Raw genomic sequence first — 72,089 nt, 5'->3', positions numbered from 1 at the left:
CTTACTATTCACTTATTCAGTTAGTTGTGAAAAAATACTCCTACCATTATAAAGGTGTGCATCGTCAAGTATGCAGAATCTAGGCACTGAGATGAACCTGCCTTAAACAATGTTTTGTATAAAGATCATTTACTCTCTTTTACATTTTACTACATCTACTACATTTTACTCTCGGAAGTGTAAGGTCAAAATCGTCTCTGATATGCAAAAAGCTTTTTGAATTTTCTGACCAGCCCGATTGACCAGACCTTTTCAGGTTCTTTTCTGCCTACTAGGCAATTCTGAGAATTAAAACAAGCAAATTTTGCAATTTTGGGAAACTTCTTTCGAATTCGCAGATGTATACGCACCGCAAAGGCCTAAGGTTTCACTTGGAAGATGAAGTTTTAAACACTCCGAGTGAGGTAAGATTTATTCGTGAAAAGATTACTTATATTTGGATGATATCGACTGAGAAGAAGGTAGAATAAAGCAAGACAATGGCTTGCTTTAGTTAATAAAATATTCAATGCTAGTTGTTTTCCGTTGTAAAATTCCTCTATTAATTGATTGGAGTTAGGATCTAAAGGCGTAACAGCATCTTCGATTTTAGTGGTGTCCTATAACGATACTAACTCCAAACTACTAAATGTTGAACGACATTAGGTATTTAATCCTAACCAAGCTATTCAATAGGATTTGAACGGAAATTATTTAACAAGATTATTGACAGAACTTTCTAGTGGTATTTCTCATTGGAGGTTGCTGCTAGAAACGTCTAGCACAGATTTTCGACTTGATTGGTCTGTTATCGCCTGTCACGATTAAGGCAAATTTTAGTCTCCAACAACTATGGCAATAATGTTTCAGTTGGAACACTTTTTCATGTGGTGATAACTTGGACTGTTTCAATGAGTTTATTGCTCACCATTAGTCCACTAAGTACACAGTATTATATAAGGCCATGTATTTCAAATTCCTTAAAAATTTAAAGTATTCAGTCATTTGAATACTTTGAATTTTTGAGGAGGGCATTTAAGAATACACAGATTTTTGCTAACTCATGTAAATGCATATGGTTTAATTATCTATTTGTGCAAACCAATTGAAGGCGGCTGATCGTCGATTTCGTTTTTATTCTTAAAGACATGCGTGTGCCCGCTTGAAGGCAAATTTATTATTTACCATCTGAAACTTCTAGGTGACATTCTTGTTGTGCTTACGGTAGGTAAACCAAAAGGTGAACTTGAGCAATTCACAAGACGGCGTAGTGCTGTAACAGTTCCAGTCCTTGATTTGTGATGCATATTTTTGTTTGAAGCCATTTATGGCCATCAGGATTACCAAGATCCAGCAATTATCATCTTCGTATCTTTGGTGATACGTAACATCAAGCAAAAATTTGTTAAATCCACTCAATCGGGGTATATTTCTTAAACGAACCAAACTCGAAATTTCTGGCTAACCAACGCACCATGGTCAACCGGGACAGGCAAGCCTGCTTCAATGCATGTTATGGACAGAGTACCGCCGACGTTATGCCGGAACACAGATCATCTTCTAACGTACAATTCAGAACACAGGACAATCGATGTGAACAAGTTTTCTTTGTGGGTAAAACCTAACAAACTAAAAGCATTTCATGAATAAGAACGACAACAACCCCAAGAACATTATTTATTTAGAGACGGTCGCGCATAAATGTCGCGTTTACCGATACGCTGCTTCTGAAGATAAAGTAACATTCATTACAGTTCACAGGTAAAGGGGGAGCTACATTTGTTTATGTGTGAATACCATGCTATCTTATTGCCAGGCGACGACACATGTCTACGTTTATTCGTAAATTAGCTTCGTTCGAAAAAAAGTTTGCGTGGTGACGTACCATGCATGTAGAACAGCTCGAAATTTTTTAAGAAATGCTTAAATCCAAAACCAAATCGGCCATTGGACAACTTCCTTCACTTCCAGCGCTTAAAACTGAAGCGATAGTGTCGTTTACAAGTATTGGCATAAGTTCCAGTGATCTAACATTGCATAAGGAAAGACTGGTTGAAAATGAAAAACTGTGCTGCCCCATCCGTTTGTTTAGTGACATAGAAGTTTTTTTATGAACAACCAATCAGGAATAACTATTCCAACAATGCACAAACGTTTACATAAACACTCAGGGAGCCTACAATGAATTTGTTCCCACGTTAAGGGCAAGTAAATTAAGACTGAATTTGCCAAATCTGCGGCCACGATGGTCGTTACAGAAAAGGCGGAATCTTATGGACGTCGCGTGTTATCAATAAGGAAACATTATCCTCGAAATCCTTGAAAAAAATGCTTTCCATTTGCTAGAATTAAAAATTGTTCTGTCAGCTATCGAGGTCATGATCAATAATCAATTTGTATCGACTGTTTCTCTGCGTCCTGTAGATAAATTGAGGGTGTCTTTTCCAAGAACTACCACAATGTTGAAGCGATATTTTGAAAATTCGGTGTTGATTAAATTTTAAGATTAAATTATTATTAAATTCAATTAATTTAAGATTAATTCAATTAAATAATATTTATTAGATTTAAATGAAATTAAAAGACTAAAAGATGCCGCCATCAAAAGTAAGTCTTAAATAGTTCCTTGAAACTGTTTAAGAACGAATACTTGCTTTTGGTCATGTACAAAAGCCTGTAAAAAACCATTTTTACTTCAAATCAGACATATGAGGTTATTCAAAGGTTCATCTCCTAACCGTTCTTACTTGTCGTGTAATTTTATATTCGAAAACAGGAATATAGATCTCTGAAGTCGGTCATGTTTAGTGAAGTTGGCTATTGGTCAAATCCTAATGCATACAAAATTAGCCATAACTGTGCTATGAGTTAAAAGATTGACCTTGCAGATCTTGTTATTGACAGTGCAGCCATTAGCAAAAATACATGTATTATAAGCAAGTTATGTTGGCATACTCACGGAAGTCTACATATAGAGGGGGCTTCTTTTTGACAAATATTAAGATTATATGATGGTAGATACCGACACCACACAGACGCTACGGGCATTCCGAGATCTATTTGTGGTCATTTTAAGGACGAACAAACTTATTAACCTGCCTTGTCTAAGGACCATGCGCAAAAGGGTAATGGCTAAAGACTTAGCACGTAATGCATGCGCGTTAACGCGTAGCATGGCACTCCCACACACACACGCCCACAATGATTGAGCACTGATGTACCTTTAGGGGAGCTGAGAAACACCTTTCCTGAATTTCCTTACAAGAATGTCCATAGATCAACGTGAACGCCGAGCTTACCAAAAAACTGCAACAGGATCTCGCTGAACAGCACGAAGTAGTCACAGGCGAATAAAAGGCGCGCAGAAAATAGTTTATAATGATGTTCTCGCTTGCCTAAAGCTAAGGTCTAGATAAAATAATTTCGGTCGACGCGCTTGGAGGCGCAGAAAAATTTTTCTCACTAACTCACTCATCGAAAAAAAAATTCACGCTAGTGAAAAAGCTGAGCTAGCAATGGCTGCTTCTGTTATGGCTTCACCCATCATTTCTGGCAGACAACCGCGCACTCCTGCTTTAAGAGTTCCGTTCAAATCACCGAAAATACGATATGCAGTATTGACAATTCGAAAACAGCTGATTTCCATTACCCAACAGCACTTCAGTGCACTGCGGTGATTTCCGCCAGTTACTACCTGTCGTCAGGTAGAGTATCTATGTCGACACTGAAGATGGTGTATCCAGCACTCCATCTGGGAGGGCACTTCACGGTGCATAAGCTGATAACAAACATGCGCTTCACCGCGGCAGGTGTCTAGTGCTCTGTCCCTATCAAAACAGTTTTCAAACAAAACGTCTTGTTCGCCAATGTTGTTTTACAGCGCGAATGTACGGCACAATCCAGGTAGCAAGCAACGCTCGCTTTAATTTTTTGCACTACCGTTCATTAACTACAACCAACGTGTTGTTGTGTGTCTTTTAGCAATTTTGAAACTGTTTTGCAAAAAATCATTTTTAGTATTTAGGCGCCTGGATTACTGATACAATGTCTCCAGCAGGTGATTAATCTCAGGCGAACGGTTGAAGAACGGGTGAATGCACCAATAATTTCTTCAGCGTTTCTTTTTGTATAATGTCCCTTATTTGATAAAGCGGGGCGAAGCTTACAATGTTTTCAATGAGACACTAAGTGTGCTCAACGTGTTGCATGAAAAACAGTGTTTAGACTATCTTTTGCAAGAAATTATTGGGTTTGGAGTTCATAGATATTATACTCTGATCATTAGCTAGTATCCAACGTTACCTCTGGCACAGATATAATCAGCCTTTTATTTCTATAGAGGTGAAGTAAGACGAGTTTGTTAGAAAAACAGATGTGGGACAAAGCTTACGGCGTTGTTCTAGTTTATCTACTGAACTACTGAGTCTGTATCTGATTCCGTGTTTGTCAGACCTAAAACGAACTCGGATCGGGCTGATTTTTTTTGCAGGTCGGCCAAGATTCACCCCGTTAAGATCTGCGCGAATGGTAAAATTAATTGGTTAAATACTTTTCCGTTAAGGAAAAATGTTGTTATAGAGCGCAACATTAAATAGATTGGTTATGAGCGGCAACAACTTGTTTCCCGTTTTATTCGTTTAAAAAGAATGCAGCACTGGTGTTTACAAACATCAAGAAGGCTACCAACATTGCTCGCGCTGGTGTATCATCTGTGTGAAAGTTCTGTTATGTGGACAAGTATGATTAACGTATATAACAAACTATGGTTAGACAGTGTACTAGCTAACATACATAATTTCAAGTAAGCATTTTGTGTGCCTTTTTGAGTATAGTGATCTTTATACATAGCAATGATTCGTAACACACACTATTAACAAGCTCCATGTTGGAGAAAATAGGTAAACTAGCTTTTTATAGAAATCCTTTGTTTGACGACAATTTGTCCTCTTAGAGGATGGTCATTACTAAAAAAAGGTTTAATAATATAACTACGACGATCAGCAGCATTGTCGTAGGGGCCGTATTATTAAAATGTTCAACTCAATATAAAGATTCAATGCTTTTTAATAGTTTTTCAATAGCTTTTGACTGATTTGTATACAACAGTCAAAACTTACCATCTAAAGTTAGACAGCCAAATCAGCCCTATTATAAATATACTTTTATTATTATAAATAGAATGTATGGAATGGTAAAGCAGGATTGAAGCCGATTCAGCTAGGTTGCTACTGCGCTGCATGTACCAAGCCGACTTAATTGTACCTTAACACTATGCTGTGCAACTACACTTGGTCGAGTTACGACTTAGCGTGACATTTAGCCTGGTCAATCAGGTCCAGGCGAAGCTGATAAAAAAACAGACGCTGGCAGGCACCGGGATGTAAAGTGACTCCGTCAATTCGTCGATAGAGCTGAACTCGGCAGTAAAAGCAACAGCTCACATACGTCAATTCAACTCAGCCCCCTACAGGTCTTAGACTGTGTTACTGAACTTTAATCAGAGGATGGCACCCTTGCACCAACGACGTTACAGCGGGCGATAACATAACAACCGCCGTCTTACTTCAGCCCATAAGCTTCCCCGAGCATTACCGTCGTCCACATTTTGAGCTCTTGCCCACTTGCAGTTGCGCCTTTATTTGCATTGAGAGTAGCAACCCACTCTAATCTAAAAGTGGAAGATAGGGACACTCTTCCCGACACCGTGCAGCCAAGAGGGAGCTCTCTGTATGTCGTCGAACACCCTTCTCCGCTAAGCGTACCCTCTTGCTACGGGCGACCGCTATTCGATCAGAAACCCACTTGTACTCAATGACAATGATAATGCACAGCCATCGGAGGATGAAAAAGATATAACGGATTGCCTTACTCATGCTGCGGACGACAGACTCAATCTGGGCCAACAGAAGGAGTATCCTCACACCCACTGATATCGTTGCCATCTGCAAAATTTGTCATTACTGTAACGCTTTTTTTCGCAGCTAAAACAGCCAGTTTCTGCTACATGCAGAGTAAGATTACGTTGCCCAATATACAACTCTCGTGGAATTAGACCGCTTTTACGGAAGTAATACACCTGCCGCTCGGATGAACTACAGAAGCAACTGTAGCTAACCGAATAATTTGACTCGGAATTCTGTGTATACGCAAACCCCGTCATTAATTATACAGAATTATTACAGTATTCCACATAATAGACTTTCTAGCGCTACTCCCGACAAGTTGTGCTAGCTTCTCTTATGGACCCTAGGATAGCCAAGGATGTCGATTGTAAATCATACGCCAGCTCAAGTTCCGTAACATAGTTGATCTCCTCGAGGGTATTCTCAGACGGCTTAATCCATGAAGTCGCCATCTGACTATAGCCGTTGCGACTTTCAAGACGCCTGCATCCTTTTTGACTCAGAGAGGCGGCCAATGGGGAACCCCTGCAATGACAATGCTTAATCAGCCAATGAGGTCGCACACATTGTTCGAATCACCTCGACCTCCAGTATCACACCATGTTAATGCTTTGATATCGCAATAGTACCTCCAAGCGTCGTTTCAACGCGCACCCAAGTCTAGGATTCATTTTGGAATCACATCGATTATACAACTACTCGCAGTACGTCCTACTGTTCCCGTGCAGAAAGGACGACTGGCATCCTTCACTGAGAAGAGAGTTATACGCCCTTCGATACTCCCATGCCGTGACTTCCATCGGTTCATTTAATCATATCCTCCAACCAGGGCTATTATTTGTAGCTATTATTTGTATGTACATGTGGCTACAAAATTGAATCGGAAAACCTCTTCTAAGGTCGGACTAACTAGGATACTCCGCAAGCTATTACACAGGGTTTCTTTTACGCAGTAGACAAGGGCCTGTTAAATGTCGGAAAGTGCTTTGTCTTCTCATCTTCCTTTAGAGGAACTAGGAACTCCTTTGTACTGCTGAGTAATGCCACGAAGCCCTAATGACCATTCACATCTAGACCAATCCGTCTTTCATCCTCACTAGGACATAGGTACTGCAGAAACAACAATTATTAACCTACAATACGGTCTACGAGTGCCAACGCGCCGAGGGAAAGCGGAACGACCTTTGTCCACGTACCTGGTGGTACAAGGAAATCTTTCCTAACCAACCTGAGCCTGGCATGAAAACGCGCAAACACCTAAGTGGCCTTAGCTGTTACATTGTTCGGCATCGCGGTAACATTAATGCTTAGCGAACGCACTGCCCACTTTCGATCTGAAATGCCAATTTAGGTTAATGAAAGTTCTTTGTGCAGCACAGAGAAGAGCTTGAAGACCACTGACCTACTTCGCTCAACGGCACGACTTAACGAGTCCATCGACATTTTGCTCCGTGAAATGTCCGCGACTGACGGTCCTTTTGGCGGAATTTTAACCCTGTCAGCCACCACCTGTTTATATGAGAACATTGAGGACCTCTACATCAAACAATCGTACCAATGGAGGCACTTTCACACATATGTTGGCCACCAGCAGGTGCCGGAGAAGTTTATGAGGTCACCTACTCCGAAAATGCCAACGGCATTGTGCGAGAACGTTGTCATGCAACGTGATTCAATTAAAGGCTGCATTGACCTCATTTATCCGTCTATATAATCCGGAACTTCATGGATACATTTTCCAACAGGAGTATAGTAGTTCTCATTAACAGAATGGTCCAGCAACACTAACACACCATACATTGCAAGATTCCTTGGAACATTCACCGAACACCGCGCATTCAGACGCGTCACGGACAGTGCCGACAAAACATTTAGAATGAACTTTCCCAACAGTCTTTAGATATCCGACCTTTCACCTCATGCCTGAAAAAGGGTTCACCTGACGTCCTGATGAGTAATCTAAGCCATTCAAGTCCTTCAATGGAGCTGGGCCGATCGTTTGCGATTTACGTCCTGACCTCGATGTCGCAAAGGATTGTCAGGGGTACATCCAGGGCCAAGTCGTGCTGATATCGAGAACTACATACTCATTCTCCGAGTATGTGGACATTCCTCGAAGTCGATGGTAATTTCTTGCACACTTATGCTTTGTCGTAATAATTTAGGCAAAAACTTAACGGCATACTAACCTCGCTTGAGCATTGTCATACATAGGGTCTTATATGGCATACTCCACGCACTTCTGCGGGTACATTTATCCACACACTAAAAGCTGAATTCGGCATTGTTTAGCCTCACTCACGAAAGTGCTTCAAACCATTAAACAAGGTCGCGCTGTTTCTTTCCCTATAATGAGTTTCACTGTTAATATTAATAAAGCTAGAGCCTACCGAGCTCATATGCATCCGGCCCTTCGCATATACATACGTGTATGAATGTCCCGTTTTAAGTAGGTCACGTTCAGTGCCACAAATCATTTGCAAATAAGTACTCGACCTTTTGCTTACCTACATTACATATTCAACGACAAGATAGATTCAAGGACAAATTCGCCGGTTACTCTAATTATCTTCTACAGAATCTTAGCTTATAGTTCGTTCCACCTAAAACGACCAGTTTCATTTTGAGAATTAAGAGTTTCATTTTGAGAAGATGAAAGCGATTGACAAAACACCTCTTCCCTAAAAGGATATCTTTGATTTTTTCCGATAAAGCCTAACGTTCTCTCTAACGTAAATCTCTTTCTCACTTTCCGTATTTCAAGACAAGCTCACCAACGCGGCCAGCAACATCGTCCGCGTTGGTATATAAGCAGCGTCCGAATTGTGTGAATAAGTGCATTCAACAAAAGTATGTGCTGTATAACAAACTGTACTTAAATTACACTGTGAAAATATTATCAAGTTCTGTGACAACAAACCTATAAGATTATAGCCGTGCCATGTCCAAACGATCATAGCCAAAACAGCGGCAAGAACGCAATGAAGGTGAAGTAACCGAAACGATCGAACAGGCGAAGGATCGATGTAAAGTGGAACGTGAAAGACAACAAATTTTTGGTAGAATGAAACAGTGGAAGACAAATAACCGACGTTGCGCTAGTACTGAAAGCTGTAGGCAACATAGAATAAAGAAAAAGATTTAGACGTATGTCGGTAAAATGGATAAAATTTGTTGTTACAGTAAGTATACGTTTTTAAAGATGAAACACCAAATTTTGTTGTATGCAAAAAAAAAAGTAAAATAAATATAAATCTATATAAATAATTGTACACAAGCAATAAAGTACCAGCATAAACACTTTGAAAAAATATCAGACGATACAACTGTTTATTTCAAATTATTTAATTTGGTGTTTTTGGAGAGTGCCGTTGTCCTGAACGAAATTACAATGCATCATTGTGTGTACAAGAACAAATATCAAAAAATCGGGTCGCTGCAATCTTATTTTTCAATTTTGTTTCGTAGATCCAAAATACAATATTAGGCACCGCCAACAAATTGAGTCGTTTAGAATTTCGTGCTTTTTGCACAAAACAACCCTTACATTTTGCACTTAACAACAGCCAAAGAACCGATAAAGGATTTGCGAACCGTGAATATTATTATTGACTCCAACCGACCAACGCCAAGGGAGCAAACAAGAATAATAATCAAATAGTGAACGAAGTAGGCATAATTGATCAATATGCAAAAGGCTTAAGCATAACACTACGACATATAGTCCTAAGATACGAGAATAAGATAATCAAGATGTTTAAAATAGGCAAACGAACAACTTAAGGTCGTTTCTGAATCATATCGACCTTATAATTTTTACGGTACGTAGTACTATTACCAGTAGATGGAGATAGAATGGAGAACTGCACACGACGATAAATAGAAAATACCCGTAGTAATGGGCGTATAGCAAATCACGAGTTGTGATGATTAATAGAATCATACTGCGGGCCAGCCGTCCTTTTCAATAATAATCGGTCCATACGGCCGCAATAAGTCAACTCAAAAAACCAATAAAATCTTTAGAGTCTAATAAACGTTGAGGACTCGGTAGCGCAACAAACAACCAGTATGAATTCGCAAACGCTGATAAACGTTTTATCCTTTCTCCTTTACCCAGGAGCGGTCAAAATAGATGGAAGAACTGCGAAGGGCGTACATTCGGATGTATGAAAAAGGATCATTATTTCTAAAGATGATATAAATTAAAATATATCAAATTGTTACTCATCTTGGTGAAGATTAACCACTGGAAAATTGAGCATACTTAATCGACAGATTGCTTTTATGAAAAAAAAAAGATTATTATATAAAAAAAAATCGAGAACGTTTTTGTCACTTTGGTAACTAAGAACTACCAAAAAAGAGATACCTTTTGTCAACATTTTGCTATGGCTTGAAGGCATTAAATTTCGGCCAAAAAATACGATATTTGTTGTGCGAGTTGAAATCGCGGATCCAAATATAAATCCGGAATTACGCAGACTAGTATTAAATCATGACTTATAGCCCATACCAGACAACCATGTCAGACGGTTAATGGTATATTTCCTAAAGCTTGCATACACCAAACACGAGGTGAAAAGAAGAACTCTATAGACGATGATGAGCAAACGTAGATACTTCAGGCAATTCGACATCTATTGGGGCTTACATTATTGACGGAAGAAATTATTAACCAGTTAAAAAAAATGAAGGTATTTTAAAAATACGGTGGCTCGAGGTTATCGTTAAAAGCGCCTGCTGTCGAAGAACATGACTCTTCCTATCGGTAATATTCTTTTGCATATATTGTAATAAAATCACAGGGCTTTAATAAAAAAGATAAAAGATATCTGCCAATTCTATAATTGAAATTTAAATTCAATTTTAGTATTACGAGAACGAAAAGACCGAAATCCTACTGAATAACTAAAATACTAGGTTACGGAGTGAAAAGACAGCATAAACATTCATGAACTATTCTAATTAACAAAGAGAACTCAGCCATGATGTCTAAACGAAAACAATGGTTTAGTAATCGTCGTCGACACTTCAGGAAGAGCCAAATTTTTGTTACCGAGCTATTTTAGCCAGGGTAAAAAGGGGATAGAAAACAGGATAGTGCAATAGCATAGCCAGGCATCATCGTAACTTTAGTAGTACTCGAAGGCAGAAATGCGTGCTTTCGATTTACGCTTTCCATTCATTTCAAGGAGGACACAACATTGAACAAAGAACCTGTCCGGTACAAGGATGATCGTTCATGATCTATACAGTTTCCATATAATCATAAAATTGATCAACATTGCATTTAAGAACTACATGATCATGCTTCCGAGGATCTTCCAAAAACGACGATCTTTCACAATATTGACGTTGATTTTCACTACAATTAATGATTTGCTATGACGATGCATTCATAAGAACCAACAATGGAATACATTCTTATATTTCTCGAAGAACCTGTCTAATCACGGTGTAACTGTACGTTGCTCTCAGCTGCGTTAAAAGTTCCCGCTGCACCAAGACTGCCCTCAATTAACGGAAGGAAGCAACCAAACTTGCGTCATTCGTAGCACTCTTTAATGTAAATAAACTACACGAGTAATTCGATCTTAAACTCACCGACACACAACTGTGCTAATTCACAACTGGAACTGGAAGCAGAGGGGCTGAAAACCTGATATTTAACGGCGTTACCAATGTATTAACAGCAAAAAAATAATCTGAGTCATAAAAGAAATCACAAAACTGAAGGTTCAAATGAATTTTCCACAAAACAACGAGAGAGATCTCAAAATAAAAAAGGGTTAATAGATTAATCTTGCCTCCGTACAAATGAAAAACATGTTTAACACTGACAAAGGCTCGAAGCAATGTAGTTTACTATCTAGCATGCTACTAAAAATGTGCTCTTTTGTTTTTCATATTCTTCATAGACTTCTTAAAACTGTTCGATTGAGCTGACTTTCTGGGCCGCTAGAATTTCATCCCGGGAAGACCTGCGCATATAGTTTCCCATAAAGGGCATTCTTTCCTTTAAAGCGTTATAGAATTTGTCGTTTAGAGCGAACTAAACCCTTGTTAATTTGATTGATTAATGGCAACATTCCCTTGACCGATCTTTCAGCATTTTTTCGTTCTCGTTCCCTCTATTTGAAACAACGCGGCACCAAATGTATAACATGGCTACCAGCATCGTACGCGTTGATATGTTATCGGGAACTGTTTTTCGAGTTATGTTGCACAATGTGTGCTCAATGTGCATTTCACGGAAAGTTGTTTTTATACTATTTTGTGGAAGAATCCGGGGAAGTATAATTATTGGGAAATAGCCGATCGCTACTTGACGCTACCTTTATCATAAATATAGTTAACCTTTTACCTCTAGAGAAGTCAAGTATGTTTAATAACAAAGCAGGCACGGCGTAAAGCCCACGGGTAGCGCTCTAGCCACTCTCTGCAATTGAGCAGATATCAGGCAGACCAATATCTGGCCAATCCTGAGGTCTAGTAGTAAGGCTGCGTACACTTCGTTATTCCTACCAAATTGCAAGGGACTAACACGTTAGTCTAAAACTGACATTGAGGTTACCCTATAGACATTAGCATTGTGCTAAGTCAGTTGCGAGTCGCCAATTGTATTTTTGTCGTTAATCAAACAAAACTGGTTGTCTACCTTTATACTATGTCCTAAGTGGCTGAAAACGATTCATTGTAACCAGTTACTAAAACCTGTTTCACTCGGCAATTTGTTGACTACGCACTTTAACCGATATGTGTGTTCGTGTGTTATCGGACCAACATGTTATGGATGACGCAATGTAACTAGGTTATCTTAAGAAACTACCACAAACCTCCTGTGTAGTCCAGGGGCCTACTCGAACAGATACCCGCACTTTGGACTAGACTCTTTCGCATGTCGAGGTACCAGAAGTCATATTCAAAATCCACGTTTATGTCGTTTTAGCGGCTAGTTCCTCGGGCGTTTGAGGTATCTTCCATATTGTATATAGTTCGCGAACAATTTACGAACCACATTTTCTTATCTGACAGAAATTCGCCCTCTAATATGTGACGCCTCTCCGATAGGTAGTCCTAGAGTAGAAGTAACTATTTATTTTTTGCACTTCCTTCGGGTACTGTTCTTAAGCTATCTGACAGTATATCCCTTCGATTACCTTTCGCGCTTTATTACAGTGACTTCGTAGGTTTCAGCCTCATCTTTGTGCTTAGACGGCTTGCACAAAACCGCACACAGTTTCGTTCATCCCAGTAACGCTGCCCCTGTCTTGCATTGCACTGATTGTAGTTTCCTCATTGGCCGGATAAAACTGGTTCTATTGAACTCCACGTGAAGTCTTAAATGCTTAAAAAAACACTTAGCATTTAAACCAGTGCATTTAAATTCACAATGGACAAAAAATGGACAACAAAGCCTCTGCATAGTTTTAAAAAATGTCAATTGGTAGTTTTAAAAGGTCTCTAGATAGTTGAGTCCTTGTCTCACATCTGTTAAATAACAGGAAGTGCATAAGTTGTAGTAATGAGCGGATTTAGCTATGCAATACATTCGTAATAGGAGGCACTCAAATACCATCGCTATATTACTACGCTAAAAAGCGTTAAATTATGTCTAAAATACAATTGTTCTAGCAATCACTATTGTTTTTAATTAAAACGAGTCCTAAAGGTTTTAGTATCGCAGATGACCAGATTAGTGACTTCTGTTATCTATACGTTCCTACAATCTGCTATATACGCCAGAAAAGTCTCCGAATCTATCTAACTTAGGAAAAGCTTTATGCACGGGTGTCTCAAGCATTTAATAAATGCTTGAAAAACCAACATCTTTTTGGCGAGGAGCCGTTGTTAGTGTGCCATTTCTCGTAGATAGATATGGTAGCTTCAAAGTTGTCATGTATACGATAGGTCGTTTGCTTCTTCGATAAGAATAGCCTCCAAATAACAATCGCAGAGTAACATCTGACATTTACCTGACTCGTGTGGAATTCTACTAGGCCGTCTGGACTTCGAATTTGGAATTGGAATCGTAAGTATGATAGTTTGTAGATACAAACAATATGTCAACATTTCTAGTCTCGAATTTCCAAACGTCTCGAACAACTAAATGTTTTAAGTTTTTTTGGAGTATGTGATTATACTGTTCTGTATATTATGTATGAGATATTCGACGACAAGCTATATTCAGGAAGAGGTTTTTTGGCGGGTGAGAAATTTTAATGCGCTACTCTGCAGACCTGTTAGCATCGAATTCGAAAGGAATGAATATAGTCGGCTACAGAGAAACATAAATACACATGTAGCATTTTGTGCTGATCATCTGATTTGACTACTTTATGTTATTTATTTAATTAAGTGAGTTAATTCAACAGCTTGATTCAATAAATGATGAATGAAGGTGGATAATTAAATAAAATGGGAAACACCGAGCAAAAGTTATATTTTAAAACCACGCTAAAAGCACTGTAAAGGCAAATAAGCTTAACGATACGCAACACGTTTAAAGCCAGAACATCCATCTATGACGCCTCAAGAAGTAGCAGACCATCAACGCCTCCTTATGAAGTAAATGTGACTTATCAGCCTCTAACATTCAATTCCTACTACGTCTAACCTAACGTAAACTCGATGGCAAACCATTTTCTTTAAAAATATTTGGTTGCACTCCTCTTAGGATAATGTTGTATTACTTATATTAATCCAGTTACACTAATTGTACTTCTATGACCTAGTCGATTTCTAACTTTACGAGAGTGACCTCGTTACCTTGATCCAGTTATTCATCACCCTGTTGTAATAATTGGTTTTCGTGGTGAAATGAATGTCTCATAAACCTCGTTTCTGTATTGCCATTGATCCGGTAATGCAGTGCATGTATATTAACAAGAACTTGAATAATCGATCCTTATTTCAAAATTTTAAATATAAACGTTTTTCAAAATTTCAAATAAAATTGATTGCTCTATATATACATGTAACGTCAATTTCCATGGACGCATTTACTTAGCCTAGAGTCCGTTGTCTCTTACAGTTATCCCCGCGCTCTAATTAAAACGTTGTATTCCCAACTCAAAGAATATACGCATCCCATCAATAGAATATGAACTGAGATATTCCAAACTTCATCAATCCTTAACCATTTAGGCAAAAATTGCCATTCCATTATTAAACTGCAAGAAAGTCAAAAACGTCTTTCCTTTAAATCAATGTTTGTTGTTTGATCGGATCAAATCGGAGTTTGAAAAGGCAACAGCTTTTCCATAAAAGACATTTCAAATATTCTCTATAAGTCTAGCAATATGTCTATTTTATTGAGCCTGAAAAGCAAGCAATTTTCCAACATAAATCACAAATTCTTAAAGGTTGTTGAGCGGGTCACAAAGTATGACCAGCCTGCTTGTACTCACATTACGTTTTGCAAGAATATACGTCTTGCTGGGAAAATAGTATTCATCTAGTCCTTTTCACCTCAAATACAGCATCAACACAGAATGAAAGTCTAGCATCCCTGTAGTATCAGTTCAATGCGATTATTTTACGGAGACGATTTGGCTCGAACAAACATTCACACGAATGAGCATACAGACGAACAGATTTAGGTTTAGTAATATTCTGGGTAGACTGGACAGGTCCCTGGCTTCACCCTGCACCTTTGATTAACTAATCTGATTCGTTGATGCTACATATCAGCCTACCAAAGATTATGCATCGAGCACACATCAACAGTTATCCCGTTGCTATTACCATGCCCCGTTACTGTTTTGCTTTTATACATTAGTCCGTAGTACGTATTGAATACGAACAAGTTTGACGTGGTTTAACATAAACTGCAGTTCGACTGCAGACAGACCTACACCTGTAAGAATTATCCGGTTGCCATTTTTCCGAAATACTGGAGCATCAACCTTGTTTCTCGTTGCAGTATTTCTATTTCCCTGATTCACAGATTGCATACAAATCTTTAAAAATTTTAAATCTTTTCCAACTTCTTTGTGACAATTGAAGTGATATAAGGAAAAAGAAAAACCATGTACTAGTTCCGCTGGAAATAACTTCTCAGCAACGAAACCAAACGATCGGTATCTTTTGGACCTAGCAAGCTTATTCTCCCAACGGAGTACTCTTGTAAAAACAATCCCGGTACATCAGGTCGCGCGTGGCGTTTTGCAACCTATAGAGCATTAAACTCAGAAAAAAAACTTTTTTCCTGTTATTATCATTTAAACTGTATAAAAACTTATCTTAATTTAAATATTATTATTTAAAAATTTTAATTAAAGAGTATGAACCCACATTAAGTTAATTTTTTTTTGCCAGATGCTTCAGACTTCACCAACCATTTTGCAAACCGAATTGGCATCACGCGTTTTTATGGGAGAAAAAGTACTTTTTTGGGAGAAAGTAATCAATTTAGAGAATATGAACTGCGGTGGTTCATATTTCATCATATCTCAGCCAATTCGACTAAAATGACCATGTTACCTCTAAATTGAAAAAAAAACATCGACAATTATCTGACAAACTCAATTTTTTACCAATTTTTTAAATTTAAGAAACACAACTTCATAACCTTCAGGTCTTTGACTAATGCTCAAGGGTTGTCGAACAAGTTCCTAAAAGTGATCTAAATTGACATTACACACCAGAGAAAGAAAAAACATATAAGCTTCTCCATCTTACGTGCACTTAACGCCAGTATCAAACGCTAATAGCTTTGTAAGAGAAAAAATCTAATTAAACTCTACGATATTAAGTCGGACAAGTAACACGAAATTATAGATGATGCATTGGCAAGTTTGTACAGGAGATGTAATCTGATAATGGCTATTTGGATTTTGGTATCATGCTTCCATCATAAAGACTGTGTTTTACGTTTTTGTATACCATGTACAATTAACTTATCAGCAGGTGTGAATATTTTCTAACGACCTTTAAATTGTAAGACGGCATGCTGAAAACAGCCTGGACTTACCTGAATGTAAGATATGTTGTATCAGTAGCTTCTCAAGAACAGTAAGACGTATACTTTAAAAGTGGGATGTATCTTTTTTTTTAGACAATATCACCTGAAACACTGAGTTCTCAAAATACCCATACTCGGTGATTCTGCTTGGCATTTTAATGCTTAAACCCTATGCGTGCACCTTCCGTTTGTAAAGGTGTCGCAGTTTAGTACTACCAACAACTGATTTCGGCAATTTAGTATTTTTGTATTTACCTCTTTCCTTGCTTGTTATGAGAAGTTCGTCAACTAGTAATAGATACTTCGCTTTATACTCTAAAAGAATATACGTGTATGAGTTTATACCCACTGTATGTTATTTTGTAAGAGCTACTTTTCAGCTACCCTTTAAACAAAATGAATATTACAAAAGCTGGGTAAAGATAACTTCAAAACATAATTAAAAGTTGCCGTTACTCGTATTGCATACCGATAGTATCTTTCACCACAACTTCTTTATTCTTACTTATACAGCTATTATGTCACAATCACTGCATATATCAAACTTCAAGCAAAAACAATAACACATCATTTCATTTTTACAAAGGCTGCAGCCTGTTAGCACCAATACCCCATTGGAAGCCTGGTACTGCCTGGAGAAATGGCATATATTCGGAGTCGATATCCACATAAATATTTGAGACTCTTCATTTGTGCTGTAATGCCAAAGATCTGATAGGCCTCTAGGCTGGTAGAAAATGAGGCGTAACACATTTGAGAGCTTGCGGTAGTGAATCCATCCAGTACTCCAGGTCAGCGTAAGTGGCTGTTAAAGTAGCTGGAAATATTGAAAACGGGCAAATGCGAATATCACTAAAAAGTGCGAACAAACAGATGCGCCGTTAAAGCGGTGTGTTCGATCACGTTGGCAACCGTCCTAAGTGCTACATATAATATATACCGTAAGGTGAAACAAAAATACCAGCTTTTTTTATTATCTGAAGGATGTCACTTCGAATTATTCTATAATTATCTCAGTATATAATAATTCTTTGAAATTCTTATTTTCCAAATGTCAGGTAGAGTGTAAGGCAGGCTAATTCGAACGTCTCTAAGATTCACCATAGAGTAACCGATAGAGCAGTCTTTTTTAGCCAATAGTGAATGATGCAGCTCGGCGTATCATCATGCAGTCCAATGTGTAGACATTTCGCTAGTTAAGATAAGGCCAGTCTAAACTACAGGACAATAATGCTTAGTAACGGGCCATTCCACCTTCACAGAATGAAGTCATGTGAACGCAGATTATTACTCCACTAAACTTCAAACTGGATCAATAAGTAATAGTAATTAATAAAGTAAGTATACAGATAAACCGACTGAAGTCAGACCGGTCTGCGGTACATAAGAACCTTACTTCTCGGAATAAATAATAATAGTAAAATCGGGCAACTAAGTAAAAGGATAGAAAAAATTACCAAAATGTCTAAGATAATCTATTAATTGACATATATGTCACAAGCAACAACAGCTTTGACAAGCATAAAAGAAATTAGAAGCTTGTTAGGTAAGGTAAAATTGTTACTGATTATATTGAAGTAATATCACCGATCAGAAGGCAAACTGTTAAACATGATATCCTACATTATGCTAAAAGCAATTTCGTGAATTATTTGAATACCAAGCTAGAAACAACGTATTGACGTTCATAACGATTCTGAAAAACTAAAAGATATTCAGTTCTTAATTAATGAGTACGATATACCAGGTTTTAGCCGGGCTGTCAGTGCTCAAAACTTCTAAGTCTGCAAGTACGTTCTTCCAAAGATGGCGTGTTCGAGAACGCAAAAGCTCTTATTAAATATGGCAAAAAGATTGACTCCATTCTACACCAAGCTTAAGAAGAGTTATCTCTAAGCGGTATAGGACTCTGTAGGGTCAAATGAGATTTATCGTGTTGAGGCAAATTTGCCCTACGCTAGTTCACTGAAGATAAGACGGGCTGCTGAATGCGCAGTGCATGCATTTCATGGATCGTGACTCGGGTATTCCACGCGTTATTTTTCAAAGTGCCTGTACATAACGGTGCTACAGATTGCTCTAGCCCTGCCACCTGTATCATGCTATTCGGTGGTTCGCAAGTTCCCACCAAACTGCAGGTCACACCTCCAACATTTTTAGCTGAGGGGAGGAGACTCGCATTTCTTGGCATTGAAGTATCGAGCAAGCATGTGTCCAACCGGCAGTTATTTAGAGGTTCAGCTGTAAGAAAATTTATTAATCAAATTAGAAAAGTAAGTCCTTCCTTTATCCAGACTAATTATGTATTTGTTCCATCTACTTGGGAAAATTACAGTACTATTTACGAATCGGTCTCTAAAAAGCGTATATGCATGCTGTAGATGCTATTTAAATGAGAAACCATTTAAAGTATTGAAACATTTTCTTATCACTATTATAACACTATAAAAGTACTTACGAGGGATGATATCAGGGCATTTTTCTTTATTTCTGTAGGGCGACTGCTCGAAGTTAGTAATGATGTTCTTTTTTATTTGGAAATGTTGAGGTTTGTCTTCACAGGCCCCTCTGTTTAGCGTTGCTGAAATGTTTCAACAAAATTTTTTAAAATGCCTCTTGTCTAATATATATATATATATATATATATATATATATATGGCAGTCTTGCGCTCTATCGATTCCAAAGGCTTAACAGCTATAACTGTTGTTTATTTCGTATGCTGATAGCGACGTTTATTTTACAGCTAGAAAGGAAAGGAGACAGCCAGGACAAAAGGATAGTGACAGCGTACTAGCATCCACACAAATGCTATTTATTCGAGCAGCACCTCGTATTTATATACTAATATATATAATGATAACTATGGAAATGCTTAGGACTATTGATAAGCGTCGTAACGCTAAGCACACGGTTTGCTATAGTAAGGTCGTGTGATGATGCCCAATATTGTTGGACTGACATTGTTACTCCGCAACGCTTGCTCTACTTGCTTAAACCGGGGCTTCTTCACCGCTGTTGATACCGTGTTCACTGGCGCAAACGCCTTCGCACCCCAACATCTTGTACAACCGGCGAGATAGGAAATAGTTGCTTTTGACGGCGGCTTGCTCTACAAAAAGTATTTTTAGTATGCAAACACCTGCACATCTTTAAGGAAAGACGAAAGCTTTGACATAATTAGCGTATTCAGCTGTATAGAGTTTATATAATATTTTCATTCATTTGATGGCATTTCTAACCTACATAGTATGTGCACCCAACATCTTTATACTGTGACGCTAACGTGCTTTAAAAGCTATGCTAAAATAATATCAGTTGTAATAACTCTCTAGCGTTAACCTTTACAACACAACAGATATAGATGGGGATTCCATCACGATTTTCGAAGTAAAACAAAATGCCCAACATTTCCGTGCAGGTGACCCAATTGCCGTCGCAGTAACTGAGAAAATTAGCAACGTTTTCTTCCATGTTACTGGGACGGTATTCCGTACCGATCCTCTTTCTTGATTTTGGCCCGCTCCTGGAGAAAAAAATTTTACACACTTACAAAGGAGTCGTGGCCTTCTGTTAGCAAGGAGTTTGTTCAAACGCGCGTTGCCGATATGGAGTTATGTTAAAAATATAGAACTAGAAGGAAAATTTTCAAGATATAATAATGTCGTTTTACTTCCAAAAAGAAAAAAGTTTATATAAAGTTCTGATGAGATATGTTGCTCGCATGAGTCTTAGGCACCTGCTGTAAGTTACATCCCTAAATGATTGCTGCGACCGAGACTGTCAAAGAAAATAATAGTAAGGAAAAATTTCCATTCTAAAGACGACAGAAGGAATCAACTAATTCGAAACGTATGTTGTATCCTTATAAGGAAATTACTTTGGCCATAAGCGTCCACGTAGCCCCAACATTGCACAATAATCATGTTGAAATCTGCGTAAAACCTACTTTCAGATTCTGGTTCAGCTCCAAAATTGATCCCTACACACGGTTCTCACATGCATGACTCTATTTTGAGTACAATATAATTTGAAATGAGTATATACGATTCTAAAAGCTGGTTTAATCATACTGTACCCATTTCAATAGGTGCATTTACATTGGAAATAAAAAAAATAAATAAATATACTGCACATAAATGCGCAAACAAAAATATCAGTTCAAAGTTCACATACCTAATATAGCAATTCAACCAAATATGAGCAACTCCTATGAGTCACTTTGAAAGTCTTATTTTAGAGTTTAAAAAAAGGGTGGATGCTGACACCACTAAATGCAGCAAAACCATAACGAAAGATATAAAATCTGAGAAAGGCCTAAGTTGAGCTCGTTAGCAACCCAAAAACTTGCCTTATTACAAGATATACGCGGGAAACGAATCCGACGGAGCAAATACACCGCCTTGTAGAATTCTTGTTTCCCGTAAAGCACAATATTAACCGACTGAAATCACTGGCTACGACTGCTGCCGCCCAATGATAACCAAGGCGCATAAACTGCGATGCTATTGTGCTCCGTCTCACAGCCCGAGCTGTGCTAATATCAACATTGTGCTGGGTAACAAAGTTGCACGTAGTGTGACAACAAAACCGTCCGTGTATCCAAACTGTCACGTGGAAGTAGTGTTGCGTAGATAAATGTGTCCAATTAAACCTTCCAAAAAGTAAAAGTCGCTAACACTTCTGACCAATATTTTATGTCAGGCAAGGTGAAATACGAAGTATTATATCAGGCTAACAAGATACCTGCATCGTGGCTGTAGAACTTTTTTTTAAAAACATTCCGTTAGTAGAACGGGATACAATGGCACGTGATTAATTTAATCAACGAGATGGAGAAAATACAATAGGGTATTCAAATTAGTCACGTTCTAAAAAAAGACCGAGAATGATTGTAAAAAGGCAGGGTTAGCTGAGGCCTCTAGCTGGCACCACGTACACGATAAGAAATTAATTCTTTTCGAAAACGTTTCTGAAGATTCTATTGCGTGGAGAACGCGCTCAGCTCGTAATGCATGAATGGTTGTCTTCAAACTACATTAAAAAAGCTCTCTTTGTGCTTATCAGCCATTGGGACACTTAACACAGGGAGTACAAATGGATTAGAATGAACGGCTCTATATTATCAAGTTCAGAGTCGAGTCCAGCTATTTTTTCAAGGTTTTACGAGCGCATTCACGAGTTCGCCGTATCACCACATTCATTGCACTAAGTCTCTTGGGATGTCTCCAATAAGAAAGAGGAACCATTCTACTAGTATTGTCGATTATTGTCAAAACAAACAGGGTATAAATGCGACAAGATAATGGAGTCACTAACACAGTAACGAATTCCGTCAATCAAGAACATATGATTAGACTGAATAATTGCCACGATATATCAGAACAAATGCAACACGAAATAAACGCCTGTATCTGTGCGATTAAGCACATACTCAATTCGAATTAAAATGCTAAAAATACTAAACTCAAGTACTGGAAAAGCACGGTATTACTGATTACATATTTGCATTATGAGCGCAATATTAAAACATTATAATGGGAGAGCAAAATACATGGAACAGTGAAACAGTAACACGATGTTAGACCAACTGCCTCAGGCAAGTACGATTTTTGCAACGGGTTAGCTGCACTAAAAGATACGAATCGCTGTCCCAGAAGTTAGAGAATTGCCAAGGGTTTGAAATTCCAATTGAGCTATAGTACCTCTCCAATTCATATTAAAAAGCCGTTGCTCAATAATTGAGTAACGGCTTTAGCAGAGCAGGACAATTGCAACCGGTTGACTGTTGGTATGTACTCAAGGTGGACCTCAGGTTTGTTAATACCTAAGGACGTGTGGCGAACTAGGAACCATCCATGAGATACCACTAACAAGCATGTGCGGCTGTTTCTATGTGTCGCATGTAAATCTCCCCCATAGAATGGTTGCTTTGAACTGTTATTTATGAGTGGTTAAAATATAATGTTGGCATGGAATGTGCATAATATTAAGCTACCTGAATGTGTGGTTTTTGTCAAAAAGAACCTTTACATTATTTTGGTGCTAATTTGAGTAAGCCTACTCCTATTAAGAGTTTGTAATATTTTCAACCTATCTGTTTAATTTTGAATCTGACTTGCAGGATAATACCACGCGTAAATAACTAATCGCTTGGTGATTCTGGCGGGTAATTACTCCCCGGCCCACGCTAATAATAGTTGTCCACTAATTTATTTGCATAAGTTTGGGGAAAGCCAGGCAGGTGATAAATAGTGTCCATCGGCTTGCCCGAGTCAAGTCAAGTAGTAATATTGACCTACTTTTGGTGTTTCGTTGGAGTTGCAACCTGGGGTGTACTCCACATGAAATAGAGCAAACCGAAGAACTACTTTGTTTGTTTGATATTTTGTGAAAAATTTGTATTGGAAAAGCTCAACGAAATAAGCACGTAATTCCCAAAAGGGATATGAAGATAATGAACTGGAATGGGGGAAACGGGTAGTGTGGTGACACAGCAAGATCATTGTTACAAAAAGCTTTAGTAGGAGAATAACGATATTGTGTCAAAAAATTATCGACAATTTCGCTTTATTTGCTCAGATAAAATTTCCATTAAGATTAGTACAAGTATGCCATCTTTTTTTCTATACTCTATACAAACTGCTCAAACGCCATAAAATCGGCAAAAGTTTATATTTACGAAAAATCTGGAACCTCTTTTCCAGTTTACGAGTCAAAGATATAGATTTACGCTGAGAAAATAGCTGCAAAATCTTGAGTTTTATCGAGGAATAAAGTAACCGCAATAAAAAATTACGACCTATATGTAGACATATGTTGTAGCATGTACTGTTTCAAAATAATATATCAGAAACAATCTAACCAGAAAATTAGAGACATTTTGAACTTTATCTTGAACGAATACAACCCTGTTTTTATAACGAATATCATTTGTTAAGAGCAAGATTTCATGTAATCGAAAAACTAATCATCAATTAGAGTTCGGATTCCTCTTGAAAAATAACAGAAAAAAGCGGAAAAAAGGTGGGCTATCACGTATGGAAAATAAGCGAAGTGATAAAAATTATACAGTTGATAAGCCAACTATCAAAGACGTGGATAGTTCTAGGAAGACACGATTTTACCAGCTAATCATAGATTAAATGAAATAATCATAAAGCTGATCATAGAAAAAAAAATCAACCTATCTTTGCAATGTATCGTATGTTCGTCTCAAAGACTGAGCTGAGATGTTAGCTACCTTGTCCAAGTGATAAGTTAAACAACCTATCTGGTGTATCTTCGGACCACTAACAGAATGATCATATATATGATCTGTTAATTTAATATAAATTTGTTAAAATATACTTTAATTAGAAGCTCCTGTATAATCAGATGTAAACAAAAAGCAAATGTGTGCCGCAAAGGGCACATTTCGGTGAACATAGTGAAACTTCAAAATAGGGATAAACGCTCTGAAACAATGCGGATGGCAGTGTTGGAAAAAAACCCGAAACATCTTCTTGAACACTGCGAAAGAAACAAATTCGAATTCAGCAATACGTTTTCAGAAGTTGTTGCTAAAGGTAGAAAGTAAAGGTAGAGATCTGAATTATAATAATTCAAATCTATTTCTCGATAAAATATTGTAAAAATGTTATTGAACGTTTAAACGAAAGCGATTGGTTGTTTTCATTATATAATTTACATATTCTATATTTTATAATCAGAAAAAAATTACTGTTTATTGACAATTAATTCCATCAGTTGTGAAAAAACACTGGCTGGACTTGCACCCTACAATAAGCTAAAACATGCTGACAACAGAATGCTGTACTTACAGTTCTTTATTACTTGTTTAGTTCGAATCTTCATTACGAATATTATTATGAACGCCACCAGTAATATTCCCATCGCCACCGAGATGAGAATTAACAGTAGAGGGCTTAGGGTAACGTGCCACAGGCCTGAAATGTATTATATATTTGCAACAGAGATTAAAATAATAATTGATAACGTAGTTTGCTTTTCATTAGTAGCATTTAAGGCTACATGAGTCATTTTTAAAACCATTTTTCAATTACAGGCCGTCTGGGTATGCCCTCGATGAAGTGATATGCTTCATAAAGATATTTTATGAACTAAAACTTTTAGGATAGGTCTGTGTGGTCAAACTATTGATAGACTTAGTACGATTTTACAACGAACAGCTCACAATCACATAAGAAACTAAGTGATTACGATAAATTATATTAACATAAAAACAAAATATATGTAACTCGCGTAATATTTACATGATGCAACAGATGAATTCAAAATAATCTTTAGTAACAGAAGATAACTGACGTAAAAGTATCTTAAAATTATACGTATCTCTTTTAAATTTCGCAAAAAAAATTTCGCGGTCATTATAATGGTAGAACCAGATCATAGTGCCCTACAATACAATACAAACGTGGAGATATAAGTCCATAGAGCGCTTGCTAGTAATATATTGAACAATATATCCATGATTTTCCATAACTTACAGCTTCTCGCAAAAGATTTAGTTATCTTTGCATCTTTTTAATATTCTTATTATTGCAGAAAAATCCATAAAATTATGCTAGATACTGTCTACATCATTAGTAAGCTTAACTATTCCTCTGCGCTTTTTACACTTTCGCCACAGCAAATGTGGATACAAACTCATAGGATAATAGTATTTGAATGTTGTTTATAACAGCAACACATTATAAATCCACTAAAGAAAGATCGGACGACAAAAACCTCTCGACTTGTCCTCTATTTAGCCGTCTGCAAAGGTTATCAAGGTTATTTTTCGCATTGGGCTCAATATGAAGCTTCACCACAAGACTCTTTGTGTACAGCAAATAATTGGCGTGCGGGCCTCTGACCCTGCTGTTTAGTGTTACGATGGGTAAATATACACGGAGATCACCAAGCCCTCTCGGCGAAGATTTAAGTGGACTTGACAGTTATATATGGCACTATGATTGCCTTATAAGGTATAGAAAATGGTTAGTTCCTATATATATATAATGAGCAAACCATTTTTTCTGCTTTATAAGGTAGTCATAATGCCGTTGTATGCTGAACGAAATTTCGTTTCAAACTAGTTACGAGTCCTAGCTTTGAAAATGGGTATTTTATATGAAAAAAGACGCATTTCTGGCATTCAGAGTATTTCCTTTTATCAAGGTTCAAACATTATTGAAGCAGTCCAAGATATATGTGGTGCTTACGCCAAAGACTATGCCTAGAAGAACTGCTCGAAGGTGGTTTGATGTTTTCGAAGGTGTGCACCTCACCCCGTTTAGCCATCTGAGGTAGTTAAGGACAGCGCTTTTGACACAGCCGCGTTAATTAAATGGAATTCATTCATAAAATAGAAGCCGATGTATCCCATATTTTGACTGAAAACCACGAACGGCTTTCCATTGCCCTTCAATGTGTAGTTAGGCACCAACCCACAGACAAAATGATAGATTTCTAGAGAGAATTGTAATGGGTGATGAGATGCAGTGCCGATACGTCGGCGCAGGTGGGAACGCGTGGCTTCCGGAAATCTGGGTGAGCTCAGGGTTAGATTTGCTTGAGTTAAAAAAAAAAATATTGAAATTTACTGAAAAACTGCCTTTTCTGGATAAAAAACGATTTTTACTGTCAGATGAATCTGATGAATTACATATTTTTCTAAAAGCTTTTGAATATCGTAGCGTTTTTGCCTTAAGTCATATTGAGTAATGTGAAGCTAACCTCCCGCCACTGAAGCAATGTTAAATGGCTACAACCACTTTTTCGAAGTACCTTGCTCAATATTTGAGAATTTCTGAAAGCTCTAAATATAAAAATTAGCAGTTTTTTATTCGATATTGAAATCGTTTAGTTCTCACGAAATATTTTCACGTTTCACATCAGAGCTTAATGGGGATCTGCTTTCTTTTTCAGACACAAATTTTTTTACTTGAGTTCGTAACAGTTATATTGGTCTATCTTTAGAACTATTGGTATAAGTTCGTTCTATTTTCATTGATAAGAAAAATATTGATGACACAAAAAACTAGTCCGAGAAGGATGATTTGGTATTAGAGTCCGAAGAAGTCTCAATGGATATGTTATGGCGTGGTAGCCATTACAACACAGTCAAATTCTTATGAGAAAAATTACTGGCCTAATAAAGGCTTTTCAGTTACAAGCCTTCACAAACGCCAGAGAAAACTACGTTCCATATGATCTGTGATTCAAATCCAGACATAAATTCTAGACCGTCTAAACTTTCAATTTGCATAGCTTGCGTCACCTCGTTGGGTCAGGAAGAGCATTTTTTACCCGTGGACCATACACTATAATAATAGTGACCTTTGGATGTACTCTGTCCCTGGCCGTTTATTATCAGCCATAAGCAGCGGGATATCTTTGCCAGCCCACCGATTGTTTTGTTCGAGCGGAAATTTCCGCAGCTTTCATCCTCTCAGGAAGGTATGGCATGCACATCATGCCATAATACATCCTGCCGGCTATTATTGTATAATGACGGTGGTTTGTCCAAGATCTTGAGTGAAAGAAACCAATGGGGTCGCCGATTCAGATCTCGCCATAAACACACTACATAACGTGTGAGGAAAAAGCCGTATTTCTATAAAAAAAAAAAATAGAGGCACTTTTTCGGCCAAGAAAATATTCGACGTTAAGTTCCGTTGCTGCATCCATTTTTTGTATTAGGTCTACAAAGTCTTCGTTTCTCGTAAGTTACCAAGCACATCCGTTGATCTATTGGACCAACAGTAGTCATTTCCTTAGTTACCTCGTTTACAAAAAAATAGCTTGTTTCAGGAGACGGTGTGTTATGAAAGCAAGCTCGGGAAAATGTCGACAAGTATGTTATGGTGTGATAGTTTAAAATAAAAGCATTTTCCCAATGAGACAAAGATCTTTTCTAAATTGCGCTTTCCTGTTTTTCAAGTTAGCATCCTTAAACCAAATACATGTATGGATATGTGCGCACAAAACACGTTCATTGATCTTCAAGTGGGCTATTCACAAGAAACAGATCATCCAACAAGTTAATATGCTAGAGCCGGCTTAAGGGTTTTTGAAGATATGTAATAAACGAAAGGACTTTGAGGTTATGACTTCTTAATAACTGTAATACCAAACAAATAGCTTACCCCGTCTGGTGAGGGAAACTGGAGAGGTCATAGTATGAGCTACGAGCATTGTGGGCGGGCTTTGGCCACGAGCATTAGACGCCCAAACAGCCACCAGATACGTTGTAGAGGGAGCTAGTCCCGAGGCCGATATTACCACAGTAGTAGCTAAAGGGCCTGTCGCTTTTTGGTTCATTGCAAAAGATGTTTCTAGAGCAGAAGTTTTAACATTTGCTTTGAATGAGAGATTTTCTCGCATAACGCGCTCTTCAGCCTCACGAAGTTCCATATGAAATGATTGTTCGATTCCACCATTATATCCTTCTTGACAGGTCACTGTTAACGTTTCTTCTGTCTGATTAAAGACACTACAATTGTGCACCGGATCTGGAGGACTCGCAGGTATTAGGTTGAATACACAAGGCTCTCTCTGCAGACCAACGCTGTTTTTGCCCCAACAAATAACATGCCCATAATCTTCCTCTGTTTGGGGAACAATAGTAAGCCATGAGCGGTTTCCAATCGTGTCGACGTTGGACGAGAAAGCCAGGTCTTTACTCCTGTTAAAGCGCCATTTAAACGTTACTTCGTTAGGATCTCCTTCCAGTTCACACAAGATGCGTACAGCTTCATTTCGAGCAGCTCCGTACGTTGTTTTCCGATCTTTGGCGCAAATTGGAGCATCTGAAATGTTATATCACACATGTAACACGCAAGATATTTACTTTGGATTACTCCTACTTGGATGTCAAAACAAGCGTAGCGGTAGGCAGCATAGCGTCCTTTAGCTTGGACAGTACAATCCGCTTGAATACACCTAAGGATAAAGTTCAACACCATACCAACTTATAAGAGCCTTATATTTATCACCTAACGTACATTCATACATCACCGGCATTTCTCATATCAAAGCAAGTGGCAAATACTGTGACATCGGTCTGAATTCAAGTGAAATCCTGTACATATTTATATATATAACAGTTCAGCTTAGTTTCAAATAATATGGTAGAGGTGTTCAAGGTATACAACAAGAGCAACTACCTTTATGCAAGCTGCGTAGTCGTGCAGCGCCACAGAAGCCCCACCTACGAAGACCTTTTGTTATGCACGAAATACGGTAATAGTCATAAACTGGAGATATTTCTCCACACGACTCCCATTAATTCGTACCGCTGGCATTACCAAGAACTGGGGATCGATGTTAGATACTTCGCCTTTGTTAACTCTTTCAATGCTTTACTTTTGCTGCGTTCAGTTATGCTAAACTGAGGATCTTGAAGGAAGAGATTAAGAACCTTTGGCGAATAGATTCCGTTGAAACGGGTTTTACCCTATTAAGTGCAGTCAAGTTTTTTGCATTGAAAATGTTACTAAAGATAACATATGTCATAGGCGGCGATGGGTGAAGAAAATCATCAGGTGGAAACTTCAGCTGGCCATGCGCAAAAGTATTTTTGAGCCCCAGAGAGATTGATATACACAGCACTAAAATACGGCAAACCCATTTTTCTGTGCTCAACCGTCTGTTTATCTCTGTAGTCTAGGTTGCTTTAATTTAAGTAAAAAGTCTTTGGAATCTTCTCGTTCGACTAATCCTGGTACTTAATTACCATCTTCTTGGCTTGTATTTTGTTTTCTTCTAAAGACTTTGCTCCAAATCGGAATGTTCGACCGAAAACGTCAACAGGAAAAATATCAACTGGGAAGAAAGTCTCGGCGTTTTTCTGAATAGAAAACACCACGTTCTTAATCACCACGTTGTGACAATAACTGGGTGTATTATGCATTCACCGTTATTGTATAAAACTTTCTGAGTTATTACCAAATGCTGTATTGCCAGAAAGTAGCTCGTTTCGTCTCGAAGAGATTTTCCAATTATGTTTGAAGTTCTTGATCAGTATCAAGGGTAAGGCTACAATTGTTCAGTAAATGAGAAAAGTAAAAATCCGTAGAGTAAAATCCGCGGAAGGTCCAGAGAATATGGAAGGTGCAACAAAGCTTCCAATTTGAAGTCGTAACGAGTAGTTCTAACGATGTTTACGGTCTGTAGCCTCCCGCTGCCATGGAGCAGGATGACATGATTTCGTTTGTTGGGTTTTCCTCTTGAGTACGCGGGACGCAACTTGGTTAAATAAATGCCTCGATCTGGCCTGGTTTGTGGGAAGCAACTTCTAATGAACCAAGCCTTGGACTCCCACCAAACGCAAAACAAAACATTTTTTGAGCGGAGGTCAAATTGGACCCAGGGCTTTGGCTTATTTTCTTGTAGTCACACATTTCAATTATTTGGTTCTTCTTGGATGACAACTTTGTGCAAAAACCGGTCGTTGTGGCCACGTGACGTTCGATTACGGCCGATATGCTGATGCAGCACTAACCTGTAATGAATTGGTGGATTCAGAAAGTTCATTGGAACATCCATTTTTGGAGGAGTCGCTTTAAGTTGAAATTACACTGACGACACAATGCTATTACCGCACGTTGATCCAACAAGACGAGCGCTTTCAAACGGCATATCAGAAACTAACAATAAGTGAAGGGAAATGAAGGATATTTTTTTTTGTTTTATCTGCGAGACTAATCTAAAAAAATTAGAGCCAATCGCCGTAGGTGGTAAAGTTGAACGGGTCTAAGGAACTGCTTTATAACTAAATAAAGCAGACCGTTCTTTTAATCTTCGGAGTTGTGTCGTTTATCGGTACTTTTCTTTAACAACGTGTTTCGCTAGAGCTTAAAATCAAAAGATCATAATCGTCATACTCAAAAGAAAAATATGTTCCATCTTTTAGGAGGGGGATAAAGAATCAAAATAATGATGTTTCGTTGTGCTTTACCTGATTTCTATTTTGTGTCTAACGATGTTCTTCTCGGTCAACAAACCCTTGGAGGCACCTTACGGGAAATTCGTTAACCCCAATGGAACATTCAGATCGGAACAAACTTGTATAAAGACTATATACAAAATAAAATATATGCCTATTATACGAAGGAAGAGAAACATAATGCAATTTAACTGTTATAAACTTCCAGTTTGAAAAATAGCTTTACGGTTGAAACAGGTATTCTGTTAGCTGCAGATGATGCACTTCTTTGAATTTCTTCTCCTTAATGGGCGCTAATCATATGCCATAGATTTACCTAATGTCTTCATAATTACAATACTTGAATAACGCGCATTAGCTGATTCTAAAGTAAACACGCTTTTCGTTATTTTTTTGTCAATGTAAACTACAGAAAATGTATTATTATGCAAAGAATTGGACCGATCTTGATTTTTCCTCACATTTAGGCTGGATATGAGAGCTAGCGATAACTTTAAATCCGGAAACTGCTGTCGGCTATCGATAACAATATGCAGTGAACATGAGCTTTCAGCGCCTTAACCTTACTGATTTAAATGGTAATAAATTGCAACCACGCATCAATTGAATAAGCGAAAGACACATACGTAAAATTTTTTTCCTCTTAATCTAATATAATGCTGTATGTAGATGTCAAATGAAGGGAGTTTAGACACTCGTAAGAAATAATAAACAGAAATTGCTTTTCACTTAGCAACGGCAATAAAGGTGTTGAAAAGGGTTATGGAACATTCAAGTTGACAATGGCAAAAGGAATGGAGTAACTACCGTAAAAGCTGTAAAACATTCTTAGGAATTTAGGAAGGAACAAGGAAGACAAACCTTTGTTCATAAGAGAATAACTTAACAAAAGCTGAGAGAATCGGTTCGCTCAATGCGGTTAACAAAGAAAAGACAAATGAGCACAGTTTTTAGCAAGACCTATGACAAAGCATGAGAATTTAGCAAGCTTCTGGAAGATTCATCAATAAATTCTCGAACAATAGTCCTTCTTCTTTAGCTTTTTAACAAAACATTCGTGATTCTTTAATTCGTTGTGTTCAATATAATATATAATTCGTTATATATATATATAATTCAAAGTTTATATCGATCGATTGCTAAATGTAATCCTACTCAAATGGTAAGCGCATTTAGGTAGTTTTTTCCTTAAAATTAGATTATGCAGATGCAGGTAAAGTTGTGGTAAGTACTCTTTGCAGTCATTGCGCGAAAGTTAGTGTAGCCCAAGCAAATGTCTCCAAAAAGTATGTACAAGACAGATTGTGTCGATAGGTCATTCAACATGCATGTGAAGCCATACACGATGAAAAAACAAATAGAGCAGATTGTATGTTCAAGCATATAAAAACACTAAAACGGAATCGATTAAAACCTAATGTGGCACATCTACTCTTATTAGACCACCCAAATCGAAGATGTCAAAATCGAGATAAATCTATATACACCTTATTATTTACACCAGTCCACCTAAGATGCTTTGATGCATAATCACTACGCTTTACATCTAGCCGTTATTTAACATCTTCGGTAAGTCACGTAGTATATTAGAAGGGGTATTAATGCTAAGCTGTGCAGGCACTGAAGACGTGCTAAATACTCATAAAGGACGGTTCAAGACTCGAGTTTTACTCGACCTTCAGGAAAGCCACCGGGAGTGAAAAAAAATTGTGAATACTTTTAAATATGGTAACAGTATATTCATTCAGATAAATACGTCGAAAAATTAGAAAACGTTCGAGTTGCGCGAGATATGCTTATCTTGTAAAAGTAACATTTTACTTGTTTCTAAATTTATTGACTTCCTAACTTGCTAAACTTTATGAAGAATGTCGAAACTACTATTGACATCCTTAAGGGCAATAAATCGTTCGTAAAATGTCGAAAAAATCACGGAAATCAGGGATTTAGCTTCTTTTACCTATTACTGATATTATTTGATTTGGAAAAAACGGTTTTTCTCGCGACGGATGTGTCTTTACACTGGATGTTGGTGACATTCTCCCACATATTCCCCCACAATTAAGAGACTGATTACATTGTATTACAAAGAACTCACGGGTATGTAGCGAACACACTCACAGAAAGACTGTCAAACTCTAGCAATCAATGGAAGTGTATGAAATCAATGATGTGCTCTTATGTTGTATCTATATGCACGAGAGCTTCCTGCAGTGACAGTCGCTCATCTACAAAACTAGGTCATATATCCTACTCAATTTTTAATGTTAAAGAGTATCAGAAAAAGATAGTAACGTGATTTTCTATTACCGTTTCAGATAAGAAGTACAGAAAAGAAAGGGTTCGTGTTTTTTATTAAGGCAGTAAAAACGCTTCCTCATGGTTAAAAATTCCAGAATCACCAAAGTCGAATCAACAATATAGGATATTACAACGTTTCTATTATTATTATTATTTAATGTATCCCCATTTCAATTCCTAATTCTAATTAACGAATTCTAGCTACAATTTTAAAACGACATTCTCACCATAAAAAATCTTTTAAACGGACGCTCAAGCATGGTTAATATAAGCAAAATCTGTCTTTTAGCTAAGCAGAAGAAATTAAAGTATAAATGAATATATATACAATTCTAATGTAGTATTCAGTAAATTTTTCTTTTGGACGGACAAAAAGGGCCGGCGTGTGGTTGACATATGCGTTCAAAAATTCTATTTTATTTCTGTTTAAAGTCAATTTTTAACCCACGGATGGTCCTTGTTATAGTATCATTTGTTGTAAATCCAAGACTACGAAAACGGAATCAAGGTTTTCCAGCATATAATTCTGCTTGTTCTTCTGGGTTCCGAAATAAAATATACTACAAAATCTACATAAAACAACATTGAAGCTTTACGATCGATCTAAACCTTAGTCTCTCGATTCTTATGTCTATGATCATAAAACAATTATTCACACTATTAAGTTGTAAGATTTCCGAAGGTGATTAATAATATTGCATTTTCATCAAACAACAAGGAAATAGTAGACAATACGTATACGTTTCTCGATGCAAGACAGTTTAAATTAACTATGCACTAAGTTGTATTACAATAGAAAACTAAAATCAACTTCAGTCAATGAAGATGTTTTGGTACTGATTAAAGTACATCATTACATTAGTTTACTCTAACTTTATTTGATGTTTTTCTAGACTAAAAATAAGGAGACTAGCATCAAATACCATGAAACTTTCAAAACTGCAACTGAACCCAATGTAAATGGCAATTTATAACATTCTCAAATCGACATCCCAAAGTAGTTTCATGTTAAATTGCGCTATGCAATTGTGTATTTTTCTACAATATAGGCAGTCTGATACAATAGGATACACGTACTTTTTTCTATGCATCATTTAAACACAGTCTAACATATTGTGTTTCGTATTAGCACAAAAATGTATGAGTCAAAGATGTTACGTGTACTAAACGTTTGGCACTCAAAACAAAATCTCCCAAAAATAATGTAGCGAAAGCCTAATGAACATAAAAAGCATTCTTGGAAGTTGAAGCTGAGAAGTTCAGTTTGATACTTTAGCGCTCCTCTTGTACAATTGTCTGCTTATGATGGGACTGAAGTAGGACGTTTTTGGATACGGAAATGTGTGGGTCTGTGATGGAACTTTTTGGATAAATCCATGCTTTATGAATCCCCTAAATCTCTGCTATTTTGCGCTAAGAAAATACTTGTTTTGCTTGTAAAAACTGAGAAGAGGCGATACGTCCCTTATGATGTCCAGGCTTTTCCGGACTGGCACACAATTTGTGTAATGAAATATGAATAAATAATAAGGAAAATAAAATACTATTATTAAATTTAATAGCTATATGACGAATCTTTTGGGAGAAAAGGACTGTGACAGCAACATCAATTATAAAGTAAGAAGTTGTGGAAGGCATCTAGCTGTAGAATACATAGCATTAAAACCTTGGATATTTAAAAATATACCAGAATCCAGGAAACGAAAACTGGACTGCGTCATCAGTACACTGATTATTTGTCTGCTATAACAAACATGGATAGCACAGAAACGAAGTTGAGGAAATTATACGATTTTGGTAAATGTATATATGTACAGGGTGGAGCAAAACCCTTTTTTTTTCAAATTGTTTTTAGACAGTTTCTTTTTTTTTACTTACGTATTTACAGCATCTACTACTTTGCCATGCGTGTAAAATGTACACCCCCGATGTAAACTAAAGATTCAAATTGTCAATTGACTTTTGCCGCATCCTCTCAATTCGAAAGGCACTTTATACGTGCTGCACGTGAAGTTAAAAACCAAACTATGTCATTATATTGTAATCGAATTATTTACAGCAAAAGCAATGCAGTGTTACTGTTATTTCTCAGCCACCGAAGAAAAGTCCTGCAGATATAATAAGCGTGGATCAAACATGAAAACCTAATATATAATTATTCACTAGGAGCTGAGAAAACTGATTTGTTGATCCAAATCTAGAAAAGCTAAAAATTCTTATTAAAAGCTTAAAAACGGGAAAGCGTCTCGTTGGAGTAACGAGCCATCAATACCATTAAAAAACGTATTCGTATACGGAAAAATTGCACGATATCTGCGAAAGCTCATTTTCACTAGGGGCTAGATCACAGCATGACGTACAAAAGCGGCAGCCTTCAAACATTTTTTTGCGGAAGTCTTTGCCTGAGGTGCCTTACTGTTCGGCTCTGGTATTCCTTTTGGATAATACTGTAAAGTGCGCACGGTCGGCTTGAAAATCACTTACAGTACCAACTTATTTCATGCCTAACCATCATCAACAAATTTATCAAGCGTCTGATAGTATAACAATTTAGACATTACAAAAGCAGTTCTTCCAATAACCGAAAATTTCAGAACCTGCAAAGAAAACTGCAATTGCAGTTGTCGTTTTTTCAGATTTACATGTTTTTAACGCAATGCTAAAAAGATGGTTCCTCAACGAATTTGACAGAATAAGGGTTTGTGGCGCAGCCCTGTGGGTTCTCGAATTATATCTTGATAAAAAAAAATATTAAAGAGGAAAATGTTAAAAATATGCCGTCTTGGTTAGGGCGCTCCTCAAGAAAGTGCAACATCAATAACGCGACATACATTAATAACCTGTTTACAAGTCAAGAGACATTTGAACAGATAAAAAAAAATACGATGTCCTGTCATAAAATGAACAGGTTCGTAGAAAGACAAAAAACTAAACTTTAGAAAAACGATCAATACATTCGTGTGACTGCCTCACAACTAAGAATGTAAATCAAGCAAAATATTTGAATATCACATTGCCTGCATTATTGACCTAGCAGAAACGTATGAGCGAGTTAAGATCTGAATTGCAAGAGCACTTTGATGCCTGGAAGAAATGAACAAAACGGCTAATCTGACAGCGGAAGAAAGCCATATGCAGCGTAATGTTCCAGTTGTACTAAAAACACTGTTAGGCTATTATAGCTGAATCCAGTGGAAATTAGATAATTACGTGTCGGCTAATACACAAAGTCGGCTGGTATATACTACAGGTTTACAGAAAATATGAGTGAAAACCGATTGAGTTTAAAGATAAATTAGCTGAAAACGAAATACATCTCTTTGTCTTGAAGATGAACGCTAACTGAAATTTTTTTTTCTCGAAGGCCATACAATCTGTGTAAAGTCATCAAAGGTTGGTGAAGATATTAGAGGAGGCTTTAAGCTGACGCTACGTGAATTATGAGAACGTTTCCATATTGGAGACTGGAATGCTGAAGACCAGAGAGGAGAAAAGCGGATCCGAAACACAAGAACGCATTTCCGCAATCGAAGGGCCTTTTCACGGAAGCAGAGTTTGAAGTATAAGGGTTTTGTCGGTCAATACTGGTATTACATATTCAGCGTGTTACAGAATTCAAATTAAAATGCTAAAAGTAAGGAAACTGAGTAAAAAATCATTCTCCATGGATTGAATATGGTGTATTTTACGTGCGATTTTGTAGAACTCAAAGAAAAGTATGTTTGGAGCATGCGGTCACCTTAAGGAAACATGGTTCGGTCTTTACCACAAGTCGAAGAAAAACAAAGTGAGGGAATGACGTCGCTCTAAAGAGAAATAGTTCCTATAGTAATCGCGTAAGTAAGCATACTACTAGCAATGAGCATTAGGGACGTTTGATACTATGAGATATTCGCCGAAAACGACGCAATGACCGCTGGCACTATTTCAAATTCCTCAAGAAACTCATGGCAGTGAAAAACACGTAGCCTGGTTACTTGATGACAAAGCCAGACCTATTCACCATGCCTTAATTGTACTGGGTAGAGGAATATGCGTCGTTTTCTTCGATCTGCTTGTTCACTCGATCTAAGTCCATGTAAGTATAAAGCTCTCTATACAGGCAACTAGTGGCCAAGCATATCTTGCTATCGATTCAGTTTAAAAAGCCATAGATAGAGGAATTTCATATAGGAATGAGAATGGTAGATATATAGCCGTCCAAAAACACTGGGACAAGTGTGTAGAAAATGAAGTAAAAGACCTGAAACGCATACTAAGTCATCGTTCTAGTCTCATTTAAGGGTAATTCAACTTCAAAGTGGCCTTACACAGTCTAATATTTCCCAGAATATGGAGAATTTGGAAGATTCGAAAACCTTTAGAGATATTACGAGAACTGCATCAGGTGAATTATGGTGGCTACCCCGAGATAAATAGTAGCATCAATTTACAATGTACTTTAGCATTCGGCGAACCAACCTGGCAACCTGACTACACTGTTTCCGAACCCACAATACATTAATCTAGTTAGTAGGCTAGCAGCCCGATAAACAAGACTTCCTAGAAAATTGTTAGACAAAACTAAAAAACTGGACACTTATTGATTGAAACAAGTATATTTTTTGGTTTCCCACAAAATTTGAGTATGATCAAAGCGGATCATTGCAACACATAGAAGAACAGTTCGAAAGTTCGTAGCAGTACTTACCTCTGAACAGCTAACTAGAATATTTACTGAATTAATTATAGCCTTAGAAAAACAAAATTACTCGCACACAAAATCCATTACCATGGTACGTACACGAACCCCCAGGAATATAAAAAAATATATCACGCATAAAAACTTTAAACGTCACCCAATATTTACTGCAATACAAATATTCTATTACCGCATAGAAGGAAAAAGTGCTAAGAAAGAAACAACAGCTCAGTAATTCCAATAAACGCATCAAAAGATATCTAATAGTACATATAATGTACTACAATAGGTGGTAAACTGTGAGCGCTCTCTAAGTGGAGAAGACGCGTGCGTACGCCTTTGCCACAGAACAGAGAAAGCCTAAGTAATACATCCAACGCTAGAAGTATATTTGTGCGCATAAATCCTGCCACAGAAAAAAATGCAAAAATTACGTGATGTTTCCCATTTATACACTTAAAGATTCGCGCAAAAGTAAGTGGTAATGAAGTACATCTGATTAGCAAAAATATGATGGGTGATAGAATGTTCCAGGCATTTTGAAAAAATGCAAATATAAAGCAATCACGAGGCCGTACCATGCTGGTGTTAAACCTATCATAATTTCGGAGTATCTTATTTATAATGCTAGAGTATTTCAAGTGAATAAATTACTTTGGAAATATTTGGAAACTTAGTGGTTAGTTTCGACTGACATTGGTGTGGCGCTGTTGTTCCTACGTAAAGGAGAAAATACTAAAAGTAGACTAGTGCAAATTCAATAAATAAAAACAACATTTTATGAAGAAAATAAAAGTAAATGCTTTCCAATCCCACGGACGATTATTTTTTGAAGACCATATAATCAGTATACTATGTGAACTTTTTACATGTTTCAAAGTTATGTTATTCTTTGTTTGTTAAAATTTTATCTGAGTGTGCAAGGCTACATGAACGTATCAAAGTAATGTTCCTTATATGTTCCAACTATAAGCGAATATGGACGGCTAATAAAAGGTCTGTAAGTTATTTTGCTGTACATAAGGAAGACCCGCATATTCACATTGTGATGAACGAAAATAGAAACTTACATCGAACTTTTAGCACGACGGCATTGCTCTCTCCAATACCTTGAGCATTAGCCGCTGTACAGGTATACCTTCCCCGATTGCGCAAATCCACTTTTTGAAGAACGAGGCTTTGATTGCTCACGATCACCCCTGCTGACGTATTAGTGTTAACTTCTTTTCCTGTAGACGTAGGCCACACTTGTAAGCACTTATTATTACCGATATGGATTTATATAATAATATTTCGTGTTGAATGAATATGCCTATTCATCCTATTAATATCCTATAGGTAATCACTGATTCAGATACGATTATATTTGGAAGTCTTTGCAGAAAACACTTTTACTATAATCAATAATGTTGTATTGAGTTCTTGAGTAAAATGAACCTTGTGAAAATCTTACGCTCAAATAACTCTTGATGTTTGTAAACCTTTAGGAGCGTATCCATGGAATATGCATTACTGAATAATGGTAAACGTAAAGAAGAACATCATCTTTCTATGAATTTTTGATGATGAAAAAAACACCACCGGCTATTTCGGCGGCGTGTTACGAAATCTGCTCTCTTGCAGAAAAACAAGCACAGAATATTGCTAGGAATGAATGGTTTACTATTAAAGATGAAAAACTTCCTAATATGTTTACAAAATTCTTTAATCATCCTATGTCTAGAACTGTAAAACGAGAATTATATATTGCTGAAGGGGGCAAAATTCTTTACGGGGATGCAACTTAGGAAACAGAAAAGAAATTCCTACCTTCAAAACGCCAGCCAATATCATTGACTAACGGGTTAGCTCGAATGTCGCATTCAAAGAACACGTCGTTGCCCTCTTGGATGTGTTGGTGCCTGAGCTTGCTTCCCAAACGAAGAGTAAGAATAGGAATATCTGAAGTAGGCAACATAAGTTCAAACGGGTGAAAAACGGAAATTTAAGGGTCTACTCAACGAAAACTTGTTGTCGTCCAGGAGGCTCAGACTTTTTTTGACGTAATGCTATCACACATTAAAACCCCCGAAATTTTATTTTAAATAGTTCAGACCCGATCCGGGTCACCCCAAGCCATTGACCTTCCTGTTGTAAAATAAGTACAGTTATAAAAAATACAATAGATCGGCGATTAACTTTTTGGCATACGTTAAGTATGTATTGTTTTAATCTTGTCCGTTTTTTTATTATATTTTCCTATAATATAAATGTGGCGATAGTAAATTCTATTAAAAAATAATATTCACATCAGCTAACATTAACGATTTCGTTTTCGGATTTCGATTTAAAGCTCAATTCGCCATGTTTTCATCTGCTCTATTTGTTATTGCTCAACTTTGGTAAAAAAAAATTCATTCCATTCCGGTCATAACATATCAACTAATACTTACAGTACACTTCAATTTTCCATCCATCTTCAATCCGGCTGTTGCTTATGAATGAGTTTTCTGCTCGGCATGATAGATGCTTCCCAGAGTCCTCGGCAGTGGGCACAAATGTTAGGACACTAGTGTCATTGTGTGACGTAGAATTCATACGAATCCCGCCTTTCCACCATTCAATAAGAGCTGGTGGTCGTGAGCCGGAAGATCGACATTCTAATGTAACCGCTTTCCCAGCTGAAAGTGGACGCTGCTCTCCTTCGATCCATACAGATAAAGGACGAACTACGACGGGCGATAAATTTAACGATACGTAATAGTAGAAGAAACAATTGGGAGAAACAACTTATTCATTAGGACAACAACAACAACACATTTCATGTACATATTTTAGGTAGATATTATTTAATATAAGCTCAAAGACACACATATCACGTTTAGCTATCTCATTTTTTCCTGATGCAAAAGGATTGCTCAGGACTCGTACCTGAGAGACGTATTTAAAAATATGCGTATGCACACCCTGTTTGTGGTGCACTTCATACTTCATTTTTTTAATTTTGTTTAAATTTAACACTCTTTATATTTTACTGTTATAGCACGACCCTTTGCAGAAATGCGATTTATTCGAGCAGCAGTGCTGTGTTCTAATTCAGGAGTGACAGACATGCCTAAGAATCAACATATTACTGAGATGCATCGTAATGCACACATGCGTCTTAACATGGTTTGTATTACTCTGCGACACGCGGGCCAGATCTCTTATGACGTGGTTATCTGATCACTTGTATTGCGCAAAATCCACGAAATCTTACTTCACATGCCGCCGTCTTCTACACAGAGTTTTCGTTTTTGGTTGTTGGACTCATTTTCGCTGTCACAAATGCCTCAGCTTTTTTATATCTTGTACATAGATATCAAGCTCTGCATACCTCCAGCCACATGGATCTACCATTTTTTTTAACCAACCAGTACTTTCTAGAACCAACACGAAAGTACCCGAGTACCCCTCTCGAGTACCCTGATATTTGCATATCCCATGCACTCTTTCGACATCCTCAACCCCACAGCTGTACAAATCGGCAGCAACCACCGTAGAATGTTTCGCTTTAGAAACGATCCCGCCAGTACGTGCTATGCTCATGCACAGTATTCTGAACTTTTATGTGGAACACCTGATTTTCAGGTGTTGTCAGCTATTGCAGCTGTTTGGTTCCCCTTTGAACCAAGCCGATCCCGACCTTGGTAAAGCCAGTTGCCAATGTCGACCGTAGCTCCACAGAGCTCTTATTTGCGGTAGTTGAAAGAACAGGAAAACTGGTCATGTAGGCTTTGAGAGCTGTCCTTCAAAACTATCTGGTTGATAAACCACTTGACGCCCTTTAAAAATTCTTCATAGTGCGAACTCGAGCCTATCTGGGAACTATCTGGGAAAGATAAGAAAGGCTCTCGCCTACCGTTCGAGACAGCGCCTAGTGCTATAATATATTTGGCTGGGTGTGGTGTTCCTTCCCTTAAAAATCTAGTTAACAGCTGAACTATAAATGTCTCCAATAGGTCTGCACTCACAACGGATGCCGCATTTCCAATCGCCTCACTGACCGTTCTTTTCGCCAACTTCGGGAGACGTGGTGTTAAGGTTAGCTTTTAACGGATCCCATTGTCTCCAAGTCTTTGACTTACATCCCCTTGTCTTGGACAACCCAGGGCTGTAAAATTGAGAGATAGAGCGGAACTGTTCACCCTGCTTACAAAATAATCAAGTAGAGTACTTAGGTTCATACGATTAATACAGATCATGACACCGTAGCTTTCCTTTTCGAGGTGCCGTTTTCGAAACATAAATAGCTAAATCGTTTGTTCACGATTACTAAGCAGATCAAAAATTTTACTCAACTTTCAAATCATGCATTATTATTAAAAAAGGTTTGGGAAATACGTCACAGAGGAGCCCACCATAGTCCAAGACTTAAAATGGAAGTGCAAGTTACTGTAACTACGGAAGCTTTGAGCAAACCGGCACGGACAATGGGTTTATATTTGACTCAGTATAAGACTATTTGAAGCATGTGTCACGAGTTTGTAAATGAAGAAGCAAAGTGAAGATTCCCACGAGCTGAGTCCAGGACAGATAAAACTCGTGTGGGGCGTTCAAAAAACAATTCACGCAATTACTATCAGCATAGAATGCCTAAGCAGTCCATCTATCATGGAAAGATGAAGCGAGAGAAGGGCATCAAAAAGAGAGTTTCGTTTCGATGTCAGAAGTAAAAATACAGGCGCTAGACTACATGACATAAGCATATACACGCGTAACATTGACATATGAGTAATTCGTTTATCATTTTTGTCAAGTTTTCTTGCATGAATAGACCCTTATATGACGAAATAACCAGTGATCTGAGGCTGTTATTATAAAATAATAAACACACTAAATTATTGCTGTTCTTTTTTGTACATAAATAACTATAAACACATCTAGTTCTTTTCTGTATTAATTGTACGTAGAGCAACTCATTATCACCCTGTATAGTCATCCATTTGCTTATTCTTACAACAAAGCTTCATAGTATGTCGTCCAATACGTAGTCTTACAGCAGCTTACATAATTAGAACTCCAATTCAAGTTAGAAATTCATTTTTATGAAAAAGACAATTGCAATGCAAATATTGTCCTTTTTACGTGAGAAGTATTCGCAAACTAAGGTTGGAAAGGATTTCCGGAACCTGTTGAGAATCAACAATCCAAAAGACCTGTATTGCTGTAGCAAGCTATCCTTGCACTGGGTATTTTCTAGCAAACCGTTTTTTATTAATTGCAGGACTATCGGGCACCACCGCCTATTTAGACGACACACTGTATGTTAGCACTCGTACTAACGTTGTCAGAACGGATAGCTAGGTACGAACTCTGCTTGAATTTGGAAAAATGTGCATATGCAAGTTAAAAGTATTTAAGCGTCGTCCATGATAAAGACGGTCATCACTTAAATTTTGACAAAGCTGGAGCGATTACCAATATGCCATGACCCAAAAATATCAAGAAGCTACTCAACCGTCACGGAATGTTCATTTCGTGCATGCGTGAGCTTCCTCGGGCGGCTGTTCATTCATTCAGTGCGACCCGAAGCTGCTTATTATTATTGCGTAGTAGTTGCAGTAGTATAAACATCGGCGCAATAAACGTTCATAAATTTTCCGATGGTTCTCAAAAACCCACTCTGCATTCAAGATTTTCGCTGTCAGTATTCGCAAATCGGAAATCAATATGAACGATCTACCCTGCCCGCTCGTAACAATCTTCGCGAATGGGGTCATGTTCTCGTCTAAAAAACTATATCACCCACTAACCTACTCAGGTATGATTTTCGTTAGTATAATTATTGATCCGACTGTTCAGTATGGTTCAGTCACTTCCCGTAACCGCATAGCGATAAGTCGATGTAAGACCTGAAGGCAAAGTTATCACGGTTATTTGCTTCTGATTACCTAAATTTCGTAGATTCCTTTCCTCTCGTCCGGTTCAACTAGCACAGCATCGAAGCTGGTTCTTCATTCTTACATGAATGGTCTGTTCCGCTACCTTTTTAACATTCAGTAATGGTTGCTGCAGAATGCTCGCATCGTCATTTTGCATATCAGAGTGTTGAAAATGTCCTCATTTTCCGGGGACAGTTTGGTCATTACGGTAATTCAGGGGCGTTGGTCTCAAATCAAGAAGCCCAATGTACATCCAAATTCATGCTCAATTGAATGAGCAAATTAACACATCAAATTTTATTTATTCATTTTTGGTGGTAGTGGTCAAAAATTGCATGTGTCCAGATTAATAACATAATATTCGTATATATACAAATATAAGTATATAGAACCATTTCAAACACTTTACATCATATCGGCTATATGAATCTTCTTAAACTAATTTGAAAAACTTCGTAGATATCCTAATAATGTACTAGAGGACTACGAGTGATACGACCTATCACCATTTCTTCCGCATTTGGAGCCCCTACATGGATCGTCAGGTTTAAGGAAATTTTGTTTCATGCAGAATCTACGGTGGATAATATGCACAACAAAACAAATGACGCCTTGTGTGTTTAGCCGGTTTGCCCTTTTCCACGTGTTGTTCCCCATTGCACCAGACGCAAAAAAAATTCATTAATTTCCGCGAATTTTTTCCCATAATTCCAAAGTAAGGTCTCGAAAACTCCGTTGCTAAGAGCTCGAAGCGATGATGTATGCTTTCGGACGGCAATGACAATCCGGCTAGGAAATATGCGAGGCGATTTCGGATTCTTATGTCTAGTCTCAGCGCTTGTGTGGCGAAAGGAACTTTGACAGTATTTAGATGTTCGAGGTTAGTAAGATTTTTCTGACTGACTCGCATCTCATAAATGCGATCGGGGCTACTTTGGGGCCAAACAAGCTAACAACGGTTGAAAGCGGTAATCGATAAGGCGATTTGATCGCCCCTGAGACAAATACTGTTTTCTTGAACCTTTCAGTGACACGAGCAATGAAACTTTTGCCGTTTGTGAAAAAGTGCGACTCTAAGTATGAAAACCGATTAACCTAAACCAGAGGCGACCAGACGAGACAAAGTGCTAATAACCGCTGTCCTGCCTCTCCTTCTAAATTCCATCGTCTCTGTCTTGGTCAGGTTAGGTCTGTAAATGCCACGTGGGCCAGGCTGGGGCTTGCTGCACTTAAACCTGTACGACCAGTATATCTTTAAGTCGTCTGCATATAATATGACCTCAACTAACTTTTTCGTCTTTTTATATGATCAGGAAGGCCCTTCAGCAATATTGAGAATAAACGTAGGTTAAGGTTGTCTCAAGCCAGTTGTTTATGTGAAAGGCGGAAGTTCTGCAACTTCGTCATCAATGGTTATTCTGTTCTGCTGTAGAATCGTAGTGAGTAGGTTAAGCACATTCATAGGTGACACAATCCGTGCTACTGCGTTGGTTGCTTAAACTTTTTAGGTAGTAAATAGCAGAAAAAAGGAAAGGAGCTTATAACAACAGCTTTTTGTTGCTAATCCCCTTTTATATTAAAGGTTGTTGAGTTGCCTTTTCCTTCAGGGATCACTGACACAGTGGCATCTCTCCACTGAGTTAAAAGTATGGCAAAATGTATTGAATATATTTTTACATACTCCATTTAACAGTGCATCTGAGATGCTCGTTGCAGGCCCTATCTAAACCGTCGGCTTTCTTGTTGCTTAGGCTTTTAAGACCTTGCATCAGTTCCCACACAATAAAATATTATTAAAGTATATCGCGTTGCACCGAAATCGCTTCTTCCTAAATTACGACAGAAAATGGTACAACGCGTGGTACCATAACTTTTGGTGGAAATTTTTCCGAAAAATAATCTATGAGGGTCAAGGAGCTAATTAAGTTGTCAGGATGCGTTAGTCACTTGAATGGCTGGAGTTCTGTACCGGCGCTCAAACGGGTTTCCAGTCATTCAGGGTAGTCTTGCATTTGTGGTGTATACATTTTTGTATAAATCGTCTCGAAAGCAGAAATTAAAAAATAAAAATTAGACTGTTGCTCGACTGTAGGCCTGAAAATCATCTGGGCACTTCGGGCAAGGTTACAAATACTATGCTTAAGAAGGCGAAGGACGAAGGAGCTGTACTGTACTTTGGAGAATTTCAACTAAATATTGAGCTTAAGTTTCGACCACGTCAAGTACAAAGAATCCTTGTGGGTGCGTTCCAGGAACTTACCTACATATAGACGTTGTTTACACTGCGACAAAGCTTGGTCTTTGATAACAGGTGCAACTTGAACAGTAAGGTCTGTCGCCATCGGTATGTAAGCACTGATGTTTGCGCTTTCTGACAGGGAAGGATTTCACTCTAAAACTTTACCCTATAGCCGTAATATGGTTTGAGTTCGGCAGGTCCAAGCAGGCGTTAAAGTTAGCGACAATGACCAAAAGAAAAGAGGAACAACAGGACAGGTCCTCTGATAAGTTTCTTCACTAGTGTGTACGTTCATAGCGAATCAGCCGGCCCAACGTAAGCTGCTAAGAGACTCAATCACAGGACACGTAAAACAACGACATCATTTTACACTAGCAATGACATGAGATCGTCTATCTTATGATTATTGTAAACGGAGATACCTCCACTAGGGTGGTTTAGTTCTTTGCACTTCAGTGCAGAACAGTACACAGAATAGGAACGCGGTAACATAGAAAAAGCTAATTACGCAAGTTTCCGTTTGCATGACGATATCTATATGGTCGAGCCCTTGAGAGAGGAGGAGCGCTAGAGTTGCACCCCTTTCACGATTTCACTGTGTAATTTTCAACTTCTCTTCGAGGTCCGGCCTCTCTAGAAGCTCCCCAACCGTGTTCGCGAACGGCTACGGTGATTCAAGGTGTTGCGTAGTAAAGCCGAGTCGGCCTTCCAATCGTCAATACTGTCAGAACCCTAGCCAAACTGTTGAGCTTGGTACTGCCTATCAGTGGTTCTTTAGCGGTGGCTTCGCTTGGAAACGATTTGTCCTTTTGATACGTTCTCGTGCTGTTGTGATCGATGTTATTTGGATGAATTTTCTAATGGGCAAATTAGGTGGCTTGTAAACTCCCTCAAACGCGGCCTACGAAATATGCAAGAAGAACAAGCTACACCGGACACTCGACTAACATTTCTTGGAAATGCTCTTTTGGTCTTCCCTCGGATTCCGCTGATAGGTAAACGCCAGTAGCCCTGTTTCCAGATCAGTTGATGTGGACAGCGTTGGTCTTGGTTCTGTCGAGCTACGGTGGAAAAGGTTCAAATAACGAATTGTTTAGCTCGGAAATGCTAACCAGCTGAAAGCCGAACAGGAACCAACGTGTACAAGAAATGCTTGGTCCAGTCTACTTTTGCCGCTATCGCTATCGTCAACCTGTTCATAAGCGATGCAATCGAAACTGACTTAAATACGCGTAGTTTAGATCACACTAATCACTCGTATCGTTAATCCACAGATAGGAGTCCGTAACTTTCTGATACACGATCACGACGCTCGAACCGCATTTCGTACGTCTGTTGTTCGTTGGTCCCAAAAATAACTTTCACAAAAAGGCTTAGAAGTTCATGAATCAAATGTTAGAAATGTAGATTTTTCTTATGATCAAATATAGACGATTCTATCTTTATTTCAAATAATAACCACAGATAACTTCATAAGATGAGCGTCCGGTCTAAGCTACTCGAAAAGAGAGAGCTACAGCAAACATACTGACTGAATCTCTGCTCAAATCGTTACTCTTAGACATGAAACCGTCGCCATTATACAATATACATTTCTAGGCGAGATCATAAAAGTAAAGGAATGATTGCTGTCACAAGTGCAACTTTTTTAAAATAAAAAACCATATCATTTACATATGTACTGTGTTGGTGAAGAAGATCTCACCTTTTTTTTTCTTCACGTCCCTAATTTGCCGCTTTGTGACTATCATCAAACAACATACATATTACTTAACTATTAAGCGTAACATACCGTTCAAAGTCTTACTCTACAGGCATGGTGTACACGTTTAATTCAGGTTACGAATTCTCTTTCCGAGTTTGGGCTTTTAAGTAGATGAACTATACTTTCAAATGCGCTGATTTAGTCGCTCCATAAATAAGCCATTCATGAAGATAACAACCGTGACTATATTCTATAACCACTTAAAGTAGATAGAGATTAAAAACTGATTAATAAATTATTAACTGACAGACACGGTTCGTAGAAAAATCAAAAATATTTATTTGAAAAACACTAAACACCTTTCGAAATTGATAAATGTTGAAATATGTAAACAAACGCTAAAAGTAGCTAAAAGTAACAAACAGAATACAATGTATTAAAGAAGTAATACATGAATCAAAGACGGAAGTAAGATCTCTCGACTGACTGGACCCCATGGAAATCTCAAGTTCTCGAACTCATTCTTGTCGTTGGTAAATTTTCTCGTTTCAAAAACTGGTGAACAAGAGTTGTAGTTTCACCAACCTAACGCCGTCGTTGAAGTTGCGTGAACAGAGTCACCCGACACAAACCATGATTAAGGAGATTCATAGAATCTTACTATGTCAGTTCAGCAAGATAACGGATACATGAATCTCCGTACGATGGGGTATTATATAATGTGTTTATTGAATAATTAAGAGCAATCACCACATCTGAACATGGTTTCTTAGGCTTGAGCTGATATCCCTTTCTTAGTGAGTTACAGGGCATGTACTCTGCGAACGACGTTAGACAGTTTAACGTACCTTATATAATATATCGAAATCGGCGAAGTTTTGGCCGACAGCACAGAGAGCAATCTTTTCAATCTGGAATAACAGATCATTCCTTTTTTGAGTACAAACCACTTAACCTTCCAGGTTGTCCACTATGCAGCTATCAGCTACGGCTAACGGTCACTCGATAAATTGGTGTGCGTTAATATACGGCTTCAAAGCTGCATGACTTTGGAAAATAGCAAAAGGCACATATGTTTCGTCTTCGACTCAGGTAGTGGCGATACAGGAGCTCCTTTCTCTTTGCTTGATATCCAGGACACAAATCTATATACAGTATACTCCCTGTCGGCACTGATAGCAAAGGACATCCACGTATATAATAATGCCCTCTCAAGGTTACTATAAAGAATTTCCGGCGTATAATACCATATTGATTCACTAAGCATGAGGCTTCACCTGAATCGCCGTTATAAGACCCGTTAATGGCGCTAACCCTGCTATCCTGATAATGCTTGCTACAAAGACTTTAACCTGCACGTCAGTTCGAGTCCGTGCAACTAACTTCGCTTGATCCTCATTAAATCTTCAAGGGTTTCCCTACAAACCTTGTGGCAATAAAATACTTGTTTTAGCCGTCCTATCTTATCTAATAATCAACTATGATGCAGTTTTTTTAAAAATGTCTTCTCTGTGTTTTCCCCCGACATTCCACTCATTATTTGAGTTGACGAATTTTAATTAGAGTGATTCGCTTTATACTTTTTCAACAGTAACCTCATCTTTTTTTTAAGAAAGCCCTTTACTCGATAGAGTGTACAACTGTAGAAAGCGCTGTAGTTGTAACTAAAGTGCTTTTTATTTGTATTAGTCTAGCTATAGGATCATAGAATAATGATTACTCCTTGGATGGGCATCCGAGCTAATAAATAGCAAAATGTTGTAGTGTGAAATAGGCTTAGATGAAGCAAGAACTACTGGATATTGACTCTAGAGTAAACACAATCGAACTACCGGCGTTCTAAAATTTAGCACTTTTCAGATATAAGGATTTTCGCAGGAATAAAATTGTACTTAACGTTCTTCTTTTGTAGGTTCACATGGCCCACTACATTTTTGAAAACAGACTAGGAGCAAATTTCTTTATGGCCACTTTGATTATTTGGCTACGTGGAGTAGGTTTTTTTGGGTTATAAGGGAGAAGAGTTTTGAGGATGAATATTGCTTATTTGTATTGTCTAGATGTGCTCGTGCCATTTGAAACCAAACTTTTCTATGAGTGATGTGATCTATCGTGGAATATTTACGATCTTGTATCCAGCCAGCCTGACTTCAAATAGTCATAAAATACCACCTACTTTAAGGATTATAGCTTTTCTTTTAAAAACAGGCATTTTGCTCCGATTACTCCATTACAAATGCATTATTGTAGATCTTAAGAATCCTCATTATAAGAACCTTACAAAGCCTTTTAGATACAATTAAACTGATATGTGTGATTTCAACACGGCCTGTCTGCATAAAAACAAGCAACCTTAGAAGATCTAAGTCAAGACGATGGTGATATTTTTGTTTCAATTAAATCTTAGGAGGGATTTTCATTTATACTTCAGCAGCTTCAATTTAGTTCCATACACCTTTTGCAGAGGTCTTCCAACACGATGAAACCTGGAAAAAGTGTGTTCATTTGCCAAGAGAAAACAGTTTTTATCACACATTTCATCGTTGTCTCTACAATCTTGGAAAATCGTTTTATTGAAAACTGAAAAAACTGGAATGTGTTAGGGAATAGAACTAAATAGGTGATCAAACAATTTGATTTTATGTTTAATTCGTTTTAACTATTACAAACAAGATTATGCAAACATGTACAGTCGCAACTTATTTACATAAAGATAATGATTTTATTTGTATGACCAATTCCATATGACTCAAAATAGCTGGATAATATTTCTCAGTGTTTAGTGAAGACATGCTGTCTTTAACGTTCCCTGGCATCTCAAAAAATAGTCCACTCGTACGACGCAGCCATCCGCGCTTTAACTGAAAGTACTTCACTCCTTGAGAGTCTCTTTTAACCATAAGGTGTTGTGGATGGAAAATGAATAGTAGTATTTAAATATTCTATCAGTCATTTGTCGCGTAGTAATAAACCGATAAGGTTACTTCCACGCACTGCAGAACTGTTTCCTAGAATGACCTGTTAACGCTGCCTTCGACCCGATGTTAACAAAACGAACCTATAGTTTCGCTTATGGTGGTTATCACCAAAGGTATCAAACTTAGGCTCACGGTTATGTCCACGCGTCTCTACTATAGCACATTCACTCGCTAATCTCTCCACAGTATCTGAGAAGTTCTGGGAACACTTCCTGCAAAATCTTTTGTTTCGCACTATCCGAAGACGATTTAGTGCTAAAGCCTGTTCAACGATGTTAGAATTTAGAAGCCCACTAGTAATGAACTGTTGCAGTTGACTTGACAGCTTCGCCTAACATTCAAGTGCTACTCCAAATTTATGGCCTCATCTACTAAGCATTTCAAATAAAAATATACAAATAGCATTTTGCACGAAGTGCATTAACTGGATGAAATAATTTTTAACGTTTCGTATAATAGATCAAAAAATCATGACTCCCTGTAAAGATGTGTAGTTTTACCAAGTTGACTTTGTTTAACAGAGGTGCCGATCGATTTAACAGCTTTGGCAAAGACTAGGAAGGAACGGAACACCCTGTTTGAGTTGTATTTAGAGCAAAATGACAGGTGGACATAAATAAGTACGAAGCATCACTAAGAGATAACTAACACTCAAACACCTCTTAGATGCTTTGTGGTCAACTCAGCAATCCAAGTCAGTGAGCATCCCAAGAACGCCTTGAAAGCACTATGTTGTACTATGGAACTGTGAAGCAATCCCTTCCCTGGGCTTCCTTCCATATTCGTTTTCTAAGGCGTACCAATACTAGTCCTATATTAAACCTAGACCAATGCGCCATTCGACGTCCATGTTTTTTACTAGCAATCAGGAAGCAGAAGGAAACATAGCAGACCTAGGGCACGTCATGATGAGTCTGAGCGATGTGAGATTTGTCAAAGGTTTAGTCTAATAGCAGAATACGTTTGACTAAACCCTACCAAATAATCAGCAGTACTAATAAATAGGTTTTAATGTTTTAATGCCTTGTGTAACAGCTTGCCAACAATCGTGGCAGGGCGCTTCAACTTAAGATTAAATAAGACTCCAATGAAAATGCTGACTAACACCTTAGCAAACTCTGGGAGCTGATTCGTAATCCACAAAAAGGAACCGACGTTTGCTTATAGAATGGGGTTCACTACTATCGGAGTTGTCGTGAGCAGTCTACCTATCTACCCCATTAGGTTAATCACAAAGTTTCTTATATGTTAGAGCCTTGTCTAGAAGTCATCTACCCGTAACTATGCGCATTTCTCTGTCGAATTCCGGCACAGCAGTTCTAAGGCAAACAGCTTTGACAAGCATAGAAACAATTCGGGAGTGTTCTAATAAATTATTTTCTATTCCAGAACGACCCAACGTCAACAATTACAGTGCCAGTTCTTTGATATGCAACTGCTAAGATCAAATCTAATCGCAACAACCCATAGTTTAGCGATATATGCAGAGGTGACCAGCACGACCAGATGGGTGCTCGCTTACAGGTCGTGGTTTATCCAGCTATGACTCCTCTTTTTGTCTCTCTAGAAAAATATCGTAGACCTGTCGAATGAAGTATATCATTACTCAGAAAGCTGCTCGTTTGCCAGAGGCAATATTTTTTATAGGGACCTATAGACTTATCTATAGAACTTTATAGATATGTACGATGCTCCAGATCCGCTTTCTATCCTATTAGATTAGATATTTTCCTGGCTTATTTTAGATAAATGTACGATTCCACGAACGCCGTGCCGAATGAGCCAGTAGTGCGATATGGGACAGACAATGCAGAGGAAGATTGTATAGCCGCCGACATCACAGCCAGTAAAATGACAGCAGCGCTTCAACAGCTTAGATTCAACAAGGCGCTGATCCAGATTAAATCAGGCTTGAACACCATTAAGATGTGGTAATGTTGGTCCCATGCTGGACTTCTATCTATAAAGATTGTATACATGACAGAAGAATACTACATGACTCGCTAAAAGCATTCCTTCCTGTCACTCGAAAGGCAAAGGCGGTTTTTTTAATCGAACCCGTAAAGGGAAGTTACTAAAAAATGCTGCAAGAACGTGCCATACTTTTCACGCGTTTTTCTGTTCTCTTAGGGGGTCGAAATATGATCCGGAAGAACAACACGATATCCGTAAGGAAAATCAACAAAGGCTGCTTGGCATATCCTGCTTGCCCAAAATAGAATCAACCATGAATACAATGGACACTAAATAGTTTATCTATGCTATATTCATCGAGTTTAAAACGGCCACTGACAAATCATTGACAGAATGGACGTTGTTCAAGCTTACAGCGGCAGGAATGCCCCCCTAATCCAGCTTATTGTTTGCGATCCTGCAACAGAACTCCATTACGAAACAAGTTTGCGTAACAGAACTGGACACTTTCCAACAGTGGCTCAAGGCGGCAACGTCAGCCGCTTACTTTTCCTAGTACTTCTGAACTATTATTCAAGCCGTATCGATTAGCATGAGTATACAAGAAAAGTTGTTCCACTCTACGCCGGTCATCTTGCGATTGAGGGGTAAATCGCCTTAAATTCAGATATTAGCCTGCGTGCAGCAGTACGTAACGGAGACCTTTAGGACCAACGCCATAAAACTCTATAGAACAAGGCCTCTAGCAGCAATCGATGCTCCCTGGTGATATTCTGCGCCCTTATGTTACGTAATGCATTTCTAGGCCTAAATCTATTCTACTCCAGGACCTACTCTGACACCGGAAGTGTAGAACATAACGCTTTAGAGAAACCATGATGGCAAGCACTGGTATAAGGAAACCGTTATTCCTCTCTTTGAATAAGACGATTCATACTTTTAATATCAAGCTTGCCCGAATGGCCTTCTGTATTACCCAACTCATCGAGAAGAACCTTGAAACAGCCCAACTGTGTAATCTGCAACGGGTGAAGTTTTTCCTGAGCGGCTGCTCAAGGTAGCACTAAGACTACACGCATCCTACCATAATCACTATGTGTATTTTGTCAGCTGATACAATAAAAACTACATCGGTGTGCGTTGCAGTCTTTTGTAAGCCGTACCATGCAAACTCACGTCCAAGACGCCTTCCTTGAACTCACCTAGCATAGCGCAATGAAGAATGGCGCATTCTTCTCTGCACTAAGCTGTGTGTTATGTATTATATATACTTTGTGTTAAAATTCGTTTTTCTAAAATTCCATATTGTTTATATACAAGGTACCTAATAAAAATGAAAATGAAGAGAACTTAATGTAGATCACAGACAAAAGTATGAAATACTTAAAACTTACAATTAAGGTCGATGATAACACTGGCTGAGACAGGAAATGAAATATTGTTATTGGATGCCATGCAAGTAAACGTAGCCATGAGGTCGTTTCGCGTGAGAGAGGGTATCCGAAGCACGTTCTTCGATATCCCGTTAGACACGTTATGGTTGTCATCCAAAAGATAAGACTCCCTCCACCAAGTCACCATAGGAGGCGGATTTCCTATCAAATTTAGCAATACAATTCAAGCACATATTTTAGAACGTTACATATAAATGCAAGTGGGTTCAACTTTCTGTTTAGGAAAAAGATTATGTTGTCAGAGTGGTACGGGTTTAACCGATGATGTTGACGCAACACGTACCGAACTGTTGTCGTGTTTATCCATTGGTTTCTAATTCATATCAGAGGAGGCAAAATAACTGCACAAGGGTAACGTCTCAGGCAGAACAGAATAACTGTTACGTATACTATGGTTCACATTGAGCTTGATGTAACATTAATGAATGAAAATAAGCTAATCAAAATATGACGTCTGAAGGCTGCTGATATGCTTGAGTATACAGCATCTACATATGTTTGAAATCCAAATCAATACCTTAAACTACCGCTAAGAATATGTTATATACCTATATCATACGTCGACATAATAATGGGCAAAACAACATGATTTTGAAATTAAATTTTAGCCTTGCGCCTAAGATTGACCCCTGGAATAAGTATTGAGAATATTACTACACGAACTCTCTGTCTGCCAAAAAATAGTACATTTTTAAAAAAATCAATGGTTTAGCTGCTAAGGTAACCAAAAAACCTTAAGCGCGTGTTTTATCTTTTTATACAAAGACGTATTCATTCACATACCTTACCTTATAAAAATCCGAAATCTGTATTTGCTGAATAAAACTTGTTTTGAAGTTAAAAGCAATCAATTGTGTACTTTCTGAAGAAATTTTCGAGACTAGGTCGGCTTCTACACATCTGGTAACACACATAAAATCTGATACGCACTACAAAATGCTATAAACCTGGCTTAGAGGTAAAAATATTCAGTTCTTGAACTAAATTGCGTAGGATGCACGCATTTTCTTCTCTCAAGGTGAAACATCTATGCGTGTCGATAGACATGGCACTCAAACTTATAATCTTCTTCGAGATCAGGTGAAGTAGGTAGGATCTTTACCGGTATATAGATCGGTGCAGATTTAATTTTGCCACAGACAGTGGAAATATGTACGGCCGACTCTAGTCTCAACATTTCCTATAAAAAAAACACATTATTTTGCACTTAATCTTGAAGTTATACTTATTTATTAAGAAAATAAGTAGCTAAAAAAATTCTTAAGAATTAACTCTTTTTTCTCACGCAAACGTCTTAAGAAGAAATCCGAAATGTGTCATCACAAAAACCTAAACCGCAGTTTTGCTGGTTCCTAATTAGAGAGAAGAATAGACATATAATGCATTTCAGAAAAAAATAAACAATTTCTTAAGGAATTATTTCTCCTTCTAGGGAAAAACAACTACCAGGACATATTCTAATGATATTGCCAGTTCGTTGTTGGTATTTGAAATGTATTAAGACTCACCTCCTTCAACTTGACAAACAAGTATAAGCTTGTCACCCTCATTATAAGGCCCAATAACACTTTTCGTTGGTAGAATTTCGCCATTTTGGTCGGTGATGATAGGTTCACTTGGAGGCACTAAGATCAACACAATCGTACATATTAGACAACTACTGCATAAGCACCAAGTTAACCGTGATGTGACTTTGACAGGCCAAATAACCATTATATGATCTGTGTCACAGTACCACAGTTCTCATATATTTCTTCCACATTTAAAGTAAACTTAGACATAGATAGCTCTTTCAATATGCTAAGCATACCTTGTCACTTCGATGACGAGAACCTGTATAATCAGTTGAGACATACATATTAAGTTTTTCGTTTTGCAATTTTTTTAAAAACGGAGACTGTATTTGAAAAAGTTTACTGTTATTTTCATGATTAAAACGTTCGAACAAAGCTGAACGCTTTTGAACTTTTAAGCGTCAGAGCGTCTCTTAACACAACTTTAACACTGGGCCATTCGAAACAATACCTATATTGACATGTTTGTAATATGTGCATACCTAAGTGATTATCTGTATTTACTTACGAATTACTCCTAACTGGACCTGATAGTTTCTCGTGCGAGCTTTCTTAAAGTCCACGCGGCACCGATAGAGACCTTCGTCGCCCTCTTGTAGGGGTGTCATTTGTAGTACAGATGGTGACACTTCAGTTTTTAGGTATGCCCTGTGGGCCAGCCATCCTGCAGGTGAGTGGTGGGCCTTGCGAAGATTTGTTTTGCGAGCATCTGCAGAGTATATTGGAGTAGTATGATCGTCTTTATACCAAAGAACGAGAGATACCTCATCATCAGTGGTATTCGGGTGGATATCACAGGGGAGATTCACACGTTCTCCGAGTACTCCCATTATCGCTATTGTAGGTTCTGCAATAATAAGTAATAAAAATTGTTATAAAAAAAGTTACTCTATCTTTGTTCTGTGTTGCCGTTTTCCACCGTTTTTCCTGTACCTACCTTCAACAATAGCGATTCTGCAACCTATACTTCAATACATTTAACATATCACTTAGCTATCTTGTGATAACCGCTTGTGTTTTGGCAACAAACCCGTTTTTTTAATCAATTATGCTACAACACTTAGGATCATTTAACACACCACGTAAAAGCTTCAAATTCCTTGATCTGTTGGGTAAACGCATAACATACATTTCTGTCAAGCGTAGATAGCCAATAGTCCACATTTGAGGGTACTGATCACTTTTGGAAGCCTTTTTCTATGTAGAAATTAAAATGATAGAATTGAGTGCCTATTTTCAGAACGAAGTGAAATACGTAGTGCGTTTGATTTGAGGCGTGAAATCAAAAGCCTAAACACCAAAATATCACCCTGCGAGTATATTTTCTCGACTACTTACCGGAACCGATTCGACTAAAATATTACTTTTTGTTTAAGGCTATTTCAATGAGTTTTAATAAATAACTTTAAAGTTAGTAGATAGGGTTATATTGAAAAACAGTAAGCTAATTAACGAAATAATTTAATATTATAGATAATCTGAGCCTGCTATTTCCTGCTTCAGCATCTTCCATTCCGATTCGAAGGGGCGATGCGGAATTTGCTTTGGAAATATCATACTCTCCTTTATATATTATTATGCTAAAGTAAAGCATAACGTTATGACTTCTACAAGGGGTAATTTACACTAGATTATCATTTAACATAATTATTTTTTTAGCATCCTATAAGCGGGCTAATGCTCAACATTTATTTTTTTAATTTATGTTATACTACACGTATCACAATGATTAAAGTACACAGATACATTCATTTGATAGCAATTACTTAGGCAGCGTCCTAGAAAATATTGTTAATTCTTGCAGCCTTTGTAATAGCTGCTGTCGATGTTGTCTGGTCACTTTGAAGACTGAATATTAAATCTGTTTAATTTTGAAACTTTGCTAGTAAGGTTCGTAGTAGAAAATAAGTGTCAAATACACGCTACAATTGCTTCTATGTGGTTTTTGTATTATTGTATGTTGATCTCGCAAAAGTAAAGATGTTTTGGAACTGCTAGATTTCTATGAATATTTAGGTATAACGTTGGTATCTCCGCAATAATATAACAAAAATAAAGTATATAAACCAATACTGAAGACTGTATCACTGTGTAGTATAAGTATCTCCTAATAGCCATTAGATCTAGTACTGGCTTATTGTTTAGGAAATAGACGTGAAGATTTTTCAGGAATGCATATTCGGGAGCGAGTATTCTCATATTACTACTAAAACATGATTTAAAAACTAGTTTCATCAGCCTCTTTTTTGAGCCAGATGTTAGCCTAACTGTATGAATAGTTGTCGTTAAACTCTTCATGTTTAGAATGTAAACCTGAGGTAATATAGGCTCAAAATAATCACCATGAAATGACTACAACGCAATAGCTCATCGTATTAATAGTTGATGCAAATGGTGTTTAGCGGCTAAAATTACAGGCATGTAAAGTGGGCTGGGTTCAAAACCGGGCGTCTCGATGATGACTGACTATGGTAGAATAAACCAGTTTGGCATGAACCTCGTATGAGGTATCCACATAAAAAGGTCTTTCCCGTAAAAATATCCACCTGCACTGCGAGATTAACGGCCATGACCTAAAGTATCAAGTATTTAAATGCTTAATTTGGAAAGGACAAATGTCCTTTCCTACGAGAGATAAAATGTACAATATATTGTCAATGCCGGAAGGACACATGTAGTTGCGTAGCTTGAATGCCGATCTTGTGCATCTCATGGCTTCCGTGGATATGAAAATAAAGGCTCTATCGGCACTTACGAAGAACTCTAGATCAAATGTCGACTAGGGTCTAAACACCTACATATAGTTTGAAAACCAGACGTAAGCACACTTCTTTCGTACCGAAAACCAATCATAATAATGCTTAATAGCATAAAACTCGAAGCATATATTAGTTTATTAGATGTTCTTATCGAGATGTAAATAAGTTTAATGCGCAAATTTACTTACATTTTGTTGACAAAAAATTTTATAACATCTATAACTATTGAATTTATGACATCAGCCTACAAGCTTAAAGCTCTGCAGGGTTATATGTCTCATAGTATATAGAACAAAAAGGTTCATATGTCATTTATGCAACCTGCTACAAAAAAAAGAACTGGTTTAAGATCTGCATTTCATGCGGGGCAGTTTAGTGGTTTTACAAATTTTAGATTCTGGCATATGTAGAATGGCAAGTTATGATTCTTGTAAAAACGGTTGTAGTCAAATTGATATTTTTTTGCCTTTTAACGAAAAAGTTAGTAGAACAATTTAAAGATTCAACATTCAGTTGGCTAAATATGTTATTTTAGAATCACTCGATCCGAAACTCATTTTCGAAATCCAAAGCAAAGTATATTTATTACTTACAGGTTAGCTTGATTATTAGGATAATATATAATTCTCATCCCAGTAGACAATAGGTATACAGCGACATTTTTGGCGCCTCTAATACACTTCAGACATTTGAAATTTGATGTAATTCTCAATCTGTATATATACAATAGTGAATAATAATAATGCGTTGTCAGTTCTGTAACCCCTCCCCCGCCCCTGGAGCAGGCAGTAATACGTTAACGGCTGGCGACCACCGCTGCGGAACCCCCACGAAGAACAGTGAACTCAAGACTATTTATTGGTGAAGCGTCTGAGGCGACCTGCCTACTGGCATTCACGAAGACAAGAAATAACCGTAAGTCAGCAGCGTTTCTGAATTATTTTTGTTCGCCTTCGTCTTTTTCGCTGATGGCTTCTAAGAAAAGCAAACTTCAAAAGAGAAAAATCCTAGTTGACGCTGCCACGGCTCAACAATAGTGAGAGCCCCTGGAGGCGAAATCAAAAAAAGGTGGCGAGGCACGACGAAAGAAACCACATACAGACGAAAGTTAATGATGTCTCTATTAACCAAACTACTTAGTCAACTGTAAGCTACTCCTCTTAGTTCTAACTTTCGGTAATTATGTTATTTACAGCCCATGCCTCTTGAATGAGGTACATTTTTTGCTCTAAACGAGGCAATTGGCTGGAGGTCCAACAATATATTTAAAATGTATGTGAACTCGAATGATACTAATTTTTATTGAATTATAGCATCGCCTCTTAGTGGGTATAGTGAAAAATATGGAATTTATAATCAAACTGAATCAAAATTTGCCTACAAAAAAGCTTCTAAATCTTATCACTGCGTTTACTTGCGTATTAAGGTGTAGACGACTTCCGTTGCATATCATACGCGCATTGTGAATTGTCTTAGAACTACCTCGGCTCAAAGCAGAACTATTTTATCGACATATGTGTTTGCTTACAACACAGATAGTAATAAAAGATGCAAAAGAAGGCCTTGAGGAAATTTTATACCGGCTTAGGATGAAGTTTCAGGCAGCACCGTATTTTCATACGCGTCGGATTGGACCCATCTGGTTTTGGGCTAAGACCTTGCGCCGAAAGGAAAAATAAAAGCGCAGCTTCTCTTTCAATATATTTCAATGATCTCAATGATCACGGCTCAGGTCCGTTTTAATAATCGTTTGATGTGTAATGATAGAATTAATCAGTATGCTTCCAGTTATGATGCAGAGACAATCGTTGCTAAATAAATCATCGTATAAATAGTTCTACACCATCCTGTTCATATATCTATCTTTTTGTAATTTGTATTTCAGCCCTACAAAGAAAAATACATTCGTTCATAATATGATTCTATTGACCATATTAACATTATTTTCATTACAATTTGTGACGTGCTGTCCAGCCAACATAATTGTTGGCTCGCGCTGTAGCTCTAAAGCCACATCTTGTTTTGAAAAGGCTATCGATAGTGGCTCTAGGCTTAATTGACCAGGCCTCTTCCCCAAGTTTTTGATAAATTTAAGAGCATCCTTGCCCGGCACACGAGACCTATAAGGCAATAAGGCAAAAATTTTAAATCGTCGACTAGGTAGTAGACATCTGTCCATCTTACGCTACTAAATGATATGACCTATCTCAATCATAGCCCGCCCCCCATAGCTTGGACATCAACGATGGTTATACTTCATGTTAGGGACCTAATCCTTTTTAGCCAGATCGCTAGAAAATATGGTGCTACCTGAGATGCTGAGTACATTCGACGCGTGTGCAATTGACATTCGCATGCGACTTTCTCAACGCCTTCTTCTGCACCTTTTACAACTATCTAAATGCAAGGAAGCACATGTGCCTAAGACATCGCTCGTGACATCCTATCGGTCTTGTTTTATACAGCCGGCTTTAGGCAAGTTAATGTGTATAACACATATTCCGCCATCTCGACACATAGTAACTTTCCCTTTAAAACACAGCTTAGTTAACGCCACTAACTGGTGAAAACTGGTTGTCGGTGAGAACCGTTTCTACAAGTTCAAAGGGCAACACATCAGGCGATGCTCTTTCGCTGTTAGATGATATTGTATTTCGCCAAGTAATGTTCAGGTCACATCAGAGATCGACAAAAGCCTTCAGCAAGGCTTCAGGCAATTTCCTTTCTTTGTCTTACTTCTGCTGCTTCTTGGCCTTTTCTGACAGACGATCTAGCTAGCTCGTGTCTTAATACCGAAAATTTAATAATCTTCGGTATTAAGACTGATATAGATAATACCTCTTATTGGGCGGTTACAGGTGTAATAGAGTGAGAAAAAGACTGTTGGCCAAACAAATGTCAATTTTCTTAGTACACGCGAAGGTAAAGCTCAGCGGCATTTGTGTAGGTTAAGATCAGTTGCAACCTCCAAAGCCCTTTGCATTGTGTCATTCGGAATCAACGCTTTAAACGGCAGCAGAAATCAAACCTGGTTGGTGAGGTGCCTTGATCTGTAATAGTCTGAAAGCTCCTTTTAATCAGCCAAAATAGGGAAGACGGTGATTTTCAACATATTCTATCTGCAGCGATCTCTCATAGTTGTGATTTCCAATTTCTCCTGAAATTGGTCAACTATCTGCCGCATACTTTCAGGGTATCGTAAGTAAATGGTGCATTTAGATAGCCCCAACTGTAACTTCGCTTCACTGCTTGAAGGTCTTTAGTTTATCAACATCATGAAAAATGGCATAATCATAGTGGTACTGCTATAGTAGTAGCAATAGGCTGCACACAAGAGGCGAAAATACGTCTTCTTGCTGCGTTTTATACGAGAAATTATTTCCCGTTCGGCGCTCATCAAATGCGTTGCTATTTAATACGTTTAATGTTTCTGGTAAAATACACTCCTATCTTTAGATATCTTTTTTAACATTGGTGAATGTTAACTCAACTTTATAATTACAATAATAATTTTTTGTAAATAGCCTTTGCTTTTGCTACCTTTTCCCAAATGGCGGGTGTTGACCCATTACCATGTTGACGACATTATTGAGTCGTTTCGTGGTGAAAATTCGCATGTGATAAGATTTATCACATATTTGGTGCAAAAATTTGCAATTTTACCGATAAGTAAATTACAACGTACTGTATTACGGCCACCGCTAAGGATCTATAATGATAAATTTAGGTGCCAAAGGTACTGTACGCGTAAATTCTTATATAGAGTCTGACATTGTCACCGTGTTTAGCCTTGAGCAAAAGCAAAGGTTCTCGACGGAGGAGCCTTTCCTCGTTTAATAATATATTCACTGTTATGTATAATATTGCAGTTCTAGCTCAGTAATCAAACGACTAGATCAAAATCATTTCTAAATTCTTTCACACAGTGGCCTTAACTTCACATTAAAGTTAAAAAGAAATTAAGAGAACTGGAAAATTATGACAAGGTTTATCACTGCTCCAATCAGACTGCAATTATCGTTTTGAAACTCGTATACTTGTAGTAGTTCACTGCATAGGTATGGTTTGCTGTTATTGCTTTCTACAATATACAAAATGGTCACCATAGCTCCAAAAGCAAGATTTTTAGCGAAAATATTGAGTCCAAGAAGCTTCAACTATGCGCAAAATCGAGGTTTAAAAGATAACGTTTTGAATTTACGTTAAACGAGCATGCTGCATGAACGATTATTCCAAAATTTCTTGTAAACCTATCCGTTAGACGTGAACATAGTTTCTGAAATCAATACTAGGAAGTGTGTCTTTAACCACTTATGTTAAATATCACCAACGGTTATGTGATCTCTTCTTTAGTGAAATTAAGTGGCTCTCATATACAAGCTGCATTTGGAATACAAACGTTGCAAATTAAATCGCAAACGTTAAAAGAAGAGTCCAGCAAGTCATCTTAGCCTCAGTTTGGTACAATGAGGCATTTATATCGGTAATTATGTCATCAAATCTGGCCGCAGCAGCCGAAATGTTCTTTGCTGTTTCAGACAGTTAACTCCTAACAGGACACAAAATATCCCTATATTGTGTTTTCAACATATATCACCTCACCTGCTTTTTAGTTTAGTGAAGGAAACACAGGTGCAAAGGTAAGTTCTTAGTTATGCGTGTATAAGACGTGACCGCTACAATGTGACCAAACCTAATGTTTTGACGGTGCTTCGCATTGAAAGCGTCATTAAAACATTAGGTTCAGCGCAAGAAGTCCAGTTGCTGAGAAGGCTTTCAGATCGATAAGGACTGACCCACGTTTAGCATTCATTCTATTGTCGCGGTGACAGCAGTGTCATTAGATTGCTTTGATCTATCTATAGTTCGCACACTGCTATTTACGAGCAGCTTTATTCGGTTTTCATCATTACAAAATGTCAGCTAAGGCGACATTTCTAAATCGCTTAAACTTTTTCAGCTATAAACGCAAACTCCCATGTGAAGGATTCTAATGGATGCTGCGCTAAGTGACAAGCAAACTGATGAGGTCATAGTAGCAGCGAATTTATCTGGGCCACTAGTACGCTAATATGTGATATGTCACAACCTTTACTTGGCTAACAGGGTATCTGAAATTTACGCAAATAAAGCACATTGATTTCCATTAAATACCTGTGGATACATCATGAAGTGAACGATATTTTTTATATATGAGCCCTTTGTATTATATATATACAATATATATATATATATATTGTAGTCGACCAATTTAAAAAGTTTACATCAGCTACTTATTCGAGAAGCGTAGCGTTAAAGCGTTGAGTGGAAAACATGTAAACTGCGATTGTGATGAATTTAGAATACGACAAGGCGCACTATTATGATGAAGGTCCAGCACAGTGATCCTCTCTCTGGTAATCGTTCAAATGCATGTTTTGTCATTGATGCTTCAATCTTTTCTCAACGAGTTGATTTCGTCATTTTGTCAGACGAGACTGAAATATATACTATAATGGAACGTTTGTCTTTTCTGGTGCTATTGATTTCCTTGTTTTCTGCAATTTTTAAGGAGTATTGCTATGCCAACTATTTTCGGCATGCAAAGCGTGTTCGAGATCCGCGTAAGTTACGAAGCAAGAACATCATACCGAAACATTGTAGAAGGGACTGGTCTAACATCACGAAAAAGTTGTCTACTGAAAATATCTAAGTTTATGTGATGTTATCACAAAATTGCGCTATTCTGGGCTTAAGCCATCGAAAACACTTTTATCCATTTTTCGCCTGATTTTAGCAAAAGCAACGCAAGAAGATTGTTGAAACCGTCTAGGATCGTCAAGACGACCTTACTGCGAAGAGGTTGGTCTGAGAACTGTTCGCTTAAGAATTAAAGCAATGTTTACTCTTACGGCTAACGGGTTCTGTTATTATAGGGACTCTGTATAGAAAGCTGTACGTAAATTTGATTCCGTATTTTTAGTTTGCGATCTTACTCGTTGGTTATAAAGGGGTTAACTTTTCGCTAAGGTGATATCTACGAGAAGGGAAAGGCGAGGACTCTATGGCAGCTGTAGTCATACTTTTGTAGGAGTTTAAATTGATTGTAAAGGTAATAAAAACACAGCTTCATATTGCTCTTTGCACGACTCATGCAGCGCACTTCCTACGGTTAAATGCTGTAGGCTAACATGGCATACTCGAAAGTTGAGAGGAAAGCAAAACCGAAGAGCTCCAAAACGAGGGAGGGGCTTCCACAAGCTATTATCAACCGTATTGAATTACTACCTATTGGACTATTAGGAAAAGGGTAATATCTGCAATATGCCGTTCACAATGAGCCCCTAAGAATTTGGTAAAAATTTATAAAAAGAAAACTCTTAGTTTTGGTATATTCAGCTATCAGATAAAAAGAACACGTCGGAGGTGTTAAAAAAAAGCTAATGAGGTATTTCAATCTTTGCAAGAACTCTTGAGGAGTCATAATTGAGAGCTTCCTTTTATTGATACGAACTGTGATTAAAGTAAGGAGAAGGCCGTTTTTATATGCTAGGTCAACGACTATGGCAAGCTTTTCCAACATGATGAACCTATTGAACATGCGAGGTTGGCAGAAAAAAATTCACTTAATAAATCTTTAAAAAAAGTTTTAAAAAATCGCGCTAGTACGTTCTCCCCTTAACTGTATTTTTAAAAGTCCAGCGATTTGAGTGACTCATAGATGTATCCATGATTATTGAGGAGTCATGCTGAGACGAGAAAATCAATTAAAAAGGCCTTTTTGTCATTTGTAAAGCCGGTGACTTAACTTAGTTGGCTAATTAACTACCGGAACTGATATTCGTGTCGGTTTACATCCTTTGACTCCAGTCCGCTAGAAGCCCGAAACGGACCAGCTGCTCTCGACCAAGCGGATGTCCAACTGAGCCATACAGCGAAAACTGTGCATTTGGGCAGGCTTGCAGGTGACTATTTTGACATTCAAAATTTCCTGACGACTTGGGAGCCAGCTTTCGTTACATTCTGAAAGCCAGCTGTCTCATGGAATGCCCTCGATAAATACATGAAGGACCAACGTAATTCATACTTTGATTCATACGTAAGACTTTGATTCGTAGAATATATCGTGTATCGTAAAATTTGAATAGTTTTGTACGTATTACGCTTTATTTTAATTAAAGATTCGTTAAATAACATTGCACTAAATAAAATAACATTACATTAGTAATTAATAATAATTATTACATATATTAATAACTTTCGTATTAAGTTCACATCATAAAATATCTCTACGTTACTCACGTTGTATTTTAATTTTCAGTATATATAATAATTTAAGGAGCTATATATTGTGTTCTCTTTACATAATTAAGGATTAGGATCGGTTTCGCTGCATATGACAGGCTTAGTAAATTTTGACGGTTAATTTCTTGCCGTATAGCATAATGATATGATATTGCAATAAGTAGAAAAACAGTTTTGTCGGATACCAGGAAAATATGAATATGCGCCATCTCCCTATTATATCAGAACTGGCTAGTAGTAGCAGCTACAACTTACAAACAGAGCATATTTACATGGTTGATGAAAAGCTATATGCGCCTATGTGTTCAATGTACCGGTCGTCATAAAATCGATAGCCGCAACAGGTGAAAAACTAAGCCGTTGTAATCTAGTATGCCGCATGAGAAAGACTGCTGGCAAAATTATAGGTTAAGCCAAGCTTTTCATGATTTAGCTCAATGTAAGCATCTTGTGGAATTTTACTTCAGCTAAGTTTAGATGGCCCCAGAAGTTGAATGCTCGCAATTTGCGGTATACTTTGCTAGAAACTTTCAATGCCAGTGCATTTCGCCCAGATATAGGTGAAAGTAATAATAATAGTAAGGCGAAATTATTTTAACCCTTTAGTTCGTGCTCTAAATAAAGAGCAACGTTTTCCGTAAATTTAGACACTGTAAAGGACAACTGCAAATATTCGCCATTACCTGGGGTTGCCAAACGTTTCAGTACTAATCGTATATCTGAATTAAGGCCATATTGGGAACCCCGCCGTGGCACCGCCGCGTTCTATCCTAGCGATTTGGGAGCCAGCATTCACCTCGTACTAGGGGCGGGCCGTCTGATGGAATGCCTAACGGCAGGACTTTAACTTTACCTTTAGTTTTCCGTAACCGTGTAGACACGGCCTTGGTAGATTTTTGAAATTAGGGTGACTTTGTTAGCCTGGGGGTGCTCTGTTTCAGAGCCACAATCGGGTGACTTATCGTTTCTAAATTTATTTTTTGTAAAGATATACAAAAAGGCTTTCCTTTGTTCACACATTCATACAAAGTACTGGTTATCGTAACAGTACATGCTTATCTTCTTCTTCGCTGTCAATCATGGACTATAGTGAACGATCCCATATCCTTAGTACTTGCTGTCGTATAGTCAGACAGTCAACCTAGAGGGTTGTCTTTCTGCAACACACTCCCTCGTATCGAGCAGAATGTATCTCATGGTTTCTCATAATGGAAGTTCTAATACCTTGCTATCTCAAATAGCGGCTGAATGATAACAAATGAAGGCGGAAGGTATTAACTTTATGAAATGATTGCAGATATTTAGCTCTAATGGGAAGCTCAGAAATAATTCACACTAATTATTCTAAAAAACTAAATTTAATAAATATAATTTATTTTTTTATGATTCACCAATAGTGTTAGCTTCTATTCAGCAGAATTGAAGTGCACAAAGGAGCTACGGGTTCTCAAGACGCGCATGTCTTTATTCCTTTTTCTTTATTTTTTTTCTATATTTGTTCTTGAATAAAGACGATACTTCTTACATAGCTACATTTTTTCGTGCGTAACATCTCCTTTACATATTTTTTTTTGTAACAAGAACTCTGATTGAGGAACAACTTTCTTTTAATGAGGTTGTGGTAAAAACTGTTTCGATTCAGAAGTTAATGAAATTGCGTCATCGAAGCCGTGCCCCGCAGACGAGCATGGACCTCATTTGCTGAAGGTTATGTATTTTTTCTTGAAAAGCCAAATGACGAATGCAAGGCAGTACGTCGGACCTTCACGTCAAGCAAGACTCACCCTTTTCTTATGAAATCTTAGGTCCGCCCTTTACGTACCAATCTCATTATTTCACACCAGGTCGTCGTTATATTACGTCATCTAGCACTGCCTTAATTAAGCACTAGGTTATGAGGCTTGCATCCAGTAATTTCATCTAGTTCAGCTAAGCAATACCCCCTTATATCAGGTGGCCGCACTATATCCACTTCAGTAGTTACATCTACTTTAGAGATTATTGGCAAGCATTGTGAACTAACTGTCTATTCCCTCACACTACATATATCTATAGTTGCCGGGTTCAGTTTAGGGAAATGTCGTGTTCTTTCAAAATACTGATGCAGTAAGAACCTATAAGTAACCAACGACCAGCTAGCAGAATTTATTGAGATACTGTATAAAATCTAACACAATAAAAATAGCAAACTATTTGGCCACCGACTCACAATATTGGCCAACGCACGATCGATTATATTGCCAAACACGGAAGGCTACCTATTCGAAGCTCTACGCAAATGTTGCCATCCGTTTTGCTTGAACAAAAGCATTGAGTGAGGGATGGAGGACCAAAAGCGACGATCATTTCATGATGTGTCGTAATAATGTGAGCGACGACGACACCCGCAAAGGAGCAGGAAGCTAGTAAATTATGTCTCAATGACATAGGTTCGAAAATGATTTGAAACGTATCGACGACGTCATATGTACTACAAAAAAGTAAGATCACACTACAATTACCCAATCGGTAAACTCCAACGGGGACTAGCCTCCAGCTGATAGTTCTAAGAATACGATTAAAACTCTTACCTGTCAATTCGTCGTCTTCAAATGGCGATGCTGTCTGCCCATATGTAAAAAAAAATATTATTGTGAACAGGACCGTAAAACCTGAGTTCGCGTTTCTTTCCGCTGTCCTCATAGTATACGTGAAAAGTAAATATCCTCTACCCAATATCCTTGTCACCGAACAATCATCACGCGCGTTATCCCAAACAGATTAGATCATATTCGGTTAGTAAACACGTTGATCTTTATCTGGATCAATCACAAAGCGTTACCTAACACTATGACATCACAAGTATTTAAGCATTTCACGGCTGCACAGACCACAAAAATATGCTGGTGTGTATTATACGCTGCGGGAATTACCAACGATTTTGCTAAATAAAGGTGTACTAGATACACCACAGTTAAACTGGGATACAATTGATAAGGCCCCAAGCGCCACACCTTAACCTCAGGGAGGCCGGCTGGCAGTCTGATGGCCTCGTGGCGCTCCGAGTCCGCGGTGAAAGGATAGGAGAACTACTTTACCCTTCCCTATCCCTTACCGAAAAGAGGGCAGTACCCTCTCCAGAATGGTCGCATACTTCGCTGCGACAGAGTTCCAATGTGCCTACCTAGGTGTCGACGCGAAGGCCGCTTACAGAAGGCTCCAAATTCCCTTATCATCAGAACGGAAGTCATTCTTACTCGCATGAAAAAATCTAACCTAAAATTGGTCTCGTAGCTTTGTGAAGTGCGAAATCTTTTATGGACATGTCTTCTCGATTTTGAAAGCCCTACTTCTTAGACCTTTCCTTTACCATTTTCAATTCGTGCCAATACAAGTTTGGATGCGCAGCATGAGTAAATTACATTTAAACGCCTGTTATATATATACAAACGATAAAATGTTGCGATCTAGACTTAGTCATGGGTACAAAGTCGACAACACTTACGTATGATGATTATTATAATATTACGCTCACAGCCAAAACACAGTTGAATGAATATACCATAACCATGTTGCACAAAGTTCTTAGCCATAGATCTCTTCTAGATGTTTACACCAAATTTTCATGACCTAAGAATAAAACCAACTAAACTGACGTTTTTTTTTTAATTTTTAGGGACCCGCTAATAATTCTAGTTGAATCTGAAGGACCGACATAGCACCAGATTAACAATAGAAAATATGACTTTTTATTATATCCAACACTTTTATTTCTTTTTTTTTCATATCGATGAAACAGTGGGTTGAAACATTCGAGCTAGGTCTAAGTGTATAAGTGAAATAGTTATATATGTGACATATTGTTAATAAATTATTTCTAAAACAGAAAATTCGTTCAAGCCATTTACACGTTCTTTTTTTACGCAAGCCATTGCACTAGTTTCTGTTTTTTTATTAATCTTTTAATATCTTTGACACATTTGTAAATCTTATAGCGCGCGGGGCATCCGTGTGCTTGATCACCATATTTGGTTTCTGCTAACGAATCAGTATAGCTTTCTTGTATTTCTGGCGTCCCGCACATAAAACTTTTTTCTCCGATTGCTATCACTTGCTGTTTACCTTTGATATACCAAAAATATACATTTAAAAGCGTTCTTATTGCTCTATTAACGTGCTGTAACGGTACTTTTTTTTACAGTGCAATTTCAACTCAAAATAGCGCTTCAAAAATTCATGCCTTCTTTAATCGGGATTTTGGTGAGCCTAAAGCACTGCAAAAATAATCATTTACCTAGTGTACCGTAACGTAGTTATCGGTGTGAAAGATTGCTCGAAAGTTGTTCGGTAAGTTCGTAGAGAATTGTTACCGACGATAAAAAGTCGTAAGGCTGCAAGAGCTTGATTCACTGGGAATTGCTTTTCGCAAAGTAGACAATTGATTAGTACGTTTATTTGATCCAGTTGCTACCGAGTCGACCAAGTTATTCAAGGAAAAAGGCCCAACAGATAAAATCCCAAAGCCCAACAAAAAAACAATGTGAGGCCGCTTAAGCAAACACCGTCAAAGCGGCTCTCTTGGAGTTAACCATCGACTTTTGGCCTTTCACGATCACTAGTAGACCAAATCAGAAACCACGAGATCTTCAACATCAACCCTGTAAATTTTTGGCGAGAAATAATAATTAGATTGGTAGATAGATGGAAAAAGGTCGTGAACAGTAAGCGGGGATATATAACATGATAACTCATTGTTACAGGGACAAAAATATAGTCTTTCGCACTCAGTAAAAAAGCGCGGGAACTTCTGTTTTAGCTTGAGAAATGAAAAGTGCGTGTTTTAAAAGCAAAGGCTAGTTTTTTTAACGGTAGAATCTTGTAAAGTAACCTTTTTCAATGAAATCGTAGACCCTGCGGCGTCATTTCATAAGTTTTTCGCCACGAGTCGCCACGGGAACTGACATAGCACATATCACTAGGACAGTTATGTTATTTTCGAAAGGGTAGCCAAGGCCCAAGTTAAAATGAAAATGAATAGTAGTTGTAAGTAAAATTTGCGATATTTAGAATTCATTATAATTGATACAGTACGATTCAAAAAGGAGAAAGTCGTGCCCGTAGATCCTCAATAAACTTCTGTAAGGGATGTTCTCCAGAGGAAACGCTGAATCACTTTCAAAACAAAAGCTCAATGTGAGAGGTTTTTAACAAGTTGAAGTACTCAGTGAGGGTGAATTTTTAGACGGCTGGCTCCCAGCAGGAAATTATATACTACTAGTTTTAAATATAGACTACCTCACGCGTCTTTTAGTCCCTAGGGTGAGGAACGGCGTGGTCTGCGTGGCTAATGCACATACCTTTAAGTGCGTAGTCGTGATAACCATTAACAAACAAGCACACAGCTTTGCTGGTTCGTATCTCAGCGGTAGCAAGACTAGGAATCAAAAAATAAAAAATCACTAAGCTTAATAGTCGCTTATATGTTTACCATGCTGTTTCTTACTCTTGTTCGGGAAGCCTCTCATAAATCCAGCAAGATCTAACCTGGTTAAACTCCTAGTCAGTCTTCGATGCTATACCAATAAAGGGTAATTTCGAGAACTTTTTTACATAGAAAAAGTACCTGAAGGTGCCCAAAGAAATTCTAGACAAAAGCGTCACTACCGTGAGGACAAACTTGTTAACTTAACATGGCTTTCAAAATTGGAAAGCGGATTACTAAGCGGATAGAAAAACATTTAATGTAGGTCTTGACAACGAAGTTAGTACGCCAAAGATTCACGTAGCGAGCTTCGTCAAAGATTTTACCAACGCTCTTTACTGTATTATATCTTGTTTTAGATCTTGTACATGATATTGCTAATGCTCTAAATTTCAAATTTTATAGAGTCCTCGAAAAGCTAGATTGATCGTAACTTTTTGCAATATCCTGTAACATATTAAAATTATGTTATTAAAAAATGTTTCATTAGTCATACGATAATTTCCATACTATTATACCTTAGCAATGATCCTAGCATATACATATTACAACAAGGCTCAGCACCGCTTGTTAGCATTATCAGAATCTTATTAACGAACTTTCGATTGCTTTGGATTCGAAAAAATGTGTTTATGAATTTTCTATTGTTTTTATTATTACAGACTGTAGATATTTTATTGTGAAAAGTCAGACCTTGCACAACATGTGAACGTAAAAATCAAATAAACGTATGCTTTTGAAGTATGATGCTGCATGTGAACGAATAATTATGAAATATTAGATGATTTATAATATAAATTTATAAGACTGATGTAACGGAGGTGCCTCACTCCCAGAGGAATGAATAAGCTACCAAATATGAATGAAGTGTACTGTAGAGCTGGTTTTCGGATATACAGAAGGTCGCTGAAAGCCAATTTACTTGACTCTTTTTAAAATACATCTCGTAATAATTTTAGAACAAGAGTGACAATGCAAGCTTCGTTAATAACCCCAGCTGACCGTTTAAATAATGTGTTTTTCCAGGCGTGTA

General features: G+C 37.7%; 1 protein-coding gene and 1 long non-coding RNA gene across 6 annotated transcripts; one reads left to right on the top strand and one right to left on the bottom strand.

The window, feature by feature from the left end:
* The first annotated feature begins 6,979 nt into the window (after nucleotides 1-6,979).
* Nucleotides 6,980-10,656, top strand: LOC111265543 (uncharacterized). Its single transcript, XR_002683512.2, has 3 exons — nucleotides 6,980-8,007; nucleotides 8,647-9,064; nucleotides 10,003-10,656. It is a non-coding gene; the product is annotated as an uncharacterized LOC111265543 (long non-coding RNA).
* Nucleotides 10,657-17,287: 6,631 nt separating this feature from the next.
* On the bottom strand, nucleotides 17,288-68,602 carry LOC111265541 (protein turtle). 5 transcript variants are annotated; one of them, XM_022842313.2, is made up of 12 exons: nucleotides 68,166-68,602; nucleotides 56,061-56,399; nucleotides 55,487-55,603; nucleotides 53,919-54,119; nucleotides 40,218-40,493; nucleotides 39,595-39,726; nucleotides 38,856-39,014; nucleotides 28,003-28,665; nucleotides 24,673-24,798; nucleotides 19,310-19,432; nucleotides 18,997-19,092; nucleotides 17,288-17,668 (listed from the first exon to the last, which is right to left on the bottom strand). In XM_022842313.2, exons 1-12 carry the CDS (start codon nucleotides 68,275-68,277, stop codon nucleotides 17,574-17,576), a joined length of 2,439 nt encoding a protein of 812 aa, XP_022698048.1. In that variant the 5' UTR covers nucleotides 68,278-68,602; the 3' UTR covers nucleotides 17,288-17,573. The 5 variants fall into 5 exon arrangements, with proteins under 5 accessions (XP_022698048.1, XP_022698046.1, XP_022698049.1 ...); XM_022842314.2 differs by having other exon boundaries at nucleotides 17,575-17,668; nucleotides 18,944-19,092; XM_022842312.2 differs by having other exon boundaries at nucleotides 17,583-17,668; nucleotides 18,808-19,092.
* Nucleotides 68,603-72,089: the final 3,487 nt, after the last annotated feature.

Source organism: Varroa jacobsoni, unplaced genomic scaffold (genome assembly GCF_002532875.2).
Source record: "Varroa jacobsoni isolate VJ856 unplaced genomic scaffold, vjacob_1.0 scaffold_984, whole genome shotgun sequence".
In the NCBI taxonomy this organism is placed as follows: Eukaryota; Metazoa; Arthropoda; class Arachnida; order Mesostigmata; family Varroidae; genus Varroa; species Varroa jacobsoni.
This window is presented reverse-complemented; position numbering and strand designations above follow the sequence as displayed.

What these genes read in the sequence shown, in the direction of transcription:
- LOC111265541 (XM_022842311.2), bottom strand. Translation starts at nt 68,277, where the DNA reads ATGAGGACAGCGGAAAGAAACGCGAACTCAGGTTTTACGGTCCTGTTC. An exon ending in TGAAGACGACGAATTGACAG is followed by an intron (nt 56,400 to 68,165) that starts GTAAGAGTTTTA and finishes TTATTATTGCAG; the next exon opens with AACCTACAATAGCGATAATG. An exon ending in AGTTTCCCTCACCAGACGGG is followed by an intron (nt 24,799 to 28,002) that starts GTAAGCTATTTG and finishes AATACATTTCAG; the next exon opens with GCCTGTGGCACGTTACCCTA.